The sequence below is a fragment of the Phalacrocorax aristotelis genome, chromosome 5, assembly GCF_949628215.1.
Source record: "Phalacrocorax aristotelis chromosome 5, bGulAri2.1, whole genome shotgun sequence".
In the NCBI taxonomy this organism is placed as follows: Eukaryota; Metazoa; Chordata; class Aves; order Suliformes; family Phalacrocoracidae; genus Phalacrocorax; species Phalacrocorax aristotelis.
Window position 1 is genome coordinate 68,539,300 of NC_134280.1, and position 54,494 is coordinate 68,593,793.

Consider the following 54,494-nt stretch of genomic DNA (forward strand, 5'->3'; position numbering starts at 1 on the left):
CCCCCCAAGATTTTAGGATTTTAGTCTAGCAGAGAGGAAATCAAATGGCTACTCCTTTTTTGTGACTTTATGTCTACTCCTTTAGACTCGGCTTGTTCTGACTGTATCTCATTTTATACAGACGTGAGTGGAAACGCAGACAGAACAGCAACAACCAACAATACAGAGCGTACAAACAACCTTCCAGCGGCCACAGCTTTCGCAAACAAGCTATTTTTTCAATCAGAGAAATAGTTGTGCAGCTTCAGAGAACATGGATGTATTAATACACAGTGCGTAACACTCTTTACCACGTCTACAGGGACTGAATACAAATCTTCTGCTTCTTACAGCCTCTTAGCTGATAACGCACCCTTTGTTCGTTTGTATCTTGAAGCTCAAACACGTAAAATACATAAGGCTGTGTCTTTCTAAGCTTGAATTTCACGTGTTAAACAGCTGAGTAACATTTTGTCCCAAAGATACGCAGAACTAAACCAAGACAAGAAGTGCAAGTGAATTAAAACAAAACAAAACAAAACCACCAAACAAACAAAAAACCCCACGAGAAAAGCTACAGAAATTGCACCTTTAAACAACAGTAAAGGAATATAAGAAGCTGGAGGCATTTCTTCATGTCATCTCAGTTGTGAGTCTTTAGTGACTCTTTAATCACCCGCTTACCTCATTACCACAGACACATCTGTGCGCCTTGTCAGAGCTATTACAAACTGTATGGCCAAAGAACCTTCTTGAATCTTTTATTTTCAGCCAAAAAAAAAAAAAAAATCCAGTAGTTCTTCCTTTATTGCACTCTATAAAACTTCTTGTTATAATCAAGAAGCCAATAAACAGTAATAGCTGAATATTCCTTTAAAATTTATAGTTTAACTTTTAAAATAAAATTTATATAGAAAAGATATCATGTACAATCCATTCAGTAGTAATCAATCATTATGTACTCACAAACAATATTAAATAACTTGTATGCAGCAGTTTCTTTATAGGGCAGAGGGGAATATTTTCTCCTTAGCAAATATAATATTCCACTGTTAAAGAGCAATTCAAGTCAACTTTGGAGCAACTGTGATATACACAAATTTCTTTTAAGAAGCTCAAGATTCATGTCGTGTAACAAGAATATATACAACCGTGTCCAGTGCATAGCGTAACAGCAGCATGTGAAAAGTCTATTATCTTGAATTGGCACACCATCACCTACGAGGAAATCATTTACCCAGAAAATGCAGTGTATTCAGAGAACACCAGTGAGGCACAGTAAAACAACGAGATGTAGTGTAACTAGGTACGTGAGGAATAAATAGCGGGATTTTGCTCTGGAGGTCAGCAGCTTAGAACAGTAAAGACTTCGCCCTCGAAGCCATCTTCGGAAGGAAAGGGCCCCTCCTTTCATCTGGTTAGGAAACAAAGAACATTGAAACAGTGACCATGAATGCAAATGAGAAGAAGCTCCACTGCATCTTAGATTTCTGAGGCACTATGAACCCGTTGCCTCTGATGCAGCAACGGATGCCACAGCGCGCAGCCTCTAAGTGTAAATGGCTTAAAGGCCAAAGAAAACAGCGCTAATAAAAGGGGAGAGGAATGGATACAAGGTGTTTGTGTATTAGGTAATTACATATACATACTAGACATTAAAATGCATAACTATATGCATACGCATTTTATTTAATGGCTACATGCGTAATATAAATATGATTACTCGCATTTCAGTTTGGACACATGAAATGTGTTCTATGGCATGGTTTACACAGCTGCCTGCATTTGACTCACCACTCACAACCCAAACAGAAAGAAATTAAGGACTTCTGTTTTTAGTAAAATGTAGTTTCAGTAGCAGTTTGCTACTTTGAATGGATGTCTCTAGAGCCCGCTCATCCCCATGATAACTAGCACAAAAAGAGACTACTCCACCATCAGTTTTTCAGAGACAAGGCGGAACAGACAAGTAGCTGCTTCATGCCAGCGTTTACAGATAAAGAGGACAACCCGAAATCAGTGACTTGCAGTCACTCAAAAGGGAAATCTGTGCTCCAAGAATGAATGACAGTTGAAAGAGAGGCATAGCAGAGGGAAGGCACAAAAAAGAAAGGGGCAGCATGAGGGAGATAATGAGCTGCGCCGCCTTCAATCTAGGCTGCAACTAGCAGTATACAATAAGCACACCGCTTTTAAGCGGCTTATAATTCAGGGCTTTAAAAGCTTTTTTACTTACCTTTCGCACGATAACATGTTCACTAGGATTGATGATTAAAGCTTCCCTTTCCTCCTCAGCTTCCATCTGAACTGTGTATTCGCTAGGTACAGACCTGTAACCGCTTACTTCAAATCTAGAGAAAAATTCAAGGGAAACAACAGAGTACTGAATTATCTGCTCTTTTAAAGTATCAAATTCACATAAGAAACATTATTTTGTATGCTTACATTATTGGGGGAAGGTCCCCACAAAAAGCAGTAAGACTTAGACCTGGCAGCATAAACTTTTTCAGTCTCTGTTTGCAATCTACTCTCAAGGCGTTTTATTTATTCAGAACAACCCCCACCATCACTAAGCTGACTGGAGAGTGATTTTCAGCTGATGGCAGTGATGGACGCTTTATGTGGCCAGATGGATAATGACATTTTAAATCTAACCAGTGGCTGTACTAAAGCTGTTCTATGTGAGGTTTTTTTCTAGCTCAGAAAAAACAGAAACAGGACTCACTACTGAGTCCAACATCTGAAGCAAGAAATTAAATTAAGGAAAAAATCCCAAAGCCCATAGTATTTCTTAATCCACAGAGTTAGACCTAGGTTCTTAACACAGTCACACATGCCTTTCCATTGCTTCAGGTATCGTGGACTCACAAATGAGTTCTAGTATTTGTCTGTTCTATTATTTGCTCAGAAATCTAACACCCATAGGAAAACCTATCACTAATCTCACTAAAAGTACAAGGCAAACAAAAAACCCGACACTCCGTTTTCCAGCTCTGTGGGACGCTTTGCATTTACTCCAGGCACGGCGTAAGTGAAAGCCTTACTGTGCATTTGCTCAGGGGGAAGCAGAAGTGAAAGGTGGATTTGGCTCTCTGAACGTGCAAGTTACTTCATACCCACAGAAGGGTTTGATGCAGCAATCTAATGGTCACACACTTCAAAAGTGTAAGTAAAAAAAAGAAATATGTTTTACAGATGCTTTTATTTCAAAATAACAAACCCCCATGTTTTAGACAGGAGTATTTTACCTGTTACTTCGCTCCTCAGAGAGTCCAAGAGCCTCTTCTGCAGCTTCTCTCCTCCTCTTCTCTTCTGACAGTGTTTCTGTCAGCTGTGAGAGCGCCTGCTGCACTGAATCGTATTGTTGCTCAGTCTCTGCAAGCCTATGACAAAATGAAATCTGAATCAGTATTTTATGTACTTGAAGAGTTAATTTCTTCTTTATTTATTAAGGAATGTTCTTTTTTTTTGTGATAAGACTTAATTATAATGAGATGCTTTAGATTAGATATCGAAATAAAGTCACTAATATATATATATCTTTACAAAAACAAACCACAAATACCACCAGATAATAATTCAAGAATATGATCCATTTAATCCGCTGTAAATCCACTTCTTTCTCCTTTCCCCCAAAATGCCTGAGAGGGATAGAAAAGCATTACTTTTGCACTTAAAGCACAGCTGTCAGGGAAACAATATTGCTAATACACGCTCTCAGTCCTGACCTTTTCTTGAGTTCATTTAGCTCCATATTGTCTATTTCAACAATAATGGCAGATCTTTCTTGTGGCGCTCCAGGGGGAACTTCTGCTCTAGTTTCATCCTAGAAAATATTAAAGGGGGGGAAAAAAAACAGCCAGTCACCATTTTTCTAGTTACTAAAAATCTTTACTTCAATTAAAGAAGCCATAAGCACCACAAAGCAGAGGACCAAACCACACTTCGTGCCATTTAATCTTTTAATTTCCGGAGCTGCAATTTATCTGAACTTTTTTTAACAGAAAGTTGCTGAAGAATACTGCCTCTGAGTGTTGCAGGACTTGAAGGATACAGGTACACTGCATAACACAGCGATCTCTGAACAAGAAACAGAAGAATTGCATCTACAGATAACAACCTAGCACTGACCACGGTTCCGTATGCAACGCAGCTATTGCACTAACAGAACCTGTGACAAAACACCTGTGTGGTGTCATACCATGCCGTACAGATACACCAGTTCACACAGAGGTAGCAAAAATATTTTGTACAGGATTGCATTCTTTTTCTCACGTTTGTGGACTCCGTTCCAGGCACATAACGTTATATTTCCAGTCCTCTCAACACCCTCTGACTATCTGGCCTAGCTAGCGCAGCTCTAGCTGCCTAGGTCACTGCTACGGCATAGCACGCTGGAGCAGAAATTCCTGGACACGGAGTAGGACCAGGACAAGTCACAAGCAAGGTGGGACCACCAGTCAGGGTGGCACTGATTAACTGTTTGGGTGTAATGGATGTATGTAAGTGAAAAAGAGGTGATGCTAGGAGTCTGAGGTTTCCCTTTTACCCCCACTCAGATAATTTATGCGTAACAAAGCTTACAGCATCCCCATTAGCGACATTTAAATTCAGAGCTCGTGAGCTCTAGGCAGCGCGGAAGCACTGGGAGCTGTGGTTAAGCAGCCTCACGCTTTGCTATCAATATGTGAAAGGTAAAATCCAAATGGTCTGTGAGATAAGAAGCAGGGCATTAATTTATTTTGTAGTTTACAGTTCTCCTTGTTTGCCTTTATTTCCATTTATGGAAACGTAAGGGTGTTTTTATGTGTATCCATATGATATTTTAGGGTCCTATATTAATTGGTCACTACTGAATAACCAAGGCAGTACAGGAAAACTTTTGATAAGTGAAGAGATCACAAAGGAATAAGCTTACAGATGTATGTGAGGGCTTGGCAAAGGGTACTGAAACGCTGGACTGGCAATATAGATCTCACTTCTGAAAACATCACTCAAACACATTGCAAAATGATTCATGACTGCTGTGAAATTATCACTAAACTTTGCTGATCCAACGATTAGTGATCATCCGATTATCTCTGCCAGCTGTAGACCAACTGAAGATGATAGTTCAAAACAAAAAAAAGCATACATAAACAGCTTCCTTAAATGAAAAGTCAAATGAAAACAGCTTTACGACAATAAAGACAGTTACCTTCAGCACATCATGGGCTAGCACAAATACTGAGTCAGTGCAACAAGCGGTATTTACTTCATTTTTAGCACGCAAACCAGAAAAGTGTAAGCACAGAAGGAAAAAAACTAAAAACATTTCCTTATAGTTGTTTACCTGAACAGTGCCTTGGAAAGACGTCACTTGCATGGTCTGATATTCCCTCTCCAGTCTTAAATAACGGTTTTGCAAGTCAGTGTAACGAAGCTGGTTATCCCTTAGAGTCTGCGAAAGGGTCTTCAACTGGGCAGACAAGACGGCATTCTCTTCCGCTGACTGCACAACCTGAAAGAAAATAACATTTAAATTAAATAAAAATTAGGAATTATTGCATCCAGGAAATTACCAGAGGTTTGAGACGTGCTGTTGAGAACAACTGAGTACTAGTTTCAAAATTGCATCAACTTTTTGGCAAGCTCACAGTTTGGTAAGATTTAACTAGTTGTTGTATGTGCAGTGGAAATAATGAAACCTGAGGATTGATCTCCCTTGTCATCAATATGCCCAAACCAGAACCTCAGGGTTTTAAACCCCAATGCTTTCCCCCCTGTGTTTGCTATGGTATCACCACCTGGCAAAAGACAGCATACATAGTTGCAACTTCAGGACAAGGCACACAGCCGAATAAGCCTGATAATACAAACATGTTCACCAGGGGGTCCAGGCATGCAGTTGAGTTCTCATCTTCTCTAAAAACAGACCTTAATTGGCGCCTCCACCCATTACCCAAACACTCATCTTCACTTGTAGGAGCTTGAGATTTCTACACCTGTTTCAATATTTGGTGAAAACTGTTGTTAGGTTTATAAAATGTTTGGGTGAAGGAGTAAAAACAGAGGCTGTGACAGGTGAAAAGTAACATAAACGTAATTTGCTTCAAACACCACACCACAGAGAGGTAAGTGCTATGGGAATTTCCAGGACCATTTACAAACCTTTGTGAACAAAACTGAACAGACACACCCCCGCACGCAGACACACTCACACTCTTATGGTCTTAACAGCCACAAAAGGGTTCATCAAGAAATTGTAAGGAAACATTTTTGAGGCATTGAAATTTAGTATGAGATAGCTAAAATCTTGTTCCAGCTCAGACATACATCTGTTTCTGTCTGTAATGAAAAACATGTTACTCTGAGCAGAAGTTCAGCAGTGCCCCATCAATCTCTTCACAATGCAGATTCAAACCTCTCTCAGTCAAGTAACACGTCAGGAAAGCCTGACAGAAAGATAATAGTGACATTTAGTTTGCAATTTCTAGTCTGAGCCAACACGGTTGTTTTCAAGAATCTATGTTTTAAAGCACTCCAGCTTTCAGTTACCCAAGACGCTGCCAATTTAGCGGTACTTCTATGTTGATACCAGCTCCGATTCCCACGAGCTAGTTGGTATCACAGCTGTTGTTCTAAGTTACCTTTGAATTAACCTGCTGAAAATGCAGATCCTTCTGGTGCATCTCCTGAAGACAGCGCTGCAGTTCATTCTGAAGCTGATTCTTCTCAGCTAGGACATGTTTGATTTCCTCCTGCCCGTCTACACTTCCAGCAAGGGAAGCAGTTTCTAAAACCTTAAAAAGTATTAGCATATTCAGGGTAAATGGTATCGAAATTCTCTGAATAATATACAACTCCAACACTAAACATATATACGGACTACGTAATAATTTCCTTTCCACAAGATCACTTCCTTCTCACAAGTTCATAACACATTTGCAACAGACCTTACATAAAAAAACTTTTACTTTGTGTTTTCAACCTAAACACATCAATTTAAAATAAATAAAATAAAAAATTACCATGAAAAGGCAACCCAGCTTAATTTTTAATTTGCAAATAGTGAGAAGCACACACACACACAAAAAAAAAAATATTAAAAGCCAGATGAGTTAAAAACACCTTTCAAAAATTATTTGTAAAGTCATAAGGTATGGTATTTATGACTTATAAAAGAACAGCTATCTTGTAAATATGAATTTAAAGCTGAAAGTCCATTTTGAAAATAAAAACTCAGCCCAACTTTATTACTAATTCACAGCTTTGACCTTCTTTATCTCTGGCAGGTCATTTTGATGTTAAACTCCAATAAGGGAGTGAAGTGTGCCATCTCTAATGCTTTATGGGATCTATTTTCCTATTATGTCATGAAATAAAGACTTCTACCATATAAAATATTCCATAATCCAACAGAAACTACTGCTCAATAGCTTTTATTCGTTATTTTAATCACAGAAAATGAACAGCATATGAGAGACAAACTGACCCAACTAAAATGTCGTTTTTAGCAAAATTAAAAGGAATATGGTTTATTTCCTTTGACATAGAGAAGGCAAATAAGAATATTTTCCTAAAATAACACTTTTGTCTAACCTTCAATGATACTCTACAAAAGTAGACAGCAATTGCCAGACTGGGCCTCAGCTGCTGCCTTTCTAAATCTAGTATTTTGTTCCTGACAGAAGCCAACTCCAACCGCTTCAGGGGAAGGGTAAGAACACTTCCACTAGGCGCATCTCTCCCTTCTCCCCTCAGTTAGGTCCTATTCTAATCTGCAGTAATTACAGATTGATTTAGGCTCTTCTGAATGAACTTTATTAGATCTTTAAAATGTCTTAACATCAAGTATACAAATTCTGAAAACTGTTGTCAATCTAAACTACCAAGTTCTTCTTTGATCCTCTTAAAATCTGTGTCTCTGAAAACAGGTTTCAGCTAAAATATATCTGAAAAAACATTCACATTGCCCGAAAGAGCACATCCTTTTACTAGTTCTGTATTTATGACCAAATAGCCCCTCTTCTGGGTTTACAAGAAGTGAGAATGCAGATTCTCACTTCACTTACACCCCACAGTACTGTTAGGTTGGGGTTTTTCCCTCTCATTTATTTCTTTCTTAATGTAAACAATCCCAACCTCTTCTGAATCACTTCAGAAGTTTTTCTGTATCACACTTTCCATCTCCCTCCTTTGAAACTTCTTTTTGTATTGCAGTGTAATACTTCGTGAAGCTGAGGCAAAGTGTACTACAGATTATTTACACTCAGGAATTACATTTTCTGTGCCACTTCTCCTACCATTTTCTTCAACATTCAAAGAACTTATTTGATTTAGACTGGTTTTCTAAAAATAAGATATATGGAAGTCATCTTGTTTGTCTATCTGTTCCACCAGTGATATTTCATCAGCTAGCCAATTCTAAAACTGGATTTTAAAAGAGGGTTCATGTCTTAAAAATTTATGGTGCTTCTAGACTTAGTGTAATAAGCACGGAACTCGGAGAGACAGATCCAACCTACTGAGAGAGAAAGAAATAGGTAGAACACAGCTGTAGTACAGGCTGTCTGGCGGGTGACTGTCAATCAGCGTGCAAGGACTCGGTGACAATAAATACATTGTTGGCATCCTATGAGTAACAGTGCAGCCCCCTATTCTCTTCTGAACAAGGCTGCTATAGGAACAAGTAACAAGACTGGTCTTACAATAGTGTGAACAGTAAGACTCACAATAGATGTAGAATTGGCACAAGACGTTAGCACTGTATTCCTTATGGATTCCTTATGTATGCTCTTATGGGCATAACATGTTTCATCTCAGCTACTACTAAGAAGAATTCCTCCTGGAGTTGCCCGAAAGTTCCCCATCCTCCTCCTGATTTGAAAGAATTAACTGAGAAACCTGTAAATTGCACTGGTTCTTTTTTCCCCTGTCCAGTACACGTCTCTGTTTATCAGCACCAGGTCTGCTGCTGAACTATGTTTGAATTTTTTTTTAATTTTTTTTTTAACTTCTTCATATTCTATTCTGGATTTAACTAACCCTAGCTAGCAACTTACAAGAATACTTAAGCAATCTACTAACATCAGCAACTCGGCAACAAGCAAATACCATTCCCTTACAGTGTAACCACAGCAAATGGTTACTCCTTTTTGACTAAGAATCAGTAACCATTATCAGGTCACAACCTTCACCTTCTGCTTCACAACTACTTCATTTGTTTATGAAGGTGCTTTCCACCTTTTTAACCATTAACATACACCACACCAGCGAGTTTTCTCTATTTTATCAACATATGAGAAACTCCTATTTTTCTTTGTTTAAAAGAAGTTGACCAATATATCAGACTCCATTAAAAAGTGGTTTTAACAATTGCAACTAATTTGCTTGGAATCATTGTAACTTGCTGGTTTGACCCTGGCAACACTGACACACAGTGACACACACTTATCAGCCTTCCATACCTCACTGTCGCAGGCTGTATACCTCTCATTTGGGAAGCAGGCTGCAAATTTAATACAATAAACTGATGGAAGTAGATTCGTGCCTCCTGCTACATTTCATTTGTTTACCTTGACTGGGTAATTGCTGCCAGCGGAGACTGGTTTCTTAACAATCACGTCTTGTTGCAGCTTCTGTAGTTCTGCAATCTGCCGGTCTTTCTCAGCAACTGTGATTTGACATTGATTTCGCAGTGCCTGGGACTCTGTGAGGAGGAGGTTGTTTTCCATTCTGAACACAAAATATTAGGCTAGATGTTAAATGATAATATACTACATACTAGTACATGAAAAGGATAAAGGGGTACTCACTGTTATTTCTGAAATAAATAATGTTATTTTTGTACAGTTATATGCATATATGGAGTACTATATGAACATTCTCAATACATACTTCAGTGTAAAGACGTCTGCTAAAAGAAAAAAATATATCAGAAAATAAAGCCTGGAAAGTGATAACATCATGTTTCTCCTTTGGCTTGGAGAGAAGTTCATTGGCTGTAAAGATACTAACATCTGTTAACGCAGTACGTACTTCAGCTACCTGAAAAATAAGGTTGCGCAGCAAAGCAACTCCAGGTCGCAGTTGTGCAGAGTGCTGCTCGAGAACCCAGTCCACCCTACTGCAAGCACAGAGTTTGAAAAGGAATACCCTAGACCCAGAAGACTCAAATAAACCAACAAGTCTCATCTCCAGAAATCACTGCCATACACAGGCAACATCACAAAGGGCGTAGAAGTAATTTAAATCCTTCTGAATTCCGTTCAATATATGTTTTTAAAGTTTGGGGGAAGAAAAATGGGAAAAGACTATTCATGCTGTTCACTGGTTAAGTCTACAATGAGGTTTGAATATTTCATGGTAACTTGTTCACATTTGCAAAGATAAATGTGGGGCTGGCCTTTTGATCTACACCCCCTCCCTCAAAAAGCTTCTGGTTTAGATCTAGAAATTGCACTATGGACAATAAAATGCAGTAAGGCACTAGGATACTGCCTACTGGCCTCAAATTAAAACAAAATTATCTTCACTGAACTGACCATAACATGCTTCTGCACTTCAGTCACCTGCACAAGTTTAAACGCTTGCAGGAGAAGAGCAGTCTAAGATGACCAGCAGCCTAAGACGACTTGATCTGCCCCCACTGAGTGCCACTTAAAAATGCTTACTGCCTTCTTTGGAGCAGACCTCGTGAGGCGTTCACTGAATTAGGCCCAAGACGTCACGTTATTCATTTGTCACAGATTATGCAAGATGTGAATGGTGGTAAAGCAGACTCTTGAATCTACAAAAATACTACTCAAACGTCAAATGAGGTTAATTTCCAATATGTAGTTGGGCCAAATACGAAACACTCAGCCATCTTAAAAAAAAAAAAAGATATTTGGGGGGAAATGTTCAACCATATCAATCATTACTTTAAAGAAGAGAATATGAAACCAAGCATTGAAATAAGATTCTTAAACTGTAGTTCCGTATATCCAAGTCACCAACAGAAAACATTCAATTAAGACTGTCTGAAATTTTACATGAACAGAGAGACTATTGCATAAAGATAAAAGGATAACTGTGAACAAACACAACCCTGTGGAAGTTGATTTCACATGGTACAGAAATTTTCTTACCCTTCTTCCTTCTAAACAGTACATAATTGTGGTTTGGTGTCAGTTTCATGTCAGGCTGTGAAGTCACTGAAGAATTCTAAACAAGAGCCACGTGTACTGTTTGTTAATTTTAACATTTATACCTTAATCCAGCAAGCTCATTCTGGTATGAGGCAATCTCTCTCTCGGTTTCTGCTTGGAAGGCTTTTGTCTGATGCAATGCCTTCTCCAAATCATCAACCTTAGTCTTCAGTTTTGATATTTCAGCTGCTGCAAGGCTGGCTCCTTCTTTAACCTATGTTTAATAAACATGATTAGTGAACTGGAATGAAAACCCCATGGTTGAGGTTTTGTTCGAGCTAGGATTCTAACTACAGAATAATGTTTTTCCTCATTTGCTCCTGTTTAACAGGAGGACTACCTAAACTCCCAAAACTGTAAGCACGCCTTCTCTAGTCACACAATGTTTTCTTAGCACTCACGTAATTTAGACAGTTAAACTTCAGAATCCATAATTTCTCTAAGCAATCTCTGCATAAAGAAAAAAATTACAAAGTGATGTAGCTAATGACAACTTACCAATCTTTCCCTATGGCTCAGAGGCGTATCCAAATTACTTTTAAAAGAATTTATCTCACTGATGCTGTTGCAACCAATGGGAATTGAAGCTGTGCCCTGTTTTGTTTCAGAAGTTACCTTCTGACTGCTGAGCTCCTGCAGCAATTTGTCTCGGTCATCCTGAAGACTGGCCAAAGCCTTGGAAAACGCTTCCATCTGGTGAACATAATTCCCACACTCAGATGACAGCCTGCTAACCTCCATCTCTCGACTGACTAACGTCCTACAGAGATTTTTGATTTCATCAGCAATCTGATCAAGTGTAACCTTATCTGCAGCATCAAAAATAGCCCGATTCAGAAGAGAATTTTCTTTGAGCATACGGATAAAATGTAATTTAAAGCCATCCAATTCAGCTTCAAGTTCATCTCCTTTCTTCTTCTCAGTCTTGAGGTCAGATGTGTATTTGCTTTGAAGTACCTTTAAGTCCTCTATTATCCTATCTCTATCATTTTGCAGAGCAGTCATTGCTTTCCCAAAGGCCTCATTTTGGGACCTCAGCTCACTGTTTTCAGACTGAACTTCTAGTATCATCTTCTCTGCAAAAGCATCCAGTTCATCTCTCTGTTCAAGTGTCAAAAGAGTCTTACTATATTCCTCATCTGCATCCTTAGTATTTCTGCCTCTTGATTTCTGGAGTTCTTGAATCTTCTCCTGAAGTTTTTCTCCATACTGTCTATTTGATACACATTCTTTTTTCTGAACACTATCACTAGTTAGCAACTTCCCTCCAGATTCAGAAACAAGTTTCTCCTTGTTTAATGATGCAACTAAAGATTCTAAATCATTTACTTTAGACACTAATTTTTTATTTTCATGTTCCAAAGAGAGAGCAGTATCCTTCTGCAGTTCATTGGAAAGTTGCATTTCTTTTATTTGTTTCTGAAGATCGTATTTTTCTTGTTCAAGGCTTTTAATACAATCCAATTTCTGCTTAAGTAAGCCTTTCAGCTGATGGTCTTTCAGCGATAAAACTTGGTTAAGATCTTCCCTATACTTGATCAGCTGTGCACTCAGCATTGCGTTTTGAGAATGAAGATCATCTATCTGGTTGAGAAGTACCCTTAACTCTTGCTTCAAAGCATTATTCTCACTTGCACTGCCAACTAGAAGACTGTCCCGCTCATTTAAGACATCTTGGTGAAGATGCTCCAGCTCTTTGTATTTAGTAAAAAGATCATCCCGATCATTCTGAAGAGATGACATTGATTTTTTAAAGGCATCTATTTCACTGGCAATTGCAGCCTTATCTTGACCTGCTTTGTCTGCTTTCATCTGGAGATTTCTCAATTCATTTTCCATCCTCTGACAGGACTCTTCAGATTGTTGTCTCTGTGTCTGCAAAGACCTTAACTGAAGCTCATAGTCTTTGATTTGTTTTCTGTGTTGAGTCTGTACCTGAATCAGATAGTCAGAAATTTCATCACCTTTTGAAGAAATGAGTAAGGAAATTTCTTTGTCTTTGTTATTTAGCATGATCTTCATTTGCTCAGAAATGGTAATCTGCTTTTGTAATTCAGCATTAATTTTTTCCTTCTCAGATAGAAGCTGTTGTAATTCTTGTTCTTGTCTTGTGAAATTACTTTCCAGAGCTTTTATCTCTCTTCCTGCACTTTTACTATTCTCTATTAGATGATTAAGAGAATTATTTTCTTTAAGGAGTGCTTGCAAAGCTGCTTCTTTGGACTGAAGAACACTCTCCAATTCTTGCTGCCTGTTAAAAAAGAGCTTATTTTCTTCCTTTATTCTGCAGAGCTCTTCATAGCATTGCATATCAACAGATTTTTGCCGCAAATACAGTTCATCCTTTGTTTCCTCTACCACAGAATATTTGATATTCAGTTCTTGAATCTGAGTAATTTTGTCCTTCAATTCATCTTGTAAGGACATTATTTTTTTATTACTGTCTTCTATCTGTTTCTCTTTATTTTGGATGGCCTCTTTGAACTGCATTTCCCAGGTTTTCATTTCAGTGATTACCCTGTCCCGGTCATCCTGAAGAGAGGACATACACTTTGTAAAAGCAGCTAATTGTGCCAAAGCTGCATTCAAATCTGCTTGAAGTTTCTTGTTCTGAGAGTCCTTAATACCAACTTCCTCTTGCAAACCATGAATCTCACTCATTGCCCTATTTTTTTCTCTCTCAAGGGCACTGTGTCTTTCCTCTAGGTTCAAAAAGTCTCTTTTGTGAGCCAGTTTTAATTGTTGAAGATTAAATTCCAATGCTCTCTCAAATTCTCTCTTTTGAACTTGTAGTTCATCTTCTTTCTTCTTAAGTTCTTTTCTCCAATTTAGATTCTCATCTGTAAGCCTGTCCACTTCATTCTTTGACTGATCCAACAAGTTCATCTGTGAAGAAAGCTTTCCCTTGAGATCATGTATTTCTTCATTTGACTTCGCAAGCTTTTCTAACGTATTACTTAAGTCCTTTTCGAATTTTTCACTTTTCAACTGTGACAATTTCACAGATCTTTCCAAATCCAGGATCAGCTCCTGGAACTTTATAGAATCCTTTTGCAAATGGTTGATCTCTTGCTGTTTCTCCTTTAAGAGTTCTTGCAATTCTTTCGTTTTGCTTTTGCTTCCATTATTATCCCTCTGAGCACTTTTCACCTTCTCCTCAAACATTTTTACAAGATGTAACTGCTCCTCTTCTTTTTCTTTAATCACGTTACATTTTTCTGCCTTTAATTCTTCCAGCTGCTGTAACAGCAAGTTATTCTGTACCTGTGCTAATTTCATTCTATCAGTAAGATGATCAACTTTTTTAACATGATTAAGCAATTCTGTCTCAAGAAATTCTCTCTCATTCTTTACTTTGTAAGAACTTTCTTGCACATTTTCTAATTCTTCCTGTAACAGACATTTATCATCCTCTAAAATCTTAACTTTTTCATTTAGACTAACAATTTCCTGGGTAAGGCTTTTACATTCCATGTCCAGCTTTGTTAGACAATGATTTTTATGGTCCAAAGATTTTTCAGTTTCTTTCTCTTTTTCTGAAATTAGTTTTCTTTCTTGTTCTAGGGCAAGCACATCGTGTTCTTTTTCAGAGAGTTTTTCCTTTAACACATCAATGTCTTTCAACAATGATTCATTCTCATATAATGCATCATTGATTTTAGATTGTGTATCATTTTGGTACACTTCCATTTGAACTTGGAGCTCTCCCAAAGCTGCTTTAGTTACAGTGATGTTATTATGAAGGATATCATTTTCATCCTGAATTTTCTCTAAAGCCTGCTTTAAATTTTCTGAAGTTTGTTTCAGCTGCTCATTTTCCTCCATTAGCTGATGGTTCTGTTCAGTGAGTTCATGAAGGCGATCCTGGTGTTCTTGCACCCTCGCCTCTTGCTCACGTATTTGCCTTTCTGCTTTACTTTGTAATTCGTCAACTTCCATTTTCTTGGACTCGCCGAGTTGTTTCAGTTGATTCTTAATAACCTCATTTTCATCAATGAGTTTTTGTAAATGCTTCTCAAGAGCCTCCTTCTCAGACTCTCCTTCCCTGAGTCTCTGAATAGCCTCTTGCTTCTCTTTTCTACTGAGATCAATAACTTGCCTCATATCTGCTATTTTACTACTGATATTCTCATATGCCTGAAGAAGTGATTCATACTCCTGCTTTAATTCACTATGTTTAGCCTTCCATCCTGTTAATTCAACTGTCTGAGAATCTTTTAAGGTATTTAGTTGGAAAGAAAAGGCCTCTTTTTCCTGAACTATAGTCTCCATGGTGGATTTAAGACTTTCACATGCTGCGGTAAGGTTTTCATTTTCAGTCATCAGTCTAGCGTTTTCAGAAACAAGGCTCTCCTCTTCAGACAATGGAGAAACGGTACTTGGTTTTTCTCTACCAAGCTCTAACAAGTGTTCAAGCATACCTGTCTTGTTCACCAGCTCTTCTCTTTCCAACATCAGCTTATCAATCTGGTCTTTCAGACATTTATTTTCTCTCAAGGCTTCTTTACGTGATATTAAAGCTGCCTGTAATTTTCTCTGAAGGCGTTCTCTGGACTTCTCTTCTGCTATAGTTCTTTGCTCTTGTGGTTTAGAATCGTTAACATTTGCAGTCTTTGCCAGCGGCCCTTCAATCATTCCCATTTGTGTCTGGATTTGACATTCTGTTTCTTCTCTCAGTTTAGTTTTCCCAGAGTAATCAGTCTCCGACAGTTGAAAACAGGTGCCTTTACCTTGTAACTTTCCTTGAAGAGAATTACTTTCTGAACAAAACTCTCCCAATTCTTTTTCGGTATCATTTTCTTCCTTAAGCTCTTTGCATGACACCACAGGTCTACTCGTCTCAGCCTTCTCCCGTAGCAGACATAGCTCTGTCAGAAGTTTTCTGTTTTCTTCAGTGAAATGTTTTACCTCCTTTTTCATGTTAATTAGTTCCAAATTGGATTTTTCTAAACAACTGACAAGTTTCTCTTTTTCACTCTTCATTTCTTCAAATGCTGTTTTGTAATGGTGGGTTTCTTCTTGGCCGTCCTTTATAGCTTCGTTTAACAATTCCTTTTCCAGATCAAGTCTATCTTTGAAATCCATAAGTGAACAACGCAATGCTTCGATTTCCTCATTCTTTTCTGCAACCTCCTTCTTAGCTTCCATTCTCGATCTCTGCAGTTCCTCCTGGCTCATCTTGTAATCCTCTTCCCTTTTTTTAATAAGTGCTGCTTTCTCATTATTCACACGTTCAAGCGCTGCCTTAATGTCTATAGTTTCAGCCTCATACGCTTTCAGCTTTTTCTGTAGCTGCTTTATGTCCTCCAACAAGCTGCCCTTACATTGCTCCTGCTGTTTCAAAGAGTTTAAGTTGACTGTTTCTTCTCTTTCATCACCAAATTCAACTGCTATTTTTCTCAACTCTTTCTTTAACATTTCTGTTTCCTCCTGAAGTTTTGCATAATTACTTTGTAGTTCTTTTAACTCAGTGTCTTTACTTGTCACTGAAGCGATTGTGTTGACTGACTCTTTTAAGGATGCAGCCTGAACCTTGCTTCTTGGGTTGTCTGATTCCAAATTCCTGAGGTCAGCTGCTGCTTCTCCCAGCACTGCCTCAGGCGAAGCCAGCTCTCTTGCCAGAGGGTACTCTTCTAACTGATTCAAGTCAAGTTCTTTACATTTTGTTTGAAGAACTCCCCAGAGAGCTTTATGTTCTTGTTTGAGTTGCTCAAGGAAGGTTTTTTGGTCATCAAAATCTGCTGCAAGTTTAGTGTGTTCTTCTCTCTCTTTCTCAAATGCTCTCAAATCTTCTTTCCTGATCAAAAGCTCCCTCTGTAAGGCTTCTTTTTCTTTTTTTAATTGGTTCATGACATCAGTGCCATTGTTGGGGTCCAGACACTTCCTCCTGTCCCCAACACTTAAACCAGGCTCTTCAGAACTGGAATTTTTCAACAATTCTTCCTCCTTCTTAACTTCAGACTTCACCTTTTCAAGAGCTAAGAGCAGCTGAGAATGTTCCTCTTCATATGCACTTGCTTTTTCATCAAGCATGGACTGCATATGAGCAAGCATGCAGTCCTTTTCCTCTAAAGATTTTAGGTTCTGCTCACATATATTTTGTTTTTCAGCAATGACATCATTTAGTTCTGCAATATTGTCCTGAAGTTCCTCTAAATATGAAGCTTTTGAAGACAAAATTTCAGTCAAATTACTTATTTTGGCATCTTTTTCTAAAAGTTGTTGCTTCAAAGTTCCAATATGAGACTCAGAATCTTTATTTTGTACTTCAACTAGTTTCAGCTTGTCTGTTAACTCATTAACTTTCTTCAACAGCTCCTCTGCTTTTTTTTGCTCTTTTTCTATTTCTTCCTGTCCACTCTTTTCCAGTTTTCCAACTTTTTGCATTAGATCTCTTCTTATTATCAATGCTGCTTGAAGCTTCTTTTTCAGATTCTCTTTTTCCTTGCCCATTTTCTCAAGATTAAACTGCATCTCCTCTTTTTCATTCATTAAATCCTTAAACACAGCTTCTCTACTGCTCAATGTAACTTGACTCTGTTCCAGTTCTTTCTTACACTCCTCAAGTTCCTGCAATACTCTGTTTAGCTCTCCTACAGAACTATTATGAACAGCTTCAAGGTCTTGCAGTTTGGTATTTAATGTTTTTCTCTCTTCAGAGAAATTCAGCATTTCATTAGACAATGATTCCATGATCTGGGTAATGGAACAGTCCTTTTCTTTCAGTTGCTGGCTTAGACCAGAAATTAAATCCTTCTGCTGATTCACCTGGGAAGTTAAGTTTTCAATGAGTTGATCTTTTTTCCCCATTTCTTCAAGAAGCCTTGCTACTTTTTTACCTTCACCATGCAGTTTTTCTTGATTGGTTCTTACTATTTCTTCTGATTTATTTATCTTGTCTTGAAGAAATTCAACCTGCTTATTTTTTTCTGCAAAAGACTCTTGCCTTTCTTGCAAGAGAAACTCTTGTTTACATAATGTTTCCTTGAGTGTGACCATTTCTTCTGACAGACATTCCATTTCAGATTTGTGTTTGGCCTTCATCTTTTCAATATCACCCTGCAGCAACTCCTTCTGCTTCTCAAGAGACTGCATGTTTTCTAATTCATCTTTCATGGCGTCTATTTCTTTCTGTTTTTCTGAAAGCAACAGTTGCAATTGTTCTCCTTCTGTCTCTTTGCTCAAAATAGTAGCAATCAGAGCAGAGAATTTTTCCAACTGAATTTTACTATCAGTTAGCTGCAGTTCAGAATCTGAAGTCTGTGCCTTCTTTTCTTTACATAAAAGCCTACTACTAAGTAAAGGAGACAAACTTTGAGTTAATTCCTCTTTTATAAGATCCAGTTCTTGCTGCAAAGACTGGATTTTGCTATCCTTTGACTTCATTTCACTTCCTAAACTGCTCAATTGCTCAGTAAGATTATTATTTTGTAAAGTTGCCCTATCGAGTTCTGTCACCCATTTGTTTTCTGACTCAAGTAGGCTTTGTTCTAGAGTTTCAATTTTAAGTTCTAATTTAGAACGTTCTTCACCCTTCAGACTAACCTGCATCTGTAACTTCTCTTTTTCAGTCTTCATCTGCAGTTTGACAGCATCTATCTGCATTCTTGAATAATTCTCACTCGTTTCTAGTTTTTCATTGATTCCTCGGAGCTCTTCCAATTTCTTTTGCAAATCACTTTGAGATGTAGTAAGCTGTGTGTTTTCAGCCATCAGTTTATCAGCATCTTCCTGCAATTGATTTTTTTCTTTCTCTAAAGACTCCACCTGGCATTGCAGACTACCTATTAAAAGCGCATTGTCATGGCAGTCTTGAGATGATTTGGAATTGACATTGTTCAACTCTAACTTCAAACATTCTATGTTATCTGCCTGTTCAGTGCACTTCACACGCAGAGACTCCACAGCCAGTTCTTTTTGCTGTAGTAGTTCTTCCCATGTACTTATTTGGTCTAGTGCTTTTTGGTGTTCATTTCTAAGAGAGTCAAGTTCATTTGCCAAAGAATCAATTTTCTTCTGATTAATATCAACCTTCTCGTTCTTTTCCTGAAATTCCTTAGTAAGGTTTTTCATGGCTGTACCACTTTTCTCTAATTTTTCTCTGAGAACCTCAATCTCACTAGAAAGAACATTAACGTTGCTATCTGCCAACTGTATACTGCTATCTTTCTCCTTTAAAGAATTAAGCAGTCCAGCAATAACAACTTCTTTTTTCTCAAGAGCCGCATTCAACTCAGTTCTTAGTTCATACTGTGCTTCAATTTTCTCCTGCAGAGATAAAAAGGCGTTTTCTCTCTCATGGACTAGTTCTTTAGATTTCTGTAGTTCTTGTGTGAGTTCATGTACCTGGCTTTTGAGCTGAGCAATTAAATTTGCCTTCTCTTCATCTTTCTTTGCTTTCTCCTTTAGAGTTTCGATGAGACTTTCATTCTCCGTAAGAGATGACTCCTTTTCTGACAAGGACTGGTCCATCTCAAATATTACATTCTTCTGATGTTGTATTTCTTTTTCTAAATTCACCTTCGCTTCCTCCATCTCTACCACCTGTTTCTTTAAGACCTCACATTCATTCTCTTTCTCTTGTAGTTGCATCTTTAAGTTCTCACTAGATAATGAAATATTGTTGATAGTCAAGTCTTTTTCTGAAACAAGTACTTTTAACTGTTCTGCTTCAGAGACTAAAAGCTCCAACTGTTTCTGCTGCAAAACAGAAGATTCCTGTACCTCAGAAAGCTGTGCTTTTAAACTGATGTATTCATCTAACTTTTGTTTTAAAGATTTATCCTTCTGTATAATCGAATCATTCAACTGGGATGATTTTTCTGTCACATTTCTAAGCTGATATTGAAGGTCAGAAATAACCTCCATATTCTCAGACAGTTGAACCCTAAGTACATCAGACTCTTCAGCTTTATCTTTTATTAACTTTAATTCTTGGGCTTGCCTCTTAAATTCATTTTCTTTTTCCTGCATTGCATGTCTAAGCTGGCTGGTTTCAAAACCCAGGCCTTGTATTTGGTTTTGCAGATCTGAAATGATTTGCACATATTGAGCTTCTCCTGCCATTTTACTATCTTTCATTTGCTGAATCAAAGTACCCTTTTCAGAAAGGAGAGTTTCTTTTTCTTCGATGGCAATTTTTAAGTTTTCTTTTTCAATCAAGAGGCCATCAATTTGGTCCTTCAGAGCTAAAATATTATGACTTTGTTGGGACAAGTGTGAAGTTAAAGTAGTTACTTCGTCTGACTTCTTCATTACCATAACATTAACTGTTTCAATGTCTACTTTCAATTTTTCATTTTCTAGAGCTGCTGTATGTGCTTGTTGCCTTGCCAAACTAGTTTCAGACTGTTGCTGTACCAACTGTGACTGAAGAACGTCACATTCATGTGACTTCTCGCTCAATAAGCTTGAAAAGTCTGCCTTCTCATGCTTAAGCACATCCACTTCCTTGCTTAATAGCTGTAGCTGATTATTTAACGCTGAACTTTCTTCCATTTTTTCAGAAACTTGCCTATGAAACTTCTCAAGTTCTGAACCCTGACTTTTTACAGTCAGGTCTCTTTCCTCTATCAACAGAGATAACTTTGTTTTTTCATCTTTAAGATTTTTAATTTCATCCTGCAACTCTACAATACAAAACTTACTCTTTTCCATTGCCTTATGTAATGAATCGTTTTGAAGGATTTTCTCTTCTAGAGACCTGTTCGCACCTTCAAAATCCAAAGTTATGCTTTGAATTTGTTCCTGCAGTAGTAAATTCTTTTCCTTACTACGGCTGAGCTCTTGGATTAGGCTACTGCACTCAGACGACTTATTATTTAACATTTCTTCTTTCTTTATTTCTTTGTCTCTAGTATCCTTCAGCTGAATGAGAAGTGATTGCATTTGTTCATGCAACTGTTGTGTCTGTTCCTTGCTCTCAAACAACTGATCAGCTAGCACATTACATTCCTTTGTTTTCTCCTGCAGCTGTTCTGCAACTGAATTTTCTTTTTGCTCGGCAAGTGTTGAAAGTTGTTCAATCTCTTTTGCCAGAGTGTTTTTATCACAATTGAGTACTGAAAGAGTTTTTTCATACTCAGCAGTGCTAACAGATAACTTATTCTCTATTTCTGCCACAGCCTGGATTTTCTTTGACAGTTCACATTCTTTTACATCCAGGAGTTTGGACAAATTCTCATTTTCACTGATTAGCTGCTCCTTCTCTTTTGTCATCATGTCTATATTTTTTTTCAGATATTCATTTGCTTTTATTTGCTCTGCCAATTTTTCTTCCTTCCCTTCAAGATCTGCCTGCAATTGTGTATTAGCTGAAGCTTTCTCCCGTGTCTCTATTTCCATCTTGTTAATTTGTTTATGTATTTCATTTAATTGGTTATTAAGTTCTTTGCAACATATCTCTTTGGCTTTCAGATCTCCAGTTAATTTAAGTTTAGTCTCTTCATTTTGCTGCTCCAAAACCCCAAGCTTCTCCTCCAATGAAATAATGAGCTCTTGTTTCTCTTGTAATTCTTTTTTAATTGTTTCCTGATGTTCAGTATGTTCTATAAGCTTCCTAGATAACTCAGCCAACTCTTCATCTTTTTTAGCATTTTCCAAAACCAGTTTGTTGTAGGAATCTTTAATTGATTTTAACTCATTTTCAAGTGTCTGTGCTTTGCTCTCTTTCTCTTTAAGCAAATTGTTCCATTTTTCCTTTAGAGTATTGTTTTCCGCAAGCTGAGATTTCAAATGTTCAGTTTCTTTTCTTTGTTTATCCTCAGTTTCTTGCAGCTTTTCACATGATCTATTAATTTGTTCTTTCAGCAAAGTAATTTGTGACTCACACTCCGCAAGTTTGTTATGGTATGCAACACTGTTGGCTTTGATTTCAGAATGGAGATCCTTAATTGTAATGCTGTTCTCACTGCTTTGTCTTATTAATTCCTCATTTTCTTTGGTTTTAGCTTCATTCTCAACTCTAACTCTTTCTAGCTCTAGTCTCATTGTATTACTTTGCTCAGAAAGGACAGATATCTTCATGCTTGCATCTCTTACATCAGCTGTCTGTACTTCTTTCAGTAAATGAGTTTCCCTTTCAGCCTTTGATAAAGCCTCTTCCATCCTTTGTATTTCTTCCTCTTTGCATTGCACTTGATGCTTCAGGATGATAACCTGCTCAGAATACTCTGTCATATTCAAAGACAGGAGAGATATCTCCCTGTCTTTTTCTGCCAGTGCTTCTTTAAGATTATCAATTTCTCTTTCCCGCTTCTGGAGATCTTGAATAAGTTGAGATCTTTCCTCTAAATGGCTCGTATTCAATTTGTCAAGCTCTTCATTTGTCTGGTCCAGATCCAGCTGCATTGATTCTACCACGCCATCTTGTTTCAGAGTCTAAACATCAAGAAAATAATGTTACAAGAATACTTTGAACATATGTTAGAGGGAGAATGGAAGTTACACTCCACATGTACAACGAGTCTCTAAGGTAATCAATCTGTACCCAACTGTATAGTCACAGGATAACCATGTTATTCTTTAGATTGTTTTAGCATACAGAAAGTTTAGAGTATGAAATTTATAGCAGCTAATGCTGTTATTTTGCTGATATTTAAATAGGCCATGTCGAAAGAACATAAAATTTCTTCTCTTGCTTTATTTTAATGAGTTACCTTTTCCTTCAGTGTAGCAACTTTTTCTGTTAGATCACTGATGACTGCTTTCTGCTCAGCGTTCTCCACTTCGTAGACACTGCACTTCTTTAAGGCTTCGTTCAGCTTAGTATTAGAAGTAGAAGTCAGTGTGATAGGAATATATAGAACTACATTAAAATTGTTACATTAGAGTTACAATATTGAGTTTACATAACAGTGGAGTTTATATTTTGAAATTAATATATGAGGATAACTTATCACCCCAATAAAATATAAATACTTTCATGTCAAGCTCTGAGTCAGGGCTAAAAAGAATCCTTACACCCAACTTAAAGCAAAGCAATTACATAAAGCGAACAAAACTGTAAAAAAACAGAGCAAAAACCTTCAGATAGGGAAAACAGCAATATTGCTCCTGGGGCACAAACAGAAAGTTATGGCTAATGGTTGCCAGTTCTAATAAATTAAGTACTACTTACCAATAACTTCAACTTACTTTTTGCTCAGTATGCCCAAACTTTTCACCAAGCTCTTTGTTCAGAAGATCCTTTTCTTGAAGCAGTTTCTTCAAACTTTCAATTTGTTCTAGTTTTTCTGCTATGCTCAACAGTTTTTGTTCTTTTTCTCCAAGTGAAGTTTCAAGGAAGCTATTTCTGTCACTTAATCTATGAAGAAAATACACATTTAGATATTTTAAAAACAAAGATTGCATTAAGCTTTTTAGACTTATTAGTCCCAAACTGTGTTCCCAAAAAGAGAATTATTTGTGCTTCCCATTTAAAATTTCAAGTACAAAAATAACATTACCGCAAACAGAAGCAAGAATAAAGTAACTCTTTTTGAAGTGTCTCAAACAATTATACTTCTCATTAGAACTTTAAGCTTAAAGCAAAGAAAGCTAATCCTGTAGGCAGTTGTAAAGAATCTTATTTTACCCTTTAAGCTGCTCATTCAAGCCAGAGATCAGAATTTGATGCTTTTCCACATCTCGCGTTTGTTGGTTGCGTAATTGGGTGAGTTGAGTTTGCAAACGTTCATTTTCATTCTGCAGCAAAATAATAACAAAGAGGATCATCACACACAAACACCCAGAACAGCATAAGATAACCGGAGCCATGAAAATCTGACTCTTCAGATTTACATCCTACACATTCTAGCGATTTAGCAGATAGCAGTGCAAAATACAACACTAATATCACAAGTTCTAACGTGATATTAAATCAAACAGAGGCAACCCCCCTTTCAGAAATACCTCCTTCAGCAATGCTATCATAGCATGAACTCAAGGATGATTGCTGTATACCCAAAACAACACACACACTCATACTGTGTTAAGGCAGCTTACTTATCTTAACAGAGGAAGCTACTGCTTTGAAAAAACACTGTCCTCATCGGTTTGAAGGCAGTACCAAACTTGGAATATTTTTTGCCTATTTTTTAGGTTGAAGGAATGCAAAAACCTGCATATGGGGGGTTGTGGAGAAAAGAAAAAGGAAGCAACCTTCATTCACACAGCTTTTTTTTTTTTTTTTAAACACAGTACAAATCTCCTACTCTAGCCAGATCCACTGCACCAATTCAAAAATAAAACCACAAAAAAAAGTCTGACAACAGCAACCAAAAACCAAAAGCAGAACACATATCCAGAACCAACAGCAAAGAGGACAAACATGGCAAACTTGTCACCTCTATTGAAAATAAGCTAGCGTTCTGGAGGAGGCAGAACACACCTGCACCGCCCTCAATAGCTGCCCTTCTTCATCTACACCAAACGTTACCTGTATTGAAAGGCTTTGTTACAAGATTCTCAGGTAATAATTACTATAAGGTTGTCTTTCATCTTAAAATCATTATTTCTTTTTTATATATCTGCAACTTAACAGATAAACGATTATGAATAATTCACCACGCCTGAAGGAGTTTGATTAAGAGATCAGTGGTGTCATTTAGTGAAAATAAGGTTAACAAATTATCACAGTAACTTGTCAATCAGGAAATATTACAAATAACTTTTCTGATAAATATTTACTTTACTGTTCCTTTTGGAGCCCTCATTGAATAATTTTACAATATAAATATACATAAAATCAATATCTGGGGGTTAGACTGTGTATATATTAAATTATTTTTATATATTTACAGTTCTTTCCTATAAATGTATGTATAATAAAAATAATAATATAGACACACACGCATTTATATAAAAGAAACTTGAGGGATATAAGAGGGAGACTTATCTAATTCTAGGCCTTCTGACAAAGGCCCCCTACGCAGGACAAAGAAAATCACGTTGCTTTTTACTATGTTCCTAATACAAATAACAAAGCTTACTTCCAAAGAAGTTACTCCGTGTGATGACTTTTACTTTTGCTAAACAGAAGTGACAGGCTTCAACTTCAGAGCATAATATAATATGTGTACACCCTTTGCCAACATAATTATGAAGTATAAAGCAGGGTTTAGACTTTCTTCTAGCTGCAAATTGACATTCCTGCCTTATTGTAGGCTATGATTTTTAGACTATAAATGCAGACTAAAATGATTCTCTTATATCACCAGGTTTTACACAACTACAAAAGCTCACCTGAAGAGCCTCCATTCTACCTTGAAGCTGCAATCTATCTTCCAAATCCTGACAACGTTCTTCTAGAAAAACAATTTGTTCCTGCAGTTGATTTCTTTCCAGTTCCAACTCTTCAACCACACTCCGTAAACCTACTTAGGTCAAAGAAGAAAAATGATCTCAGGAAAGGTCTACTAAAATTCATGAAGTCTAGAAATAGTTTCCACTTGTTATTCACCACTCTCACCAGTGCTGGGCGCAATCAGATCTCAACCATTTCCAGTGGAAATGCCTGAGGCCCTGCATTTCCAAAAATGAGATGGCAAAAGTGCCCTTAACTGTTGAAAAGCCAAAATAAAGCTGCATAGCTCAAGAACTGGGAGAACCTGGCAGAAATATTCTAAACAATATTGTGGCTCAATCAATAGTGTGGCTCATGTTACTTTCATCGTAAGTTAATGGCGTACTTGGAGGATCGGATCTTAAGCAATTATTAATAAACAAAGTGAACTGGTCTGTATCAAAATTTGCAAGTGAGTCTATTCCATTTAAACAATAAGCTCTATCTGCAGCCTTAACCACTGATATAAAAACATTTGCATTAAAAAAATAAGAATTTGATTTTTAAATTAAAAGCATACAGCAATGGAATGCAATTCTGTTTTGCAACACAACTGTTACACAGATTGGAAACACATTCACAGGAACAAGACTCATAACTTAAAAAACATGTAGGATATTTCAAGGGCACCGAGGCTCAACCAATTCCAGCGTTGAGTCATATTTATATTCTACTTCTGCACCAAAACTAGGCAGTTCATCCAGCACGCACATGCTTCAAAATAAAAAGGAAGAAAACACAAGCCAAAAAAATTCAACAAAGATTAGAGTACACCACAAATGGGTTGTTAGTTGAATTTGAAAACAAAAATAGACACAAAATATAGATGTCGTGCATGCTTTAATAAACTGTCTAGTCGCTATCACACCTGCATTAGGTGAAGTGTACTCTGGCCACCAACCTCCCATATTTTCTCCTTCAGCTGCATCAGTGCTATCCAAGGTGACATTCAATTCTTGAAAGCATTGTTTTCTATCAAAGTTGTATTCTTCCTACGCACAAAACACGAGAATGAAGTTTAATTTAAAGAAGAAAGGAAGCAAGGGTAAAATACACATGTTGTTCTTAAAAGTGTAGTTTCAATTAAAAGCCCTAAAACTCAGTGAGTGATTCAGGTGCCTAAATATAAGTACAGGGGATTGCTGTGGACACTAGGGTAACCTGCCCAGCATCCAGCTATCTCCAGAAAAGCCAAGTCTCCCACAGGTTTTGTATGATTTCTGCCAGGCCTTTGAAGACACCCTCAGGCATCTGAGAGGCCAATGGATAACTATCTTTGGATACCTTAATTAGTCCCCTGATTTCTACAGTTAATTAAGGGTTCTCTGAATCTCAGGGTGAAGTATCGGAGTTAACTAAACATCAAATCAGTCTTCCAGTGGTATCTTAAGGTGACAATGACATCCTAATCCTTCTTACAAACGTTTATCATTTTTTCGTGCAAGTTACAGAACCAACCACCTAGAAACACGCTTGAATGAGCTGACACTACTTACTACTTATCCAGTAAAGCTCCACCACCAAAGAGATTTGTAGAGATTGTATCTAAGTCAAAAACGGCCTTATGCTGCTAAGCATGTGAATTGCTCCAGAGGGAAGCTCATTATTTTTCAGTGTAAAATTGACTCACTCAAGGAAGAGAGAGGTGTGATGCCATCGGAACTTCTCGTCTTCTGGCCACATCCACAATCATTAAATTTACCCAAGTTTTCAGTTATGTGACTAATCTAAGTTCTTAAGCCCTTAACGTTTTTAACTGTAAATAACAGTAATAAATAACAGTACTTTCCATATTTTTATTAACACACAGGTAAAAAATAAACTCTTGTCTCTTTTAACCCACCTGAAGCTTCCTGCTGGTCTGATTGCTTTTTCTTCTTGCCTGCTGCAGCCTGCCCATTCCTTGAACTGTGGTCAGTTCCTCCTCCAGCTCCTGTTGCCCTGAGACTATGGCTGGATCAGAGCAGCCAGGAAAGAACCAGTCATCCTCAATCAGTTTTGTGCCACAGGAAAGCAATTACATTTATATCAGACACTATTACATGAAGAGAGACCAGGGACAGGCTGAAGTCCCTATGACTGACTGACAGGAACAAGATTAAAGATTAAAGAAGCAATCCACTGCATTCACCTTGTGATTTCCCTCCAACATCATTATGTAGAACATTAAGAAAAAAGTCTGCATATCTCACTAAGAAGCAGCAAACTGAAGTCTAACTTTACTTCTTCACCAGCTCTAAATGAAGACTTTATACAGGAGACTGGAAAGGGTGAGGTTATGCTGATACTAAAAAAAAGCCAACCCATTAAAACTCCAAATTACAGCTCATTTCAATTTACCAGGTTAAAATACACCTTATTTGTATGATAAAGGCACCAGCTGAAACAGCTGCGGTTTTTATAATCTGAAAAATCACATTTGTTTTTACGGAAATGACATGTGTCCTTTTCAACTTTAATTTTAGTATGAGCTACAAAGCCAGAAAACCTGAGGAAGTAACAAGCATGTGTTACACTGCAAACTGGCATCAAACCATCTTATCATAAATTAATAATGCCATTCTTTTTAAAACAAATACAGAATCACTTGTAAATAAACACACTGAATAAATTCAGAATATGAAAGCTCAGATATGCATTCTGTTCATTGTTAGAAGTGATTTTTCATTTAAAATACATTCCCATCTGTTTTGTGATATGACAAAACATGTTTCGGGTAACAGATTAGGAAATAGGTGTTTCATGCAAAGCAGACAAAACAGAACAGCCAGTGAAAAGAAATGAAAGTCAAGGTGGCTCCATACTTTAACTGAAAATTAGATTAAATAGATAATTACAAATTTAGCTTTCAATTTAACCACATCACTCCACAGTCATCCTCACAGCATCAAAATTCAGAGAACTCATGTCAATGCATCTGTGAGGGAAACACCAAGAGCTATTAGGAGATTCAGCCCTACTGGGAACACTCAGCTTTCATCCGAGTTGTCCAAGGATTACTTATACCACAAATTTCAGTAACACACAATTCTGTAGCACCTACTAGATTTAAATTCTTCCTGTAATATTTCAAAACTACATACTTAACTTCTTGTCAGAACAGATTAATGACCTTTTTAGAGTAGGACTACTAAGTTGGATTTTACTTCTGGTTTTAATTACATGTTGGCTTCTGGCGCCATCACTTTACCAGCATTGACTTTACACACCTTTGTTTATTTTCAAGTATAAATTCGACAATTTTTTTTTTTTTATCTTTTTAATCATTATACATGCTTCTTCAAAGCTGTAAAAATAAATGCCAAATTTTAGTCACATGCCTTAAACCTCTATTTACAAAACTGACTGAAGTCGGTCAAGCAATTCAAGGAGCAAGCATTCTTGCAGGTAAGAATGTAAGCCTTTCTGTGGGGGGGGAAATAAATAATTCAACTTCTTGGAAGTTGAAATTGAGATAATCTGTTTTTAAATACAATCACATGAACAACACACTGCCCTTTAGGAACCCAACATATTTAGGCTCCTAAGTATTTGATCATGAAAAAAGAATGAAATTACCATTGTCACATGAAAAATGAAAGTATAGAAATCAGAGCTTTAGAATGATCTAGAACACTTCCAGCTAAATTCAACATTGCTTTAACAACAATTAGTAAGTGAATCCATTTTCTAATGCTTTACAGCAGCTGAGGCAGCTTTTCATTTGCAGTTATATCTAACAAAAACTGAAAGACTTCCCAGAACATCTTTCTCCAGATACACACTGCATTTAAATTAACTAATAACGTGTCTATATTTCCTTGTGTCACTATTCACACTAAATATTACAATCTTGAGTGGTTTGCAGAGGAAACCACTGAATAAACGTATTCAAAACTGTCACCCCCAATGCTTTTTTAGCTCCTCACACATTCAACCCAAAAGAGACCTTACAAGGCAAGTTGTCACAGACTGTGATGGAAAAGTAGTGAGTTTATATATTGTTTAAAATACTGGCCACTGATATTAATGCACACAGAGTTCTGTGATTTGTGGGATGGAACATTTAAAAAAAAAAAAAAAGACTGAATTTCAAGTACTAAGAACATTTAAATTATTTTGATTCTGACTTAGTCACAACCACCTGCAGAAAGCCAACTAATTTTCCTCTAGATAAGGTTACAGCATAATATGGAGTCAGCTGATAGTACGAAGAAAATGAAGAAAGATGACTCGGTTAATACAAATGAAGAAACAGGTATCGCAAGGCAGAAAACAAATCAAGTTAAAACCAGCATTTGTTACACGTATTGCTAAAAACCACATACCATCAACAGCAAATCTTATAAGGTACTGTTGGCGATTTCCTCAAAAGAAGCAACAACAGAAGAAATCAGCAACAGTACATTACAAGTTGCCGTTGCTGCAGGAACCTGCATGCACAAAACTGATGGGAAACTGTTCTCACTGGCTGACCAAATCGCAGTGTAGGGTAGGAGTGGAGGGGGAAGGGACGCTGAGTGCTCATCAGGTGTAACGGCAGGAAAAAAGAAACAGAAAGGTCATGCTTATCCCAAGGGGAAAAAAAAAAAATGCAAAATTAAGCACGGACTCACGCAGATGAAATTTTACAACTGTTATTAATATTGCATGTGGTATTTATGCGTCTGTAGTTACCACAGATGAGATAACATGACGGGAATATTATTCCCCTTCAAATCCAAAGCATTACATGCGTAAATCGCTCAAAAAGAGCAGACGTGATCCTTAAAACATTTCTATGGTTACATACTGAACTTCCAAATTGATTGTGTAAATGAAAAATAATTCAATCGCAGATTAAAAACAGAAGGCTCAAATTAACTAACTGGACTAATTATGACAGTAGGTGGTGCACATTAAAATTTGCCATTAATCTCCATACAGTTAACTAACAGGACAAAAGTTATACTACAATACTAGATGGCATGGAAAAAAGCAGTAAAAACTCTCTGGAATTTAACCAGACTTCTAAGTTTTAATAGAAGCTGCTTTGCTTTCTCATAATCTGTTTTATTAATCATTTAGAAAACTATAAAACCTGAGATTACTTGAAATGTTATTTTCTGTAGGTAATTTTTTTAACTAGCTCCAAACCATTGCCAGTTAATGTTATTTGTTGACCTCTACAAGTGACACTTCCTACCAGATTACTAAATATTCTAAAAATGTTTCTCATTATTTACATTTAAAGAGAAACTCTGTCTCAGGTACATTTTACTGAAGCACCACCCTGACTCATCAAATCCTAACCAACGCTGTAGTTCCCTACACCTTCACTGCTTGTTCTAGGCAGGCAGATTTAATATTTCAATGGTGAGCTTATCATCATTGATCATTCATACGCAGACAATAAGCCTTTGGAGTAAATTCAAGCAGTCTTACGGAGCAGCAACTCAGATGGCAAACAGAACAAGCACATCTCCTCATAAAAACAATACAAAAAAGATGTATGGAAAACAGACTCGCGGAAACAGGAGAAAGTAGAAATCGCAAATTTAAGCAATTTCACTAGCTATACAAATTTTATGACTACAGAAATGAGTCATGGTGGTGTGCTACCAAACACACAGATATGTATCGTGTATAAATACGATAATTTTATCGCAAATAGAACAATTCACCTTCTCTCTCCTCTTCGATCTGAGCCATTCTCAAGGCCATAGCAGATTTCTCTTCTCTGACTTGATCATGAGACTCCTCTGACTCTGCTACATTTTCTTGCCATTCCAAGAGCTGACTCTGCAATTCATCCACACTACCCGATTCGCTGGCCTAACAACAGAAATTGCACACAAAAATATATTTATCAAGTCCCACTGCGAACGTAAATAACGTTTTAGGTTGGCAAACCACAGAGAAAACAACCCATTATAATTCACCACTTTGCATAAATAACAACCTGTGACGGTGATGATAACTGCTATTATAGATGATGGAAAAAGCAAGCCTCACCACTTCACAAAATATCGAAAAAAGCTACCGCCAGTTGCACTTTTGATCTGAAATATTTTTAAACAAAAAATAGCTTTTTTAACCAAAATATTTTTATTGCACACCTTCATCTTAGCAATGTTTCAAAGTAAAACAATATTCAACTGTCTTTAAGTGGGATAACAGATCTCCGTGAAAAGAATAAAAATGTTTCTGCCTTCCCATCAAAATAAACACTCTAAGATTTTACCAAAAAACCTCACATTCTTCACAAAATTTGGGAAAAATAATTCTTTTTTAGCAAAATCTAATTAACTGTTTCAGACTGATTCTGCTGCTAGGGCTCCACAAAGTTACCATGATTAATGTATACTGTTAATTCACCTGAAGCCCTTTAGCAGAATTCTGTTATCTGGACCTGTGTATTTGTCGAGGTTACAGCTATTATTGCCCTGTGAAAGCTATTCATCTTGTATGTGAAGTAACAGACACACTTTGACGCCTCATGTTAAATGTAACTAAATAAATAGTAAACTGCTTGGAAAAAATATTTTTTAATAACTTAAGGTATGTGGAAAAGTTAGTAGAGATTTTTTTTCTTAAAGTAATTCAAAACCTGTCAGCTTGTTATCCAACTGAACAGCTACTGACACTCACAACTCCATATATCACTAGATTAATTTTCAGCTCCAAAATTCAGGTAACGCGCTTTTTGAAGTCCAATTAGCACCATTTGAGTTAATCAGTAACTCATCCAAGTAAATGTTAAAGCTAACCTGTGAAGCTGCCCTTTTTGTAACTTGGTCAAGATCAGCTTGCAATTTCCTTTGCTGCTCTTCATAGACTTCCAGCTTGGTCAGCAATTCTTCTACAAAAACATAACAAATTTGGCTCATTAGACACAAAATTAATAGGAAGATCAAAGAAAATTTAAAAGAAAGATTCAAAATGAAAATTCAGATGACAATTCATTTCAGTTAGAAGACGTCTGTTGGGCTGTGTTATCCATCTACCCGTGAAAGTGACTTCTTGATTATTAAATATTGATAAGCGCTTTAAATCTCACCTGCTAACAATTTAGACTGATGAATGGAAAACTCTACTGTTTCTCATTTATAGAAAGGATGTCAGAGAAAATAACGCAAGGTGAAAGAAAAATCTCACACAGAACTCTACGTTAAACTAGCGGAGGTTTTAAGCAAAAAATTGCTCTCAAATCGTTACAGAAGAAAAATATTTGAGATAATTCTTAATTTACTGGAAACTCAATGCTCTCAAAAGGTTATCGTATATACTCTAATGAATTTTCCAAGTATGTTTGGTCTCATTTTTCTTCCTAAGAGGTGCCTCTTCCACTTCTTGGAAGTTTAATGTGCAGGCAGATTTCGGGAAGAAAAAGCTGAGCTTTTTCTCTGACTTTTTCTCTGACTTAAGTACTCTTTGCTATTGTTCAAAGCTGCATGAAGTTATTTCAGAATCTATTTTTAAAAATACACTTTGAAAATGAAAATGAGAAAGTTCGTTTATCTTTGTCTCTTTACTTTGAATCACCTGCAAATGAAAAACAGATTTTCTTTTTTTACCATTTTGAGTTCTGATTTCATATAACGATTGCAGTTTTGACTGTAGTTCTTCATTTTCAATTTCTAGTTCTGAGACACGATCGTTTAAGGCAGATACATCAACATTCTTTGATGAAAACTAAAAGAAAAAATAGTTACGAGTTTTTGAAATGCACCAAAACACCAGAAACACAGCAAAGTTAGTGCAACTCCTTTTCTGATTTTTAGTAAGATTTAGAATAGCTGGTTTTCTAATATTTGGCAGTGCCATACACTAGCTAATCTCTAACAGATTTACTCCCAAATACTGGTAACACCAGTTTGTACTATTTTTTGTTAATATTTATACTGTATCAATGCTTCATGTCCATTCAATTTCTATACATTTATCCATATATAAAGATACTTTGAATAAATTATTTTAATATTCTATTCACCACATTATTTTATTCCAGTCACATTGCCCAGCACAGAACCTTACATTAAAGGCATGTAATATTAACCATGATGTTACACATACATTTTTTAGTTCATCCTCCAGTTGTTTGATTCTTGATTTAGACCAAGCCTTCATTTTCAGAAACTTTGCTTCAGATTTGCTGGCCTCTTCTGTCTTCAATTTCACTTGTACTTAAGAAACAAGACAGAAAAACTTATTTAAAACTCTAGAAAGATTATTTATACAAGACCTGTGTTTAATTCCTTTAGCAATCAAAGTTATACACTTACCCAAGACAACCACATTTATAGAAAAACACAACAATAAGGGATGTAGCGAGAAATGTAAAGTTCACGTGGTTATCTTGGTATTCCTATAACCCTCATTATGATAGTTTCTGAGCACAGATACTTTTTAGTGAGTGTGGCAATAACTTTTCCACCAAACAATGTAGTTCTACTTGCAAGAGGTAGGAAATTGGCATACAACGCATAACAGTATGGGGCAAAGGAACCCTTCACACATAACAACTGTTCAAACAGGATACCTTCCAAATCTTCCATCTTCTCTTTGGCTATAGACTCCAGGTCTCCAATTTCTTTTGAGTTAGCCTGTCCACTACCAGTTAATTCTGCCACTTGTTTCTTAAGCTGAAACAGGGCCTGATCTTTCTCTTGCAGCTCAGTTTCATGTTTCTCTTGAATTTCATGCAGTTCAGCATTATATTTCTCCTTAACTTTCATCATTTCAAGCTCATGTTTCTCCATCATGTCTCTTAACTGGGCTCTCATTACATGTTTCTCAGCATCCAGTTTAGACTGGAGGTTTTCTTTTTCGGACAGAAGACGTTTCAGGTTTTCATTAATCTCCTGTCAAAAAAAACAAAAGAAAACACAAAAAACCACCTTTATTTTTTAATGCAAAGTATTTTTAGTACCACTTTCAAATATTATATCTGTATTCCTGCATACATTATAATCAGAAATCAGTGCTACTGTTGTTCACCTGGCTCTACTACAAAAGCTACTCAGCTCTGACTTTCCAGGACAGAAGTGGGGACCTTCAGCAAAACAGCATCATTATTTGAGTGCAAACTATGTGCAACCTCTCCCACAAGTGAAAATGGAGCAGAAGAGAATGTTTGGTTCTATGGAACATAAAAAAAATAAAAACCAAAATGGAAGCAGATCCCTAACAGTGATCCCAAAGATTAAGAATGCTCACTGCAGGGGCACCCAGGCGTTGTCCCTTCAAATCCATTCAAATTAAAGTTGGCAAATGGATCTAGCTGCTCTTTACAATATTTTGTTGCTAACTAGCTTTCTGTTCATGCTTATTCTACTTTTACTGCCTTTACATTAGTTATTTTAATACAGAAAAAAAGGTATATGAGATTACAGATCACTGTAACAAAGCAGTCTGCTCACATTAGACCTGCTGTTCAAAGAAAAGCTACTTTCATGGTACATAAACCTAGGAATATAAGCTGCCCAAGTAGAGAAGCTGTCCAGAACAGCAGAGGGAACATTTCCACAACATCCTTATGTAAAAAAGCAAGACTTCCTGCTATTTCAATACTAAAATTGAGATTCCAGGTACACTTTAAAGTGCTTTAAGTTCATGCTGTCATAGTCAAATGTTCCCTCTCCCCTCAAGGTGTGCATTTCTGTCCCCTCAATGCACTAGCACTAGGTACCATCAGTTCCTGCAGAGCCTCAGTGTAGGAAGATGCATCTAACCCAAAAGGAAAAAAACACCAACAAAACCCTCCATAGGCAGAAGGCATAACAACTGGGAAGGACAAACAAAACAGGCTTGAACTACCATGGATCTTAACTACCTGAGCAGGATATCTACCTGGGTACACAGCTGAAACTATTTCTACTAAGATTTTGATTCTGCCAGCCCTCTTGGTAGGCAGAAAATTTATTGGAAATAGTACAGCTAAAACACTGGACCTGGCACCCCAGACAGGCTACGATGTGCCTGCAGCAGAGTCCCAAAAGCCTGAGACTGCAGCGTCCTCCTTCTACATTGCTGAACTGAAGGAGCAGCACTCAAAGACTATAAACAGAGGTCATGCTATGTGCTTAAATGCAGAGAACCTTGATTCCTTGATTTTGCAGGCAGCAGAAATACAGCTGAAGAAAAGGCACATTACTAGAAAAACACTCTTGGGGCGGGGCTGGATAGCAAGCCTCAGTTTTGAGGCTCACTCCAGTTTTTAACTAGAGAAGCTGAAATCTGTTGTCAGCAACAAGTCTTTCCTACATGGCAAGTTCCCAAAATGAATCAAGACAAACTATGGGCAAGAGCTGACACTTTTATATCCTATGGACTCTACCTCTCCTTTAAGTTCATTCCCTAACTGAAATTTATATCTGTTTGCACAACTGTGGTTGCATTCTTAGCACATGTCAAAGCCTCCTAGAGACCTGCCTACATATGTTATGCAAAATTATCTTTTGTGCACATTCAACAGCTTTTTGAACTTGTGATTGACGTGATGAGTTTAGCTGCGCACATACGCTGTTTCTTACATTCAATTGCTGGTCCTTGGCATCCAGTTCTTTCTGTAAGACATCTATCACCTGTGTCCTTCCCAGCATGACTTCTTCCTTTTCATGAAGCTTCTGCTTCAAGGCCTTTAGTAGCTAGCAAGAAAAAAAAAAATAATCAAGCAATCCATAAATGAGTTAAAACTTGCAGAAGAGAAAGAAAAAGACTTATCTTTGTTTTTCCAAGCAGACATCTGAACTGCACAGCAAAGGTTAGTAATTACATGATTCTGAATTCCCATGTCTAACTAAATCAAAGCAAGCTGTTGAGTTTCCAAAGCAACATACCTGTTCTAGGTCAGCACTTGCATCAGATTTAGCAGCTAATTTAAAGAGCTCCTGCTCATGCTTTTCTCTCTGTGCTTCCAGTTCCTTTTCCTTTTCCTGGATAATATTTTGAAACACACGTACCTAAAAACACACAGAAAATAAATACGAAACCAGTCCACAAAGGTGTAGTAGAAGTACGCTGAACTGTCTAACTAAAGGTACAGCAGGATAACGTATTCTACTTTAAGTCTGAATTTTGCTTCCACGTAATAGTAAATACACTTCCGTCAGTGATTACTGATGTCCGTGGTGCATGTGGACAGACCTCCAACTTCCAGAAAGTTTGTTTCAATTCCACAATAAACTTTAAATAAGAAGCATGGTACCATTCGTTTTTGTTTAATATCATATATCCTCACCTTTCTTTTTTGGATGCCATTGTTCCGAGACTTCTAATTTCTAAAAGATTGCACTGTTGCTAGAAATGAACATGAAGTTTCTATCAATTAAGCCCAAGTGGCAGCTTTGAAACCTAGCTGCCTCCTCCTCAAAAATCTGCAGTCTACCTCCAGCATGTCTTTGTTAGCTAGCTTACAATTTTTATAAGAACTGGATATAATTTTTGGAATCTCACAAATGAAACTTTGAATAAACTCACATAAAGTCCTACCCAGATTTATATCTGAGTGATGACATGCTCACCAAAATGGCTTTTACAGTCTCAGCTGTTTGTCCTTTTCTTTCTTTCCTGTATCAGAACTTATTCCCTGTGTGTTACCGAACAGGTGTGGTCATGTTCAGGATCAAAAATAGCATTTTTGTTACAGATAAAATAAACTCAGACATCAAATGATGTGGGAAATACTGAGATGAATAGTGTCATACATGGTAGAACTCAAACGCTGAGAGATCAGGCACATCACATTAAAATTTGAGATTTAGCGTCCAAGGGAGCTGGAAGAGCCTGGTAACATCAAGGAATGGGTAACACACTCTCTAGTGCCACCTTTTTTTTTTTTTTTTTAAAGTATTATTTAACAACATTGTTGTTTGTCTTGGCCTGTTCATCAGCTGCTAACTTCTAGAAAAGTTTCCCATAAGTACACCAAACTTCCTCACCTATTTTTCAGTCAGGAGGAAACCACAATTTTTTTCCCTGCTCTCACACTAAAGAGTGCCAGACAGCTCACAGCGCAAGTGAAAGCGATCTGCCAAACAGCCATTTGTGCCAAGAATGATTACAGTAATCCAAAAACAATACCAGCCACGGCATGCCTGCACTTTTGCACCTTCAAACGTAGCGCTACAAGAAAGAGAGGTTTGGAGGTTTTTCAGCTAGAATTCTGCACGACTCATTTCACTGTTACACTCTAGCTCCTCCATGCCCAAACACCAGCCGCATCCTTAAACTCCTTCCTTGCATAAAACTTTCAACTTCAATTATGATCAGCACAAACCATCTACTCTGTCATTATTCTCATTTCATCTGATGACCATATTGATTTTTCCTCAAGAATCACAGAATCATTAAGGTTGGAAAAGTCCTCTAGGATCACTGAGTCCAACCGTCAACCCAACACCCCCAGGCCTCCTAAACCAATCATCCCAATGAATCATCCCAGATGAAAAATGGCATTTATTAACTATTGAGATAGAAACATTAGAGCCAAGACACTGCTGCTGCCACCAAAGAATGTAAATATTTTTAAAGTGTGTTTACTTACATTTTCCATATATGTAGCTTCTTTTCCTTTGAAATGCTCTTTTTCTTTGCTCTGAATACTTTTAAGGCTCTCAATCTGTTCCTGGAACAAGCTACATTTTTCTTCACTTTCTCCAACCTTCTTGGTAAGGTTCTGAACTAGAATCTGCAGGCTCTGTAGTGATGACTCTTTAACAGCCAGCTGATTCTTTAGAATGCAAATCAAAAGACAACTAAAAGAATGGACCCAGAAAAAACATAAAGCAATCATCATGAAGCCACCTCCTAGCCCTTCCCTCAGTTAAAGCAACATTAAACTCAAAATTCAGGCTTGGTTTTAACTTGAATGAAATTTGTCAGCAGATTCTGAAATCGATACTAATACGTACAAATAGTACTGACAAGTGAATAAATACAGATCTACTGACATAAATGAAAATAATTAGTAAATAATTTTTATTCACATTAAAAAATGCAGAGGATTTGTGCTTAAGAGAAGGATTCCCCATCTAACGCTTCAGAATTTGTTGATTCCTTGAAACCTCTATGGAGATTTTATATTTGAGCTGCTAATATACCTTCAAGTCTTCATTGGGCAAGAGTATTTCATTGGCAACGCCACCTGACCCACACGCTTGCTGTAAATCGATGATATAAGCATCTCTTTCAGCTAACTTCTTTTCCTTCTCTGCCAGCATGGCATCCATTTCAGTCCCACGACAGCGCTGGGCCTCCAGTTCAACACTCTGAAAACAAAAAGACAGCATTGCTCATAATCTGTATTTCTACCATATACCGCACAGAATGGTTTGCATTATTTCCTTATTGCCTGCTTTAGGGTATTAGGGAAAAAAATTACAACCAAATTTATAACCTGGTTCAATTTTAAATATAATCTTTAATTACTGAGCCTTTCACACGCATTCACATTCCTGCCGCTTTCCACAGTCAACAGGCACGTCCACAAAATAGATCACTGCACAGAACAGCTACAATCCATAGCGTGAAATCATCCCTTGCCTACAGTTCTTCCCATTATGACTTACTTTTGCAACAAAAAAAATCATAATAATTAAGCAAAACAGCATTTTTCTTCTAAATACAAGAATTAAATATAACATTAAATGATAAAGTTCATATTTGTGCATCCCATTCAATTTGTTTTCGAACGACTACAAAAGCATGCTTGAGGATTCTCTGCTCACTGAAGGCACAATGACAGAACTCTTGCTGTGTTTGCTCAGGCAGGTTGTGGCATACAGCCTTCTCTGTCTACTCAACAGAAAACTCTCAGAATATCTGTTCAATAATATAATTAAATAGATAAATGTATTTAAATGTATTTATTTAAATGTAATTCTATACCACAAATGTGAAATGCTACACACTTCGCATCATATAAAACACCACCTTTTTTTGTAACTCTTCATTTTTTTGAGTGATCTGGGATTCTAGTTCTTCAATTCTCCTTCTCAGTACTAGTATCTTCCCACGATTTGCCGCAGCATTTTCCTGGTCACCATCTTTTGACACCTGCAAAATCAGGGAGGTTTGCATTCCGTAAACAGGCAACACCTGACTTCTGTACCTCTCAGGTACTTCAGGTAATACTGGTGAGAAAAAGTGCACTTTACTCATTGTGTTTCAGTTCTCGCATATATTACATATTGCATGCAGAAGCTAGACAGAACAGGCAGAATTTGTATCACGCTTGTAACAACCTTCTTATTTAAATTATTAATGACAATTATTGCTGCAAAGTGGACTGGAACATGCAATAACAGCATTCATTTCCTCTGGCAACTGCAACCCATATAATCCGACAAGTGCAGTCCACGTAACTCAGAGGGAAAAAAAGGACTACTGGTGGGGGGAAGTGTAAATTAAACTGTTCCTAAGCACAATGTTTCCAATCAGAATTTCAGAAGTTATAGAACGTACTTGCCATTACAAAAGAAATCAAGTGCAATTGCTAAGAATACATTTTATTAGCAAAACAGATCAGAAGCATAAATAATTAGCTGCTGCGTCTCTCTGAGGACACCTAGGGACCTCAATGAACTGATCTGTTTCTGTTCCCTTTCAGCATACCTATAAAAAACAAATGCCCTAGAAATATTAAAGCCTCACTGAAGTTTTTAGAAGCTGTATGAAGTCAAAATATGCTATTTTGAAGAAATGCAAGTCTGCTCACACAACTGTGCTACTAGAAACAGATCTGAGAATCTTTGTTAACAGTAAAACACTAGTCAGTTAAATGAAACATTCTTATACTTAATTTACATTTTTGTATTTCCATTTTTATGTTGGACATTAAAGTAACAAGTTCGTTTCGTTTCTTCTCAAAAATTTATCTTCCTGATTCACACATGTTAAAAGTCTGAGCTGTAAGAATTTTTTTACAAAAACAATATGAAAGCAACATACAGTTTTCTAAATTTCAATGGAAAGACAAAAGAATGAAATAGGAACACACAGGTGGACTGACAGCACCCACAGAGTCTACTCTGATCCTAATCTGACTCAGCTCAAAATGTGAACTTTGGTTCCACATTGAAGTCCAGCACACAAAACTGCCTACAGCCTTACAGAAATCAGGTCCGCTTTAAACATAAGGGCACTTACCCTTTTTTGTTCTGTTTTTGCCTCTAAGCCTCCTGATACCGATAACTGTTTCTTAAGTTCTTCTAACTGTGAGGTTAATGATGCAATCTTGGCTTTGTTTTGCAGCTTCAACTTGGAAAGTTTGGCATCAGCAGATTCCTTCTCCTCCTACAAACATCAAAGTAATGTAGGACTAAATTAGCTACATGAACAACTGCATCCTTCAATTCTTCCACTGGGGGGGGGAGGGGGAGAAAGAGAGAAATCTAAAGAGATCACAAAAAAAATCTTCCCCCTGAAGAGACATTATAATGGCACATGCAACAGGTCTGTATATATGAAACAACCATCATTTCATTATTTAAACTTTCTGCACATGCTGGTTATTATTATTGTATAAAATTCAGGGCATTATATTGTTAGAAATCTTCCTATTTTTTTGATAGCAATACAAATTCAGGGCTTGATTTTTGAACGAGAAGTTAATTTGGGGTTTTTTAAATGCAAAAAGAAACACACCTTCATAATACTATAGAAACATGTTTCATTTTGTTTAAAGAAATTACTTCATTTACAGTAAGTTTAAGAAAATTCAAAATTTTAACACTTGGCTGCTCATGTCCACAGCAGACATCTTTTAAAAAGTGTAAAAATAGGAACAGACCAACCTTAAGACTGTTAAAAAACAACAGAGTAAAGAATAACAAACCCTCAAGTGCCTCCAGGATATCAGATATAAATTTTCTCTAGCTCCATCCTTCCTAAAGCCAGTCAAAAGCAGAGGATAATATATAGTAGCATTAATAGTAAGATCACTATATAACAAAAAGACATACATAGTGGAAGAAGTTAAAAAATTACCTACAGAAGTTCAGTCTGAGGTAAGATGGCATCTCACTGAACGCCCAGTAATGATTTGGATGGTGGTTTTCCCCATATTTAGCCTAACATGAGCATGCACCTCTAGCTCTCGGAACGTCAGTCTGTCCCTTGCAATTATTAAGTGTACCTGCTCATGCAAGGAACTCGTCGCCTGTGTAAGAGCCAATCCCAGGTGCAATTTTGGAACTGAAGAGAGCTGGCAAAAACTGTAACGTCCAGCAACCGTAATTGTCACCAACGCTTCTTGTGTTCCTGGAGTTGCTGTAACTAACTATAATAAGCCTGTATCTATGAAAACAGCCCACGATAAACAGGATTGAAGGGGTTTTTTAAACAGTCTTTTTGACAAGAACACATGCATGGTACCTTTAACTGAAGATCTTTATTCTGAAGCTCAGCATCCTTCTCTCTGACAAGCTCCTTGAGCTGTGTTACCAGCTGTTTAGTACTTGACAGCTGTTCAGTCAAATCTGTCACCGACATGCTTCTCGCATCTTGAGAGCCTGCAGCCTGCAGACATTAAGTATACTTTGAACAAACAAAATGGTGCAGACAACATTGCTTCTGCAAAAAAAGTCATCGGTTGGTGTTTGGGGTTTTTTCTGAACACATTCAGCAAATCTTTAGAGTGCAATACCAGCATATACTGTATGTACCTCTACCAGGCTGGTTTTAGCAAGTTTGGTAGGTACATGAAACGGTAAATCTTAGAAACTGGTTTAGGAATATTTCTTTGAACTACAGCAAAACCATCAAAGCATCTAGGTATCTAAAAATTAATTTCCGCGTTTACTGGATTTGCATCATAACAACCTGTAGCAGGGTCACTGAACCTAGTGGCAACAACACATTGATATTGAATATACCATACACAAAAAACACACTTGGGATAAAGCTTATGTAACACCTACAGATGTCTTCTTAAAGCAAGATAAGCATATTGAAGAGGAATAGAGCAGCTGTGTTATGCATGAGAGATTAAATACCAAACAGACAGGAAGCAAGAACCCAACCTGACTTTGAGAGTCCTAAAACTGAGTCACGGTAAAATTGCTCAAGCAACTTATGAAAGAGCAAGTACATACAATTAGTATATCATCAATTAAAGATTATCCAAGTCAGAAATTTTTAAGAATATATTGTGCAATAGTAATTCAATACTTACTACCGTTTTGGAAGGAGAATCATCACCACTACCCCATTTCCACATAGTTTCACGATGGCTATGAGAAAATAAATTAAACAATACCACAGTAACTATCAGTAACTCGGATAACTGTAATTAACTCATACTTCTCTACACATTTCATTGTAAAATGCTTGAAACCCATTTGTTCAATTCTGACAGCACCTCTGATCGCCACCGCATTACTAATTGTTGAGAAATAATGAAGTTATGTATAAAATATGCATGATATGCCTTCTCTATAAACCGCTAATCAGTAAAATGTCAATACTACCAAAAATAATCCAAAGAAGTCTTTAAAGAGTAAATGCCATGAAGTATTATTCAGCAAAGATGCTCCTTCCACATATAAAGAGAAGATACAAACCATATATAGTTTGTTAATATTTTACCTGGCCTTAAACACCACCTGCCGCCGCAATATAACAGGGATTGTATCAATGCATATTTCTATCAAATCATAAAGACTAAAACCATTAAAGAACACCAAACTACATTAATTGCTCTGTGACGCTGTGTATCTGAAAAATGAGCATGGCAAACCTTGAGGTCACTGATCAGCACACAAAACGCCTGCATCCAAAACGCCAGGAACAGCAAACGTTCCTCGCTGCTCTTCCTCCCAATCAAGTAACACAGATTTCTAAATGGCACCAAAGTACCAGACATACACATAACTGCAGTTTCCAACAATGGAAAGCTGTAGCTTCCTAATAAACACAAGTATAGGCCATAAGAAGGTTTTAAAAAGCAAAATCCCAAAGACCAAGCAGGTAACAAGGCAGCTAAAAGGTTAAGACTTTTACTGAATAATAGAGACAAACTTGGTTGAGGGAAAAAAAAAGTGGGCAAAGGCTAGAAATTAGCCTATGCAGTAAATTCCAAATTGTGCCTTGGAGATATAATCTTAAGTGCAGACTAACATATCTTGCTCGGCCTCTAGATAATATTCCCAATAGCTGCACAAAGTGAAAAGAGAAGCTGTTCAGTAATTTTCACTCTCAGTTAGCAACATCCAGAGGAAAATAATCTGTCCTTTCTAATCTGTTTACAGACTTACGAAATGTGCATACACAGATCAGTCCTGAGTTGGGAAAACAGTTTAAGATAAGCTATGTGTTAAAGTTTATTGTAAAGTACTGAATTTGGAAAGCCATTTATAACAAACATTAGCACATACCTTATCTTAAAAAGTATTCAGAATTACAGCAGAGGCTACTTTTAAAGCTGTTTATTATGTCAAAGCTAAAACCAGGAATCACAGACTGCAATCTATGGCCTATATTATCTGCAAGGCCAAACTGGATCTTGCTAAGACTCTTTTCTAACATTAAAATCAACAAACAAGCCATGGGCTTGGGGATGGGAATTACAGAACTTGTAAGTAAAAACCTCCTCTCATAACTCCTCCAGAGCCATAACATCAAATCCGTTCTCAGTGAAAAGCTCGTTTCCAGATACATACAAGGGCTACCCAGGTATAAAGAGGACCAAATGACTCACTAGATGTAATGTGGTGGTGCATTTCTATTTAATTTATAAATACTTTAGCTCATTTCCAGCTCTGACTGATGCAGTAACTTTTGCTTACTTCACATGCCAGCATTCCTATCTGGATAACTTAACTGTTACTTTCTGATGTGTTTTTATTTACATCAGGGACACTAAATATTGACGAGTTTTCCAAATCAAGCTGGGAAACAAAACTGACCAGACTTCCCTTACCCAGCATGAAGTCAACAAATAATGTTTTTTTGCTCTTCTTCTGGGGCAGAGACAACAAGCTAAAGCACTGAAGCTGGTGAAGCTGCATTCAGAACGCTGGATCGCTGAACTCGAACCCTTCTCCTTGCAGTACATCTCAACATAATTCAATTAAGTTTTCTATCAACATTTTCCTTCCTTTGGTGGCCTATGGCCTGGACATACCAGGCATCAAGCATAAGAGAAGGGAGTCCAAATTATCTGCAGCTACCCTCTCTGAAGTTTTCTCAGGGACAGATAATTTGTCCTTCCCCTGTAAGTTCCAACCACGCACTCTCGCTTTCAAGGTTTCACATTGCCTCATCACTGCCAGTACTGCACCCTGCTCTTCAGCTTGCATGGTCGGTTGGACTCGATGATCTTAAAGGTCTTTCCCGACCTAAATGGTTCGATTCTACTCTATTCTACTGCGTTGACAATTCTTTGCCATCTGCTATGCACTCGCTTCTATTAATGTCTTCTTCACTGAAGAACAGGCAGGATAGTCAAACCTTTCAAACTCCACTAGATGCAAGACGCCCACTTAATTTTGTGAAACAAGTTTCTTCTGATGTTCAAAGTGCAACTGAGGTTTCAGCTCCTTTCATAACGGGACGTTACCAATAGGACAAGTCCCATCAGCAGCTTTGCCTTCATACTCATCCATTCTGTCGTACCAGCACTAGCTGCAGCCAAATCCAGCTAAGAAAAACCAACCACATATTATTAATCTTGGTAGTTTCCAGCTTGCTTAACTCCTGTGAGTCAGACGTCACAGGGCCCAGCTCAAGGGGCACTCAGGAACACACAACAGCAGCCATGACAGCTCATACTGAGGTGGTCACAGAAGTCCCACAGCTTGAGGGTGACCAGTCTACGTGGTAAAATATTGAACTGCAATGTTACAAGGACCTACTCGAGCAACATCCCAGGCAGAGGAACAGCCCACTGACTCCCACAGAACTACTCATGTTTGTTTAACTGTCCCCACATCTATTGAAAAATCATTCTGATATTAAAAATGGCTTCAAAGAGCACTCATTCAAGTTCTCACCATGAAGCTATTAAGGTAGGACCTTTCCCTTCTCTGCCAGAAATACAGATGGTGGAAGAAAACAGCGAGGCAGAACTCCGCTCCTCTCACTACCAAGGAAGGTAACAGAGTCCCCTTTCTCCTCTCTTCCACAAGACTACAGCAGAAAAACAGACAACAGCAGAAGCACGTAAAAACTCAGGTAAGCGTTTTATTATTTTAAATCCATTTCCTAGAACAATTCTGTGCTTTCAACATGCACACTGAAAGAAAGGCATTTTAATATAATTATTTTCTTCTTGTATCTGCACAGTTTTGCTTTTATCCTTGTTCAATGGCTTGCCAAGATGTTGGTTCTTCTGCTGAATAAGCTAAACTTGTTTTGAAACAGTCCGTGCCACCTCTGACTTAAAAGCTCTTGGATAACAACTGCACAGACATATGACATACAGCAAAGAAGCACAAACACCGAAGCCACGTTAATCAAACCGCAAGTACCCTGTGAAGTTAATGTAACAGTACACCTGTACAGCTATTGCTTGCATCTATTGTAAACACTTAATAGCACTGACCACGTTTTCCCTTTACAGATATTACAACAAGGGAAGTATTATCTTCTAGAGTGCACCAGCGCTGCAGAAATAAGGTATCAGCGCTCGAGAAAAGGAATAAGGTGCCGGCGCAGAGCCCCCAGGGCGGTGCAGGTGCAGGTGCGGTGCAGAGCATTAGCTATTGCCATCAGAGCAGCCGGGCGCAGCTCCTTCTGCCTGGTGCTTCTGCAGTGCAGTGCTATCAGCAGCCTCTGGCTGGAGGTGCACAACACACAGACACCCCTCCCGCCTTCCTCCTCCCACCGCCCTGTTTTCGGCGGGCCTCCCCGCCGTGAACGCCTTAAGCACAGGGGAGCACCTTTTAGTGCAGTTCAGAGGCAGGGACACGGCAGGGGACCGCCCTGCCGCCTCAGGGACCGGGCCGGCCGGCAGCCTCCCTCCCCGGGCAGGGCCCGCCATGCCGGCGGCCCCAGGGGCTCGGCCGCCCCTCCCCGCAAGCGGCGGCGATCCCCGGCAGACGCGGCCCAGAAGAACCCGGCGGCGGCGGGAAGGGAAAAAAAGCCCAGCGGAACGAACCCCTGCGGCCCCACTCACCTGCGAGGGGGCGGGGGGGGCGGCCGGGCCCTGCGAAGCGCTACCGGTCGCCGCCTCCTCCTCCTCCTCCTCCTCCTCCTCCTCCTCAGCGCGGCCCCCGCAGCATCCGCCACGCCCCGGCGGCGGCAGACCTCAGCCGGCGGCGCCAGCGCCCCCTGGCGGCGCGGAGGACCGCGGCACGCCCGCCCCTCGGCTGGCGGCGCTCGCGTGCCCCTGGTCCCTCGGAGGTGATGAAGGAGATCGAATCATGGAATCGCTAAGGTTGGAAAAGACCTCTGGGATCATCAAGTCCAACCGCCAACCCAACACCCCCAGGCCTCCCAAACCATGTCCCCAAGTGGCACGTCTACACGGTGTTTGAACACCCCCAGGGATGGTGACTCCCCCACCTCCCCGGGCAGCCTGTGCCAGGGCCTGACCGCTCTGGCAGGGAAGAAGTTTTCCCTAACATCCAACCTAACCCTCCCCTGCCGCAGCTTGGGGCCGTTCCCTCTCACCCTGTCACTGGTGACTTGGGAGCAGAGACCGACCCCCCCCTCACTCCAGCCCCTCTCAGGCAGCTGCAGAGAGCGAGAAGGGCTCCCCTCAGCCCCCTCTTCTCCAGGCTAAACCCCCCCAGCCCCCTCAGCCGCCCCCCAGCACACTTGTGCTCCAGACCCTGCCCCAGCCCCGCTGCCCTTCTCTGGACACGCTCCAGCCCCTCAAGGGCCTTCTTGTCCCGAGGGGCCCAAACCTGAGCCCAGGATTCATTAGATGAATACATTTCATTAGGTGACTTGAGAGCATCTGACTTAAGTACTCTTCATAACACATATTAAAAAAAATAACTTACAACTTATTTCCTCCTAAACTAATCTTAAAGAGGAAAATGAGAAGTCAAGATTACACTGCCAGATGAAAATTATTTCTGAGGAAAAGAATATTACCATTATACCTTCACCAGGCTAAAGCTTGCTTACTTCTTCTATCAAGCTAGCACAATACGTTTCAGGTATTTTTAGTAATGGATTAAACTAGCCTGCCTGCTCTATAATCTACCACAACCAAAAACTAAGTCGTTCTATCTAATTCATTTCTTAACTGTAATTTCAGCAGGAAGATGAAGTTAAACATTAGGAAAAAAGTGAAGCCCTCTGATAAATTTCCTGTGGAGAGAAGGAATTCCATTCAGCGGAGGTCTTCAAGGTTCGTAAGGGTATAGGTGCACCTAGTGTCATGAACATTCACAACTTGTCCGTGCCGACCACGGCAAGAGGCTAGGATGCAACATCAAGAAATCCAAGGGTAAAGAGCTGGTGTGCATGAGGTGTGCCAGCCCAATCGGGGCACTCAAATGCGGTTTTACGTAGGGTCCTTATGCCCTTCAATCGGGTACACAGACAGCGCTAAGCTTCCAAGAAACAAAGTCCTTCTTACCAGGGCCTTCAGTTTGTTATTCTTACACACAACAATGCCAAAGTCTCCATAAAATTCCACTAACTCATTACATTACAGTGTATAATGTGAACTAATATACATATTAACAAAGTTAAAACACTTTTGTATTATACAGACTGGTTGCTATATTGTTAGGGAAGGGAATTTTCATAACAATACTTATATTGATCTTGCTTTCAGGGAGAGGAATGGACCAAAAATCCTTTTTCTAAGCAGAAACAAGGAAACCACCTCCAGCTTTCTATGGGCTAGGACATACTCATAAGTGCAAAAGCAAGCTGTACATTGTGTCTGACAGCTGCAGCTGCAGGTATTTTGCCTTCTGTAATAGTTTAAACAGTCATTTCTTCTGCCTGCAAACTGCAGCTTTCTAGCAGTATCCAGCACTGTCTGGTTTCTGGTGTGTCCCAGCTACAGGCCCAGCATTTCCCAGACAAGTACCAGTTCACCCTATAGGACATGGAACAGAGAATAAGCTTTAATTTACAGGAGACAACACTAAAATGACTGGGAACATGCAGGAAGAAACCCATCAGGCTTTAGAAGAGATTAGATTTAAAGATGCGGGTGTCATTGTAATCACTTTAATGTTTTCCTGGTGCAACACTGCAGCCTATATCTTCATTCGTTTCAGATGCGAGATAAACAATTACTGCGTTGTGCGTGTTCTCATCCATGCCTTGAACATTTAGTGGCATGACAGCTGATGACGATGGGTGCCTGAAGTTCTCTGGAAGACATTAGCACCTCTGGAAATAGGAGTATGGGCATGAAATGAACCACAGCACTGAGGGCTTGAACGCAGCACAGGGCGCTCATGAGAATGAAGGCTTCTTCGGGCATCATACAAATGGGGGAAAAAAGCACTGTGTGGCTAGCTAGTGATATGCGGCCCAAGACAAGTTCTCCCATAGAAGCGTACAGCAACAAGTGGTGACCCCGACGTGATCGGCGGGACGGCATGGCAAGGTCGCCGGGGGGAAAAGATAGCTTGAGGCACGCAGGGGCGGGATGGGGAGCCGCAGGTCGGCGGGCGCGCCATGGATTCAGTCGTAAAGGTACTGAAGGGATTGGGGAAGGAATATGGTACTTCGATATCGAAGGCGCCTACCTCAAAGGCCATCCAATGGATGATTATGCAGGGGCTCATACGAAGTCCCGCAGACATATTTAATAAGGATAATTGGGTGAGAATTAAAGAGGAGTTAGCCGAAAGGGCTATGATGGGAAAAACCCAGTACATACAGCTCTGGGGAAAGATACACCGGTTACTATTGAAGGCTCGGGACGATCAGGAGACGTGGCGGCAGGCGCGGCGGTGCCTGCACGGTGCTACAGGCGACAGTAGCCTGGAAAGAGACCCAGGAGGGGCAGTGGGGACCCAGACAGGGGCAAGCATCGCGGGGGGTGGGGAAGAAGCGGAGAGTTCGGACGGAGTAGCCTGGCCAGCGACTCAGTCTGAGGCTCCCAAGGAGGTGGATCGGGAAGCGGCGGTGTTCCCTGTTGAGCCAGCAGGACCTTTGGAATGCCCCCCCCCCCCCGCATACCCCTGGGACGATTTGGCGCAGGCGCGGGTACCTGCGCGCGGGGAGGGGGGCGTGGCAGCGGACGCAGCGGGAGTGACGGAGCGGAAGGAGAAAGACGACCAGCGCCGGAAGCAGCGCCGGCGGCGGCACCGCCCTCTGCCCGGCCCTCGAGACTGGCTCCCGGGGCAACCCTTGAGATGGGAGTCGGACGAGGAGGGGGATTGGGGTGCCTGGAGGGGAGGACAGGGGGGGTATAGACCAACCTCGAGTAGCAGCGAATCAGAAGTTGGGGGAGAAACCAATGCCCACATGTGGGAAGAGGGGGCAGCTTGCCTGCAGCGCGCAAAAAAGAGGCATAAGGCAGCAGGGACTCGGAGGACCAGTCAGAAGGAGGGAGGGGAGGGACCACCAAAAGGGGACGTCCGGAGCGCTGCAGCTCCGGAGGGGTCCGCGGAGGACGTGCTGCGGCAGCTGCAGCAGGCTATGCGCGCACTAGGGGAAGTAACTCGGCGGCAGACAGGACCCTTAACGAAGGGGGCGCCCCAGCGACAGTCAGTCGAGTTACCTAACTGGCGGCTGATAGCCAGAGATTGTAGCCTCGATGGAGTAAGGATAGAGATGCCCGGGATATTCCCTGTCCGGATAGCTCCTGGAGGAGGGGCAGGGAGCTGCAAGCGGTAACGGAGAGTTCCCGCAAAGCGTATAGCGAAGTGGGCAGGTATGAGAAAAAAGCAGAACCTTGGCAAAAGATACAGCAAGGACTAGCAGAGCCATTTACAACGTTTTGTGACAGGTTGCAGAAGGCTATTATAGAATCAGAATTGCCACCAGCAGCCAAGGAGGCAGTCCTTATGGATTGCCTCCGAAATCAAGCAAATCCGCAATCACAAGATATCCTCCGCACCCTGGCGGTGGGGGCTTCATTGGGTCAAACCATTAGGCATGTCTTGCGCCAGGAGGCGTTGAATCAGCATGGCGGTGCGGGAGCGCACATCTGCCAGAACCCTGACTGTGGAAGCGAAGAAAGGGTGCTGGTGCAAGCGGCCGGGGTGGGGCTGAGATGTCACTTGTGTGGACAGCGAGGGCACTTTAAAGCTGGGTGCCCGCTAGGGGAAAGGGGAGGACGTAATGGAGGAGGAGCGTGCCCAGTAGGGAGGTGCTGGGTGTGTGGGAAGCCAGGACACCTGGCAAGAGATTGTCCAACTACGAAGCCGGGAAACGGCCAAAGGAGGGCGAAGCGAGGGGGATTCGCGCCTCCTGTGAGTCAAATGGCCCCCATCATGCTGCCAGCGCCAGGAGCTTGGCCCACCGTAGCGGGCCAAGGGGGAGTGAAACTTCAGGCAGGGGAGCAGAACCAGCAAGACTTGCACGTTACAGCCCCCGCGTGGCCTTGGTCATAGGCTGTAACAAGAGACCCATGGCAGCAGTGATGATTACCCCGCAAGAGCTGAGTTGCCCGGCACGGATATGCCTGGGAATGTTAGTGGATACCGGGGCAGATGTCACAGTGATGCCACTCGAACGGTGGCCACCAACTTGGCCCCTTGCCATGGGAAAACGTATAATAGGGGTAGGAGGAGAACAACAGACGAGAACTAGTACTTGCCCTGTGAAACTCGAAGTCATGGACGAGGAGGCAGGGAAGCTCCTCACGGCCGTAGTGACCATACTAGTAGCAGATGGGGTAGCAAGCCCCTTGTTAGGGCGAGACGCCCTTGCCCAGATGGGGATTGGGTTGAAAAATTTAGCATAAGGGCCACTGCCTCAGAGGGACTTCGTCACCACAAGTTAGTGTGGAAAACCGAACAGCCCGTCTGGGTGGAGCAGTGGCCCCTGACAACAGAGAAAACAGAGGCTGTAAGAGCTATAGTAAAACGAGAGCACGAAGCAGGGCACCTAGAGCCCTCGATGAGCCCGTGGAACACCCCTATATTTGCTATAAAAAAGAAAGATAAAAACCAATGGAGGATGCTGCATGACCTTAGAGCAGTAAATCAGCAAATGGAGGACATGGGGCCTCTCCAACCCGGCCTACAGATCTGAGTGCTGTCCCGAAAGGATGGCGAGTCATTGTTTTAGATATCAAAGACTGCTTCTTCAGTATTCCGCTACATCCAGATGATAGAAAGAGATTTGCCTTTACTCTGCCCGCGGTGAACTGCGCAGAACCAGGTAGTAGATGGCAGTGGACAGTACTTCCGCAGGGGATGAAAAATTCTCCAGCGATCTGCCAGAGGTACGTGGCTTCTGCATTGCAGCAAGTAAGGCAGCAGTATCAGGAGAGAATCTACGTGATCCACTACATGGATGACGTCCTCATAGCTGTGCCCACCGAGGCGTTGTGTGAACAAGTCTTTTCAGACACCCAAAGGGGTCTTGCGGGACAGGGCCTCAAGGTAGCTGAGGCAAAGGTACAGCGAGGACCAGTGTGTGGCTTTCTGGGTGCTAGAATACAAGGGGATTGCATACAAGCTCAGCCTATTAAACTTACACCTAAGGTTAAAAATTTACACGATGTACAGAAGCTGGTAGGAGCACTGCAGTGGTTGCGGACATTCGTGCGTGTCACCGGTGAGGAGATGCAACCTTTCTATGCGTTGCTGAAAGGGACCGACCCATGGGAGCCCAGGAGTTTAGACCCTGAGGCAGTCCAGCAGTTGCAGATGATAGAACGTCGAATGCAAAAGGAAGGAGTATGGCGGTGGGACCCCCAGGAGGAATTAATTGCAGGTTGGATTCTGACCGCCGGTGGAGGGTTAGGATTGCTATATCAAATACGGACAGGGGAAGAAAAGCCACTGCAATGGGTATATCAGAAGGTTCCCAAGGATGTGTTCTCCACAAAAGTCAAGGTAGCCAGGGGAATGATTTGGCGTCTGCGACGGGAAAGCAAGGGAATTTTTGGGAAGGAGCCAGATAAGCTGACAGTGCCGTGGAATGGGGAGAAATGGCGGAAGGTGGTAGAGAGTGAAGAGGATATACAATTGGCAGTATACTCATACCCAGGGAAAATCGTCACAGGCACAGTACAGAGGTGGGCCGAGACAGCCAAAGTGGTGGATCTGAGTGTGGATAGTAGAGTTTTGGATACCCCTCACCCAGGACCAACATATTTCACAGACGCTTCCTCGAAGACGAACAGAGCGGCGGTAGTGTGGAAACAAGAGAATAGTTGGATGCGCCAGACGTATGAGGAGCAGGGTAAAAGTGTGCAGTGGCTGGAGGTGAAAGCGCTAGAGATGGCCCTGCGAAAGGATATAGATCGGCATATAAATGTGTGCACAGACTCCTTATACGTGTATAAATTAGTCATGTCCATGAAACGAGAGGGTGTACCACACACGGAAATTGCCTTGATGCTAGAGGTTGCTTTATCGCAGCGAGGAGCAACTGTGACAGTAATTCACATTCGCAGTCATCAGACGGGGCCTGGACCACTGATTGAGGGGAATCGCATGGCTGATGAGGCAGCCGCGGGAGTCTGGACATTGGCGGAGGCAAAGAAACTGCATGAACAACTGCACCTGGGTGCTAAAGCCTTGGCAAAGGAGTGTGGCATCTCAATAAGAGCAGCAAGAGAAGTAGTAGCCACCTGTCCTTGCTGTCAGCACTCGCCATTGTGGGAGGCAGGAGTCAACCCTCGAGGACTGGAAGCAAATGCTATCTGGCAGACTGACTTTACTGAATGTCCACAGCTGGCCCCCGGACGGCACCTGGCAATTACAGTTGATACATATAGTGGAGTCATCATGGCTACTCAACATCGGAAGCAGACCGCAACACACTTGACTGCGCATTGGACCACGGTAATGGCGTGGCTTGGAAAGCCCACCGAGATAAAAACAGACAATGGACCATGCTTTCGGGCTCAAAAGTACCGAAGAATGGTGTAAAGGTTGGAATATTGTATTAAAACACGGCATTGCTTACAATAGCACGGGGCAGGCAATAGTTGAACGCGCTCATCGCACCTTGAAAGCAAAAATAATACAGCTTGGGGAGGGGGAGAGGTATAAGGGAGCTATACCCATAGCAGCTCAGCAAACTACTTTAACGCATGCATTATATTCGCTTAATCATTTTATACGCGGGCAGGAGCAAGTTACAGCCGTGGAGAAGCACTTTGGCAAAGCTCAAGCAGGCGAGCGCTATCCGCAGGTACAAGTAAGGTTCCCGGGCAGTGAGCAATGGGAGAGAGGATGGAAACTGAGATGCCTGGGGAGGGGCTACGCTGCGGTTGAGAATGAAGGGTGCATAGAGTGGGTGCCTGCAAAGTGTGTGAAAGCAGAACTGTGCAAGGATGTACAATGAATAATCCCTTTCTGAGTTGTCTCTTTGCAGGGTCTGCTGACATGGATCCTCATGCTAGCCGTACCATTGGGAAAAGAAATGAGCTCCTTGACAAGATCGCAAGCACTATTGCAACGAGAGCGACACTGGGAAAGGGCGGCAAAAGAGAGATATGAACTGGGATTGGATAGTAATAATTGGGGGGATCTTGTTGTGTGTAGTAACCATGGTTACTTGTGGGCTGCCATTGTTATGCTGCGTTATAAGACAAATCAGAGAGCGCCTGCGAGAGTTACATGAATATAGACCTGATCGCAATATGTATCCGCTTACGCAAGTAGATTTGTAGAATTTTTCGTAGCATGGGGAGGGGGAGATGTAGGGGAATAGACAGGGATCGGCGACCGGAAGATCACGGGATGTGACGGAAAGATAGACTCCTCCCCATAGGAGTGGCAGGAACAGGAAGCGCAAGAGCTATATAAGCGTGTGACACAGCTAAATAAACGGACATTTTGTATCCATCATATTGATGTCTGTGCACCACTGTCCCCAGGGTGGCTAGAGCCCTGTGTCCCGGAGATATGCGGCCCAAGATAAGTTCTCCCATAGAAGCGTACAGCAACACTGCCCAAACACACATGTGAATCTGACAGATAACACTGGCTTGAATGTTCAGGCCTAGCTTGCAA

General features: G+C 39.8%; 1 protein-coding gene across 7 annotated transcripts; it reads right to left on the minus strand.

Moving 5' to 3' along the window:
- Window positions 1-724: 724 nt before the first annotated feature.
- On the minus strand, window positions 725-46,669 carry LOC142057995 (uncharacterized). Of its 7 annotated transcripts, none has more exons than XM_075095012.1 (30): window positions 46,550-46,669; window positions 42,611-42,665; window positions 41,809-41,952; window positions 40,582-40,728; window positions 39,367-39,489; window positions 38,535-38,702; window positions 37,979-38,164; window positions 36,273-36,395; window positions 35,967-36,080; window positions 33,974-34,295; window positions 33,508-33,617; window positions 33,009-33,126; window positions 32,202-32,293; window positions 31,116-31,266; window positions 27,317-27,426; window positions 26,342-26,465; window positions 25,374-25,504; window positions 24,520-24,567; window positions 23,725-23,834; window positions 23,286-23,454; window positions 22,808-22,912; window positions 11,649-22,529; window positions 11,213-11,364; window positions 9,537-9,696; window positions 6,609-6,761; window positions 5,312-5,479; window positions 3,708-3,805; window positions 3,228-3,362; window positions 2,216-2,330; window positions 725-1,393 (listed from the first exon to the last, which is right to left on the minus strand). In XM_075095012.1, exons 2-30 carry the CDS (start codon window positions 42,650-42,652, stop codon window positions 1,235-1,237), a joined length of 14,658 nt encoding a protein of 4,885 aa, XP_074951113.1. In that variant the 5' UTR covers window positions 42,653-42,665; window positions 46,550-46,669; the 3' UTR covers window positions 725-1,234. The 7 variants fall into 7 exon arrangements, with proteins under 7 accessions (XP_074951113.1, XP_074951116.1, XP_074951114.1 ...); XM_075095015.1 differs by having other exon boundaries at window positions 26,375-26,465; window positions 42,608-42,665; window positions 46,550-46,636; XM_075095013.1 differs by having other exon boundaries at window positions 25,374-25,507; window positions 26,375-26,465; window positions 42,608-42,665; window positions 46,550-46,636.
- Between the last annotated feature and the right edge of the window lie 7,825 nt (window positions 46,670-54,494).

Coding starts and splice junctions, on each gene's coding strand:
- LOC142057995 (XM_075095011.1), bottom strand. CDS start 42,652: ATGTGGAAATGGGGTAGTGGTGATGATTCTCCTTCCAAAACGGTA. Junction 22,913..23,285: donor TTGGGCATACTGAGCAAAAA/GTAAGTTGAAGT, acceptor TCTAATACTAAG/CTGAACGAAGCCTTAAAGAA. Junction 5,480..6,608: donor TTCAGCAGGTTAATTCAAAG/GTAACTTAGAAC, acceptor ATTTTCTTTCAG/GTTGTGCAGTCAGCGGAAGA.